The sequence below is a fragment of the Strongylocentrotus purpuratus genome, unplaced genomic scaffold (genome assembly GCF_000002235.5).
Source record: "Strongylocentrotus purpuratus isolate Spur 01 unplaced genomic scaffold, Spur_5.0 spur5_scaffold_1, whole genome shotgun sequence".
Taxonomy (NCBI): domain Eukaryota; kingdom Metazoa; phylum Echinodermata; class Echinoidea; order Camarodonta; family Strongylocentrotidae; genus Strongylocentrotus; species Strongylocentrotus purpuratus.
Window position 1 is genome coordinate 22,364,116 of NW_022145594.1, and position 72,089 is coordinate 22,436,204.

General features: G+C 37.3%; 1 protein-coding gene and 1 long non-coding RNA gene across 2 annotated transcripts; one reads left to right on the forward strand and one right to left on the reverse strand.

Annotated features, from left to right (window-relative positions):
• Positions 1 to 4,233: 4,233 nt before the first annotated feature.
• Positions 4,234 to 33,804, reverse strand: LOC105437112. The gene is made up of 12 exons (XM_030978614.1): positions 33,556 to 33,804; positions 32,559 to 32,663; positions 28,109 to 28,285; positions 27,575 to 27,685; positions 16,132 to 16,311; positions 11,319 to 11,492; positions 10,840 to 10,951; positions 9,934 to 10,100; positions 8,069 to 8,143; positions 7,543 to 7,648; positions 6,137 to 6,218; positions 4,234 to 4,498 (listed from the first exon to the last, which is right to left on the reverse strand). Exons 1-12 carry the CDS (start codon positions 33,802 to 33,804, stop codon positions 4,234 to 4,236), a joined length of 1,803 nt encoding a protein of 600 aa, XP_030834474.1.
• Positions 33,805 to 44,057: 10,253 nt separating this feature from the next.
• Positions 44,058 to 47,183, forward strand: LOC115920977. The gene is made up of 3 exons (XR_004062641.1): positions 44,058 to 44,287; positions 45,215 to 45,529; positions 46,501 to 47,183. It is a non-coding gene; the product is annotated as an uncharacterized LOC115920977 (long non-coding RNA).
• The last annotated feature ends 24,906 nt before the right edge of the window (positions 47,184 to 72,089 follow it).

Below are 72,089 nucleotides of genomic sequence, written 5' to 3' on the forward strand. Positions count from 1 at the left end.
AGGATATGACTGGTAAACCGCGGCGTATTTTCTTTTTCCATTACAGCAAAATTGTATACGTGTATTCACTAAACGATGAGTTATAGATTAAAACATATGCTCACTCTAAAATTTAGAATGTTAAAATCACAATTTACAATGGTCGAGGAGTGGGCTTTTTCAAAAGGGTAGGTTAACATTTTGAACATGCTGTACCAAACACTATAAAAGTGTATTCTAGTCCTTGCTGTGGATCCAACGTTGTTTTGTATATAAGTATGAAACCGAAACTTGTCTACTGATACACGTAGGGTTAGGATTAGGGTAATACACATGATTTGGTAGCATGTGTGGGTTTATCTATTTTTGCGTTGTGTGTGTATGTGCGTATATGTGCAGGTGCGGACGTAGTTAAACATATAAAGTCGGGATTCTGGGATAGAGAAAACATGGTTCCGCTATGACGATCGAGTGTTACACCTCTCAAAAATCAATACCACGATAGTAGAAAGTATGAAATTCATTTTCACGTCAAAGCTTTGACATTCCGTGTTTTTACTCGAATGGATTCCTCAGGCAAATATATTAATCATGGTGCAATTATTGTTAATGTTGGTGAATTCCCTACTAATTTCGAAGAAGCCACCTATTGGACCACTATTACCTTTTTTTTATTTCATCCTTCCAGCATATTTTTCTTTATCACTAATAATGTTGATTTGGACAATAACGAATGCCAATTATTAATTGTGTTCACCCTTTACAGATTTTCCATTTTTTCCATTTCCTGACAAAATAAAAACATAACATAATTATATCATTACGTAGCCAAGGAGGGGGGGGGGGGGGGGGGGGGGTCGCCCCCCCCCCCCAAAAAAAAAAAGCCGGCCCCAAAAAAAAGAAAAGAGAAAGTACATTAATAGTACATCATAAAAAGTGGTATATTACCCTAGCCCTAACCCTAACCCGCAATTCAAAACAATATAAATATATAATTAAACTATATTGACTTATGAATAAACCTATCGTGTCTCGGGAGGCCAAGAAGTTTCCTCTGTCTGCAAACGTACGCTAACATGACTTGAAAATGTCCTCCTAATGACCATGTCTACTTAATGACTCAATTTGTAACTACAAATGTCCTTCTAATGACGCTGTAAGGGATATATACATGAATTAATGTTTGTGGATATATCCATGTATGTGTAATCAAGTATTAAGTTCTGTTCAGAGTTCGAGAACATACGCAACAACACAATAAATAGGGATCCTCCATAAAAGATTAATTTATTTTACAAGTTTTTGCCTCTAGGGGTTTGTCAGGTAATGATTTTATTTGAATTTGACAAACAAATTATACATCAAAATATGCGGGTCCTATCCACATAAATTGCGCCAAGGCGCATAGAGAGAGAAAATACAAAAATAATTACGTCGCAAAAAAATTAGAAGGCAGAAAGTAATAAAAACAGCGTAGGAAAAGTTTTTGTTTTGTAATTATTATTTCATATCCAGGAGTATAACAATAACAAAGAACACACAAAAATGATTACAATATAAATACAATAACAGGGAAAAGGCCATCAACTAATGCCTGAAGATTACCAACAGAAACTGAGTTTCTGTAGGAAGCTCTCCTTATCAGTTGATGGTATAATACTTAACTATACACAATATACATCAATGACATAAGATATATATGATTAAATACGAAAAAGATGCAAACGACAAATCATGAGATCATGAATATAAAATGACCTTGTGTTGTTCAGGTAGTAATACAAAAAGCACTCTAGGTGTCAATCTTGTTAAAAGGCGTTATCAATTGGTGACATAGCACCAAATAACTCACGAATAGCCTGAGGAATTATATTTACATTTGTTTCTAAGCAAAGGTCAGACTGGGGGATGTGTTCCCAAAGACGGGCAAAAGTGGGAAAAATATTGAACTTTAAAGCATTGCATCGGGCAAATTCATGTACAAATGATAATGCGTCATATAAATGTATACAGTGTATATATTTATATATATAGTTGACAACTGAATTATTCATAACCTTTTTTTTTCTGTAACTCAAGAATAAAAGGTTGACTTGTTTAACTTGGGCCATGGTCGAATACGTTTAGAGGTAAATGTAAACATATCATATTCTCCGAAAATTTTAATCGGGACAAATAAATTTCTCACATACTTCAGAAATTGCAAACCTGATATGAAAAGGATATGAAAAGTTTAGTTGTTGACTGAAAAAATAATGAACGGACTAATAGCATTCTTGTACGAGCCAATATTCCTCTCTATTACAATTAATTTAATCAAACACTCTTAATGAACAAATGAGTTCAGAATAGAAAAGGTGAACTCCTTACAAATGGTCCTTAATAGGGTTTAATTTAGTAACCACATTACTAATTGACATGCCTACTGCTTTTCCTGCTGGCCCTGTAGTCATTGAAACCCCCATCAATTCCAATGTACACATTTACACCTGGATAGAGGGTGGCAAATGTGACTTGAGTTCATGCCATAAGACGTTAATACCGGGCTGAGGTCTTGAATATGAGTACATACATTTTACATACATATTGATTATCATTATTTGGTTATTTTTACATTTATCCACATTAATCATTATATTTCATATATATACATTTTACATATTTCTTCAGACAGTTCTTTAAAAACTCTCACCATTAACAGATTTGTTTAAATTTGAATCTATTTCCATCTCATCAATGAAAAATAAAGATAGACTACTATGACATATAACTGTATAAGGAAAATATAAAAGTAGAAATCATGGATTACATACAAACATTTTCATTCCTAAAAACCAACAAAGCCTGTCAATTGAAAGCATAAACGGTTTGCAATTGTGTATTTTGGTTAACTCAACTGGAACAGTATTTACAAAAAAACAAACTTAACTGAAAAAAATTAATTGCTCTTGTGATTGCATCAGGCAAATTAAATAGTAGTGACTTCTGCTTGAATCCTAGCCGGTTGGGGACTCAATACATTCTCCTGCGACAATATGCGAATTCCATTCATTCCGTGTTGTAAGGTAAGACTAACCATAATGTTTGTCCTACCTAGTAATAATTGATTAGGTAAAATAACCACCTCCATTCATTCATTCACTCATTCGTTCACTTCGTAAGTCATAATTGATGTAGTCAATTAGCATTAGCTATTGAAGTACTATTATCTGTAACAGGTGAATTACATAATTTGTAATGTGGCACTTAAAGGGATCCGGTAACTGTGTCTCAGATTTTGAAACAAAATCCTGGAATTAGCTCATGCTGCGATCATAATTATAAACCTTTAGGTCAGTCAGGAACCCCATGACTTTTAGAAGCCGATCGCCTGTCTGATTATCAAGATATTTACGATTGGAATTACAAATTGTGAAAACCTTTTGCTATACGGTTTTTATAACACTAGTCTATTAGTGAAAACGAGTATGGTAAAACCGGTTACTCAAAGATTTTTACTTTTTTGAGGCACTTCTTGATCAATTTGAAGCGCAATTTTTTTAGGCCTTCAATATTACACCATATTGCAGACACTGACAACATGTAGGACCGTGCATCTCAGATTTAACATTGTTTAACAATGCCTTTAAAAAACATGTATGCATTACATTTGAATACATTACTAAAATTGTCTACTTCTACGGGCTCTATTTCATCAAAGGTAAATATTTGGGTTATTTGGGGTTATTTGGAGTTCAAAATGTGGTAAGTGTAGATGATCGACGCGGAACATTTGTCCACAAGCAATTGACGTTCAACCGTATGCTCATTCCAGAACGTTATGGCCCGAATTCACAAAGGAGGTATGTCGACAAACCAAGGTTTTTGTACGTCATATGACGCGTTTCGACGCGTTTTTAAAAACCAGGTTTGTAAAAAAAACGCGTCAAAACGCGTCATATGGCGTACATAAACCGAGGTTTGTCGACAAACCTCCTTTGTGAATTCGGGCCTATGAGATTGGTTAGTGTACATAGGTGACCCGGTCCCCCCCCCCCCCACTCAGTGTTATTTAGGGTACGCATATGTGTGTTCCCAGCACCCCCCCCCCCCTTTCCAGCAAAAGTCCGGTGTGTAAAGTCAATACGGGTAGACCTTTTTCTTTTGTTACGAGCCGGAGATTTTGGGAACACGCATGGTATCCATCCGTTCCCGGAGTGGGGGGGGGGGGGGGGACGTTGCAGAAGCAAGTGTCGTACACGCTCCTTGTCATGACTAGTTCTTGTATTTAGGTACAAGTCCTTTAAGGTCTGCTTTTACTAAAGCTGCATCGAGATATCCCACGGATTCACCCTTGACTTTCCATTCTTGTAATAGTTCTTCGAAAGCAGCCGTGGAGTCCATGGGATTTTTCTTCTTTATTTTCTGTATGTAGTGGAAGTCGAATCCTAAGATTCCGCACAGCTCGTTGCATTTTCCATCAGGCAAAAGTTTGGATAACTTGCCGATCTCCGCATCCGTTACTTCTCTCTTGTGTGACCTACAATTTATATTAAAATGCTTGAATTTAAAAACTTGAATGAATAAAGGCCTATTGTTCTATAATTATGTTTTTTTTTGGTTGGGCATATTTCTAATCTGATATACAGTCTGTACTTTGATTAATCACCAACTGTTTACTTTTGTTGTCAATCACGAAATCAGATACATTATTCATAATCACTGAATTTACCTTCATTTCTTTTTAAAAGCAAGAACTTTATCTTATTTACTTCTGATTACATCATTATTTTATTCATCTTTCTTTAATAAGTAAAAGTTCGATAATTAAGGTGGCTGAATTAATTATTAGCCTGAGTTGAAAGAAAACATGGCAAAAAGCATACACCTGAAGATTGTTTGGTCGGTATTATCATCACTTCACTGGCTACTAAGACATAAGACATCAAAATATAACTAAACGTTAAAACGTTAAACGTTGAGCCTGCGTCGTTCCATTGGATCTTCTATTTTTGTTTTTCTCTCACTTTCTTAATAGATGCAATTGTACATATTTGCTAGCTGTGATTCATTGTATGAAATCATAATTGATAACTATTATCTCCTCCCTGTTACTATTAGAACACTTTTTTTAAAATTCCTAAGTAGTGTAATAAGTTCCTATAATATGTTAGGTAATCCAAACTACGAGTAATATCTCATACCAGTATTATTGCAACAGGTTTAATTTAATTTCTAATTCACATTCCTACAATTGAGTACAATTTATCTGTATATGGAAACTATAAATGAAATGACTTCCCTAACTTGAAATTGTACTGAATGAATAACAGTCAAATTGAATTGATACTATTTAAATTCAATATTGTAGCTATTTATTTCTCTCATGGAATAATAATAATAATAATAGGATAAGAGTGAATTATATGTCTTTACATCTTAATCTAATAGGCCAGAGGGCAGACTCCCCTTAGAGTCTTGCATATGTTTCGATACCAAATTCCATTAAAATTTAGCCACCACGGAGAGCCAAAATTAGCCGCGCTGCGCAGAGCAAAAAAAAAGATTTACCATATACATGGTACACAATCACAATCCACAAATGTAAATTCGCGGATAGGTTAGTAGTTTATTACCTTTGAATAACATTTGAGGCATAGAATGATATTATTGGTCTTGAAAGGCTTATTCTGTATGATTGTGTTAGAATCCTCCTTCCTTCGCGTTTGGAGTATTCATTCTCTAGTCAATGAACATTTCAATTGCTTTCAACCGGCAACTTTGATCCTTTTTTCGAATATTAGATGCCTTGAAAATATCAATTTTTCATATTACGGGAACATAATCAAATTAGGTCCAACCTTGGTGTGTTTCTGCATGGTTGATCTGAGTATTCTGACACGCTCAAATAGTTGTCATTTGGTCATCACAGATAAACTACATTGACTATTCCTCTGGAAATGGTATTATGTCGTCAAATTCTTACACATCTAATTCTGTTATATTTTCCCATTCCTTTTCGTAAGGGGTGGGGGGTACCAATACACCATTCAGTTCAAATCATAATTCTAGTCACAGTGGGAGTTGATAAAGACATTGCAAAACCGTCGAATCAGGACGTTAACAATTCTCGTTTATACCCTTTTGGTCTATAGCGATAAGACTAAAGAATATTAACCTGGCTTTAGAAGTAAGGACTTCACCGGCTGCTGCTGATGCGCCTTGACGAGGTGTAGTTTTTCCCAGTGATGTCCCGGTTCCTAATTGTAGGAATAGGAAATAGTGTTAACTTTGTAAATATATATATTTATTATGTTCATGTACAGTAATTGCTTGTATGATTCTGTTTTTCAACTTGATTAGTTACACACATATTCACCTTTAAAACCTAAAAAATCTCAATTTATTACTTGTATTTCAGTTATTCGCTAGCGAAATGAGTCGAATAAAAACAAAATCTGTATTAATTAATCTAAGTTCAATATTGTTTTCCATTATTATTATTATTATTATTTGGAAAGGTTTGGGTGGGGGAGAATCCCTTTTCGATGATGCCACTTATTTTATGTACTCTTTTTGTTGGTATGTTTTACCTGTGTGCCGATCGTTATAATGTTGACAAAAATAACAGGATGTCACCTACTCTTGGCAAATCAACCTAAGGCAATTGCAATGGCAAGCTTAAAGTCACATTTTAAAATGAGTCATATAGCTATATTGGAGAAAGAACAGAGTATAGGATATGCCCTTGAATTGATTTATCAAAATGTGTTGCTATTCTCTCAGTTGTGCATGTGCGGAATATTAAAACGTAGTACTAAAATTGCGTACTTACCAATTTAAGAATAAGATCATTTTATGTTTACCACTTCGATTCCTTCTTCAAACTATTTACATATCTGAGTGTGTGTGTGTGTGTTTAAACAATGTTAAACAGCTATGTGCATTAAATCACAGTCGCTTCTTAAAACACATTTATTTTAAAATATGAGCCGTTTTAAAACCGTAATTTTTGCTCGGGATGTTATATAATTGATAATCATTTTTATTAATCAAGTAGTTATATGGTATAACAAATGTATTACTATCTCATATGCAGCCAAAAATAGTAGCAGGATTATGTGAAAATCCCACTGACCATCATCACCCGTTTACCAAGATACATAATGTAAAGCGAATTAGCACATGAATGGTAAAATTTAGCATATCAGTCACATAGCCCACACACCTAATAGGTCCTTTATGGTATCCTTTGAAAAAGTGTTTGACATTAGAAACAGCATACTAAAAATCTAAGCTTAGAAATAGGACCCCCGAAAGGTTTTATTTTCAAAATGTCGTCCAAGATAACAGCCAATACCTTAAAATAGCCATTGGTTATGATTTATCCATCTTGGAAGTGCGATGTGGGTGTTTTTTTTTGGAAAAACTCATTTTCAAAGTAGTCCATCCAAAAGTTATACAGGGAGGTTTCCTGAACACGTTGATACCAAACAACCTTTTTGACATACTATGTCTCAAAAACCTCAAAATTGTAAATGGGGAATTAAATATGTGTGATATCAAAGACAGCTTTATACTAACCTTTGTTAAATGCTCTTAGGAAATCACTAACATCTATTGGGCAACCGTTATCACAAGATGCAAACTCATCCTGGTCTGTCAGGATATCTTTTATGGGGATCAATTCCTTTTTGCCGTTCGTAGAACAGTTTGGACACAGTATTCCAACAGAATAGTTTATCCGTCCTGCCCAGCGCTTTTTGAGATCATCCAGTGTGTCATGCAGATCATCAAAAATCTTAATAAATGGAAGAAAATGCATTTACTAGCAGCATGATAAAACATGTACTCAGTGACGAATCTAGTTGCCTAAGACCAATTGTAATTTTGTCCGCAATTGTTGATGTTGCGCGGTACCTAGTGGTCGAAATTGTATAAATTTGGCATAGCAAAAAGCGAAAGATTCTCGGCAATAACATCTTGAAAGCTTGCATTATAAACAAAAAATACATATATATCATGCAATGTCGCGAGGCACACTTCAAGGGTGGAATGGACTCAGAACCCCTCCCCTATTCCTCCCTGGCTTGATAGGGTTGATACTTACGTTCTCATTCAAGTTGACTGTGGTTGGTTTTCGTTCCGATTGCGCACTGAATGGGACCACTGCATTTACATTTACCTATTGAGACAACAAGAGAAGATGAAAACAATTAATTGTGATAAAGATGTAAACAAAAAATTATGAGAAATATACAGGTATATCCCCAAAGTACTTTTATTATTTTACCTGGATTTTAGAGGAATAATAGATTACATCACTAAATAATTAAATGGTTATATAAGGGTAACAGAGTTTTAGTTCACCCTAGAAAAGGTTGTGTCAATATCATCGATCGAATATCCATTTTCATAAAATCAGAGGAGATCGGACCTGTACTCCACTTTTCTGCTTTTCTAAGAGGTATGATATGTAAATTCTCTTCAAACGTTATCAGGAAAACGTTGCCCATAGCATTGCATTGATCATGTTCATGATGTTTTATCGTATGAAACATAGATGTGCAATTGCAGGTGTTAATAATATTATCGCAGCGTTTCGAAGACCTATGCTGAGGTAATGTTGATATTTTTCCATGAAAAGAGCACTGCTCGATATCCACCTATTGTATTATAATGATATACGCGAACAAGTTTAACATCTAAAGATAAGTAATTGTATAGACGTGATCATTGATACATATAACAACAATACGGCACACACTCTGTCTTTTTTTTTCCTTGACATGTTAGACAGTATGGGTAGTGACACAACTTTAGAAATTCCTCAAAAAAAGATGAGCAAAACCTTGCAATGACTAATAGACCATCACTTAAAACTTCTATAACATTGATATGTGGGGATTTTCATCTTAATCTAGTATGAATTTCTTTATTAAAAATACGATTGAAAGGATCAACTCTGGAAGAAAAAAAAAAGCCTTATTTTGTACTGGGTATGTTCGTTTCTTAACATTTTTACTTCATTGCGAGCTACGATTTTTACTACTTCAATAATTTTCTGGCACATTTTGTCAATTAAAATACCCCACTTTATTCCAGAAGTGAGATGCATGCTAAGATATTTAAAAAATTTCACTTTGGGTTATTCGTTTGCCAGATATGTTTACATTGACACTATTAAAGACAAAGTCCGATCCCAGACAGATATTGCTTTCAATAGAAGCAGAAATATTTGACAAACAGAACAACACAAATTGAAAGGAAAATCAGACAACACATATTAAACGTTATCATAATAACGTTAATAATAATAACGTTTTATTTACCCAGGGTAGCCACTTCAGTTATCAAACTGCTCTTCCAGCGGGCCCTGCGTAACATAATATGTTATTACTATCTTTCTCCAATCTAATATGCTGAGCGCCTAGCTAGAAGGCAGAAGTTCCCATTGCTATAAGTCTTTGGTATGACTCGACCGGGGTTCGAACCCAAGACCTCCCGTTCATGAGGCGGGCGCTCTAACCACTGAGCCACCATGCCCGGTTTTTTCTGACGTGGAAAATCATGGAAAACTATGGAAATCCATAATAAAAACATCATAGCTTATTATTTGTCTGATTCCCCTCAAACCTTTTTTGATCTGTTCGTGTGATTTACCAGCTTCTTCTAAAACCATTTAATCCTTGCAGCTTGGCCTTCTTACGAAAAAACTGAGTACTATACGTAGATCAAGATTGACTTTCTTTACACTATATTATTCATCAGCAAAAAAGATCACTGTGTCATCGGCGTAAAGATGTAATTTACACCAGTCCACTTCTTCCGTCAGATCATGAGGTATTCCACAATCAATGTTTAAAATATACTATGCAGCAGGATCAATACAGGTATACCTCTGTCAGGTATATGGATAACTCTCAAACCATAAGGAAACGTCAACAAGTATGGTAAAGTGGTACATGTAAGTACCTTTATTTGATGACACTCTGTACTGTTGATCTCATTCGTCATTACCAGTCTATGACGACTATCAACATAGAACACCATTTCCCTGCAGTGGAAGGTTGGTTTGATAGACTTCTTTTTCTTCATAGACCATTTTGCCATTCGAACATAGAACCGGTGTAAGAAACCATCTATTAAATAACAACGGATTCCCCAACATTGTAAATATTTGGACAGTTTACAAATCAGAATTGGCTTGTTACTGAAGAATATATACAAAGATAAGATAGTAATAAGAACGGCAAAAACAATAATGATGATGACAGATGATTACGATATTGGTCATGATAAGACTTATTATAATCGTAATACTAATCATAACCGTAATACTAATTATAATCGTAATACTAATAAAAGATACAAGATATTTTATTTGGTCTTTGCAAACAAGTAACAAAGAAATTTGGTTTCCACTGGCGTTAAAATAATATTCAAGAAAATACATAATTACAAGAAATAAATGTAATATTAACTAAAGAATAATTATAAAGATAAACATAATAATTATAATGATAAAAACAATGTCGACCATGATTGAAAACACAAAAAAGGGTATAAAAACATAATGTTGCTGAATGGATGGTTGGGGTTTTGGTACATAGAGGGCACTACACAATTATTTTTTTTGAGATAATGAAATTGAGTGTCAAAATTTGAAGAGCATACAGTTAAAATTTATAACGAAATATCTTTATTTGATCTAAATCGGTTCAGAGACGGCTGAAATATCCATAAATATAACTATTTCGAATATTTGGGGGACAAATAAATATTTGATAATTTTGAACCAGCCGTTGAAATTGTTAGGTTTCCAAATGAAACAAAAGTCTCTTTTTAATAGGTAAAAAGAACAACAATGAAATAACCAACCTGGTAAGAAGTGATGGAAGTCAATGGTAAATTCGACTGTATGGTCTTTGTCGTAGCATTCCTTATCATGAAGCATGGGAGAGGAACGACAGGGAACGAAGAACCGTCTCCTCTGAAACAAGATGATTATTTTAATGTTATCATATAGAACTAGATGTCAACGCATACCAATATATGAAAACTGTAATTGTGAAAGGTGTTGAGTACTTTTTTGTGGATTATATGGCTAAGGGAGTGAACCTTGGGAGTCCTCAAGAGAAGGGGAAACCTTAAGGCTTAATATATTAAGTCTCAGATATTGCGATGTGTAGTTTTGACTAGAGACGGTTGTGTTAAGATGAATAAAGTTTATCTTCACATCTCTTACCTTCCCCTAATCAGTGAATAGTTTCCAATGGCAAAATATATTTGTGTAAAAATAACGATCGGAGGAGAACCTCAACTGAAACAATTAAATGCAAATCGTGAATACATCTTACCCCATCATGCATATCTGGTATTTCACAGATCAGATCAAATATGATCATCATGTCAATAATGTCATTGAGCTGATCATGGACTCCTTTGTGTTCCTCCCAAACATCTTGGATCAATTCTATACTAAGAATACCCTTTTCCAAGAGATCTGTCCAATATTTGGCTAGGTCCCCTTTCTAGGTTATAATGAAAGGTACAGAAATATTAAGAGTATAACGTTTCAAAAAAAAAATCAGAATGTATATATTAATATTAATAATGCACAAAGAAATATTAAAGCACTGTATTAACTTTACCAAATTTGAATTCGATATGTTTATTCGTTCCCATTATACAGATTTCTAGTTGTTGAATCATGAAATAGAGAATACAAATATGGAAGTCTTTGCCCATTGTCAAATACACATGCTGTGAAAAGTATCCTTATACAAGAAATAATGAGATTTACTGCATCGGAAAGTTGACTCATTCAAAAGCCAAACGGAAACACTTTAAAATAAACTTTACAGATTCTTAGTAATTGTGTATAAGTTCTTACAAAACTATTACACTTTGAAGAGTAGAATATACCAATAAAAGAATGTTCCATAAACATGAAGCTGTATTTACTGTATCGGGTAGGGGAGGGAGAAGGGACACAAAATGGACTGAAATCTGGATACCTATATTTCATTCACGTACATTCGGCGGCGACGTGCCCGCATAATGTACCTTAAATCGTTTCTAGTGTGTCGATTACAAACTATTCTTTCACCGTTTTGAAAATGTCTTCTCCTTTTTTTTTTATTATTGCTCGTTCGCTAAATTAAGAAACAAATGTGCCCATACGTGTCGTGGTCGAGTGGATATGTCACCGGACTGCCGATCACAAGGTCCGCGGTTCGAGTCACGCCGCAGCACTACTGTCCTTTGGCAAGACATTGATCTACATTTTTCAAACTTAACTAAGGTGATGTAAATTGGTACCTGGCAGAAATTAATTCATTGTAATGCTAGAGCGCCTTAATGGCAGCCGTGTTTAAAAGCCAGGCTAATAATCGGAAGCGACAGGAGTGTCAAGTCTGACAGACAAGAACCCACTATTATTATTATTATTACATAGCACTGCTTTTTTTTATTCCTTAAGAGGGTACCGTGACTAACAAAAAAAAATTAAAAAACGCTGCTCCAGAGAAATGCATTTCCAAGCATTTTGAGACGCGTTGGACAATTACCTAAAAACTAACATCCATCATGGAAAACAGGAACTGCATTGGTGTTGCATAAATTATAATTAAAACGAATTGTGTAGTAATGAGGTAGATAACGTGCTAGTGATTCAACGAATGTGGGTTCATGCATGAGATTGTATGGGATCGTAACCATCTAGAGTAAAATCGTCTTTTGCTGTTGAATCCTGATTATCCACGGGGGGAGGGGGTAGTTATCCTGGAGGGAATCGTCCTCGGGGCGAAGTTTACCGGGGGTGATTTTCCGAGGGGTGATCGCCCAGGGGATAATTGTCTTAGAACAACCCTTACACATGAACACCTAATCCTAAGAAGAAAAGAAGAAACCTAGGATAATAAACTCTGTAAAATAATACTGGTCCTAATTTGAATACAACTGTGAGAACATTCACTGTATACATAGCTTTGTAAAACCATTCAATATTCACTCCACCTGAGGGGAGCTTTTTGGAAGCGCTTGTGAAGTTTTACTGTTTTGTTTGTTGTTTGTTTTTTTCTTCTTTTTCTTTAATTATTTATATTATTTTTTCGACTGATACTTTGTAATAATTTATTCTGTTAATGTTTAATATTATGTATGTTTTGCACATTATATAAAATGGCCCTTTGGAAGACCAGCAGCAACAATATAGTTGCAGCTGAAAATGGGCTACCAGCCGTATACGGCCCCTTTTCTCTGTATGATTACTTTATATGTATTTGTATCTGATGTTATTATACGGAAATAAAAACAACAACAAACAACAACGACTCATGCCTCCTGTGTATTACATCCTGTGTTGTAAATTTACATATTTAAACACAAACTATTTGCACTCTGAATCTCATCGGACATTGTTATTCTTTGCATTTTAAATATGTCAGGCGCAGGTCCAGGGCGCAATTAAAACCCCGAAAAGTCGTAAAAGCTTTTGACTTTGTAACAGCTAGCGAGGCCCTGTCCGGGAAGAGGGACAAAATTCGTCAACAATTTATAATCGCTTGAAGCTCATGAAAATTTTACGGCACATACAAAATGATTTTATTATCCTTGAAATTAATTTTCATTTAAAACTGTGCCATATATGCAAAATGCGTCATCGATCAGCTGTTTTTACGCTGTGGCTGTAATCAAGTTCTGCTGCAGTCCTGTTAAGAATTGAGTTACAATTGCGGCAACTCCACCAGATGTATTTCACAGTATCCATACTAATTTATTTATAAGCCTAAGTCATTGTGTGCTGCAAAGTTTCCACCACACATCAGCATGTTTTACTGAGGTCATTACAAAGACCAAACCCTCGATGCTCTTTATGCCTACTCATACACCCGAGTCCAGCTCAAACGGTCCTGCAGTATGCACGTACACGTATATTAAACGCTGTGTGTCACTACAACTCTCATGCACTTACCCCAAGCTTATATAAGGGACTACACTTACGCTTCCGCGAAGGTTTTGCCAAGGGTTTGTTGATGACATTGCCTTCATTTTTTTCCAGGGATAGCCGTGAAAAACACAATTATGAACAGATTTTTAGAGGAGAGCTTTGATATATTTTGGTTTATCATTTATGAAAGTACTGATCTGGCCTAATGACGGAAAATATGAGAAATACTACAATATTTTCAGAAAACTAAAAATGGCGCTTTGTTTTGCCCAACTTTCGCATATTAAAACAGGGTTTAACAACTAACTGCAATAATAATGAGTTTCAATAATAATGAGTTATACTACTTTTTAACTGGCCCCTATCGGAGTCACACCGATGAAATTACCCATTGAATGTTCCTTATGTAAACAAAGGTGACACCGCAGTTTTCCCCCTGTCGCTTTCTAACTGCCGGTGGAATTCACTCGCTGTGGCGAGCCCTTGCTGGAAGTGAAGAATTATTGCGTAATTATTAAGCCCGCGCTCATTCTAGCTAGCATGCAGTATGTTCAACCATAAGTCAACAAACACAGCTGGTTACGATAAAGCGCGCGTATACTGCGACCTTTGACCATTTTAATCGCTGTTTTAATCGCCTTTTTCTCCCGAACGCTTTCTAACTGGCCGTTTCATCGGTGTCACACCGATAGAATGAGAATTTCTCCTGCTCTTGAGCAGAATAATTTAATCGCCTATTTCTCTTCTTTTCATCGGCTATTTAATCGCCTTTTTCTCCTCTGTTGCTTTCTAACTGGCCGTTTCATTTGATGCGTCCGGATGCATCCGATGAAAATCAGGCCGGTTTGACAGGGGTTGTCTTCTTCTTCTATTTGACATTTCAATCATTTCGTTTAGGGGTTTCTAAAGCAAGATTTTACAGTTAAGCTGAGATTCTTCCGTAGTGGTTTAGCGTAAACAAATTGTTTACTATACAGTAGGTTTGCGGGTGCACCATGTGTGAGAGAGAGAGAGAGAGAGAGAGAGAGGGTTGAGGAGTCCTGAAAAGGACTCTGACTCGGTAATCTTTCTTGGGGTGAGTAGTCCTCGAGTCAGAGTCCTTTTCAGGACTCCTCAACCCTCTCTCTCTCTCTCTCTTTCTCTCTCACATGGTGCACCCGCAAACCTACTGTATATCTATGCAAGCCGACACTTACAAGCATCATCTAAGTTGTTTACTTTATGCAAATTAGGCTTCAAGGATGAAAGCTGTCGCCAAGTTAATTTTACCTGGCCCCGCGCCTGTATATATACCTTTATAAATGTACAAATGCACTGCCTTCCAAAATGTTTGGTTCAGCTGTAATCAGAACTGAATTCTCACAATCACCCACGTTTCATTCTTCGTACTTGATATTTATGACACTGCAGCAATTTGGTATCAAACTGACGAGTAGACATCAGCATTGAAGTTGACACAAGTCAAACAATAAAGCATTTCGGGTATTGTTGCACTAATATATATAACCCCCCCCCCCGAAAAAAAATATAATAATACAAATAAATAATAATAATAATAATAATAATAATAATAATAATAATAATAACAATAATAATTATCATTACCATAGTAATTAACTTAATAATTATTATTATAATAATAACACAAATATTACAGAAGAAAAAAAGATTAACAAATAAATAACAGATAACAAAAATAAACATCCAACTCAAAAGGTTGCTGCATTGGTTAGTTGTGCCTGCATTTTTGCAGCCATAATTAATATATCTGCTTCGTTTTTTTTTTCGATGGGGGGGGGGGGGGTGGGTGGCAGGGGGAGGTTGTCTTTGTAACACAAATCGCTTTCAAATTGGTATACTGGCGTCAACTTGAATGCTGATTTCTACAATTCAGTGTGATTCCACATTGTTGCATTGCCCAAAATTTGAATTTAAAACGTGGGTGATTTTTGAAAAATTGGTTCTGATTACAGGTGTGCCCAAACTTTTTAAAGGAACTGTACATATATACATATAATATATTATAATATGCTCACACACACATGTTAATACTCCCATATCCTCCAGAAAAATTACTAATAATATTATTTAAACAACTTTTAACTTTGTAGTCCTTCTTTTAGTTTTCACTCCGCTCATTCTTCATATTTTGTAATAATGTTTTTTTCATTTTCATATTTAGTACACAATGTGAGACGAATGTAAACAATATTTCGAACCATTTTCTTGTCATCGATGACTGTTATGATATTACTGACGATGCTGTTCAGAAATTGTGGCTGAAGTACAATTAGCTCACATCCCTGGTGATATATCAGATGTCCTATGTCATGGTAGAACTGTAGAACATCATCCATTTCGTTGTCGCTGATTCCCAAACTTGTCATGATTGAGCGTGCCTGTGTAATAATGTAATCAAAACAAGTCTGTTGACCAATTGTACCGATTTTCTAGTATTTCGTTTCTATAATTATGTACATGTATTTCGATCAATTTATTTTCTTCTTCTTGGGGTTCACAAAATTAAGCCACTAGGTGATAATACGTTTTAAATCAAGTAATCAACAATTAAAAATACATTTAGAATCGATAATAATAATTATGATAATAATAATAGCAAGAATAATTAACAATAATACAAAATGAACAATAAACATAAACAACAATAAGCAATAATAATACAAAATATTAATAACAATTATATTGTCAATTTTTATAGAGCACATATCTACAGCGCAAGGTGCTCAAGGCGCTCCAATAGGCTTCAAATAGGCTATGTTTTGTTGTGCTCATATTGGCATGGGCTGAAATAAGACGTATAAGGCGCTATCTCATATTTTTAATGACTGGTTCAAAATTACCGGATATTTGTGGGGCACTACAATAATATAAATTGTTACATTTATGGATATTTCAGCCGTCTCTGACCCGACTTAGATGAAAACAAAGATGATATTGTAATTTAAATTGAATGTTCGAGGAGGCGCGATAGCTCAGTCGGTAGAGCAGTGGTCTCACTATCCGGTGACCCGGGTTCGAAACCAAGGCGATGCGCTAGTGTCCTTTGGTAAGGCATTAATCCTCATTACCAGGTGCCTCGGAGAGGACCTAATCCGTCGGCCGTCTGGTTGCTTACTTACAAACATCTATGCTTTCTTAGCAGTGTGGCAAAATAACTACCACCACCACAACAAAAAGTTAGTGTAGCGCCCTCTGCAATAAAACTCAACTATCCCTTTCAAGATACTATGTCCCTTTTGCAGCCCACATCAAATTCTGTAGAACTTTGCAGGAATAATGAAAATGTCATGTATGTCCTATCTGTGAGATGTAAACATTAGCAGTGTCCTAGTATTCAAATGATGCAAGGAAACCCTTTGACCTTCTAGACTTTAATGTCACACACTATTGAGTGACTGACAGACATTTTTTTCTTTGATAATAACATTTGTCTACATCAATAACCCACTACTTGAAATGGCCAAAATTAGACTGATTGAATCTGTGTGCAGCAAAAAACGTACGACCATTCGGTAAAAGGGTCTTAAAATCAAGCTATTACTTAGGTGATTGCAATCACATATGTCGATTCGACACCTAATGGTCGTTATTTTCGTATTAAAAGCCATTTTAAAGCCCTTTCGTTTTGAGGGAAGTTCTAAATTAGTATTGTCTATCAAAGGCTGTTGAAATTTAACCTTTTTATTTTTGTTTGCCTGCAAATGGGACATATTCCCTTTTAGCAAAATATTGTAATATATTAAAAGGTTTTGACAAATCCATAAAAATCCCCGATACATGTTTTGTATTGGCCCTTGCATTTAATATTTTACCATACATTTGAACCAAAGCTAGGTCAGTGGTATATGATTTTCTGAAACCATATTGATTTTAATTCAACATTTCTTGGTTATAACAAAATGTATATGACCAATTATAACTATTTTTTCGAGAATTTTGGATAGATACTAAACAGGATAGATATAGGCCTATAATTGCCTATTTCATGTGGATATTCTTTTTTATATACCGGATTTATCTTAGCAATTTTCAGAGAGTTAAGACACTCACCGGATGATATTAAGGAAATATTACAAATGTGAGATAGATGAGAATCAATTACATATAAGCCTATAATTTGTTTAAAGAGCAATGCATTTATTCTGTGGTGACATCGTGCTTTATTACTCTTAAGGTCATGTGTTACCTTAATTAGCTTATTAGGGTTAGTGCGGTTGAAAAAAGTGATAAGGATATATGTTCGAGAAGGAATCTAGACAAAATATACGCCACGATATGCATATAGCTCCGTTTAGTCTCATTTCACAACGCCCCCTATCGTCAGAGTCAGCAGCCTAACATGTTAGCCTATGGAATTTTACCCCCTAAATCGTTAAAAAATCATTTTTGGTTTAAACGAAAAGCACATCCACCCAGACGTACGTTATCAATAGCTCTTTCATTGGAACCCTCATGTCCCATTGACTTTTGAAAGTTCACCTACCGTAATTTGATCAAAATAGGTTGCAAGCTCGTCATTGCCTATAATACACTTGTGAAACAAGTCGAACTTTGGACTCATTTTGACAAGCGATTTTAAGATTATAGGTCAAGCACACGAAGGATAAGAAGCATGAATTATCCTAAATCACTTCTGCTTGGTTCATTATGTCCATTTCATCCAACCCCCCCCCCCCCCCCACCGTCATTTTCCATTTAGTAAAAGCAAACATTTTGCCGAGGTAAGCAAAAACATGAATATTCATGAACGGTCAGACAATACAGCCTTTTAGTACGTAACGTATAATGAATGGAAATGGGCGATGATCCGTCCAGGAGGTAGAGGTCAGTGGTTTGTGCTGGCAATGTTCCAGCGAGCGAAAATGAGACAACCGGAGCAATATGATAATGAGTTTGATACAAAAAAGCCGACTCCTCCTCTACGACCAGTTGTTCTGTCTGAGCGGATGTCAATTTTAGAGCGTGAATGATGATCAGAAAGCTAAGTTTCATTAATGTTCATAACGGAGATAATACTATTTATATAAGAATGGAGTAAGCATACAATTTCATGATTTGTAGATAAGCTCCTGACATTGCAATGTAGGATACTAAAATATCATTATCAAATCATTTTGAGAGGTGGTAATGACAGTTAATGGCAGTAAATATCATTATCTAAACGTTGATCGAGTTTTTATCATTCATTAAAACAGGGTTATTTGACATCGAATAGCCACAAAGGATAGTAATTAATGTCCTTCATAAATGAGAAAGAGACAATGGGCAGAGGAGGTTGATCATTTCGCTGGCTGACTTACCATTTTGATTAAAAGTAAACATGGTTTTGCATACAAAAACAAAGTACGATAGCAAAGGTAATGAGATGCATCACCATGAAGTTAAAGGTTTTGAAAAAAATGAGTAAAAATCAAATATAATGGCATTGTTTTTTATGTGATACACATTATCACAACGTTCAAAGCTCGTACCTGTAATTGTTCTTAAAATATTGCAAAATGAAAGCTGATTCCTCTAATTTCAGGCATTGACATCTGTAAACGTTGATACTACAAACTCTAATTACATGGTTTTCTTATGGTGATACACACTTCCTCTAAGTTTGAAGTTGATACCTCAAGTGGTTCTTGAGATACCCAGATATCGTGATAACGAGAATAAAAACCTTTAGGCAATTAACAAAAATATACATGTTTAGCGTCCCCGTCCGCTTTCTTTTGGGGGCCGACTCCTGTTTTTTTTTTTTTTTTTTTTTGAAATCGTATTTTTTTTGTTGAATATTTGAATTAGAAAAAAAAAAACACTGCTAAAATGGATCTATTTCTGAATAAAGCCTGGCTGTCGGGGAAAATGTACTGAGCGGCCATTTCGAGCGGCCATTTTGAAGAAGAAGAAAAAAGGGCTCTTCCTTCCTATTTGTAAAAAAAGCATGACGCTAAACATGTTTTGTTTTATTTATTTGGGCTTAGTTTAAGAAATTGACCTCTCAGACTTTTGAACTTTAACCAAATCAATCCAAAATCATCATATTTTGTTTTCCTATGGTGTTTTATACGTTTACGATGTTTGAAGCTTTTACCTCAAGTGGTCCTTGAGATATTCCAATAGCAAGGCTAACAAATCTTTAGTTTAATAAATTGACCTCTGTGACCTTTGACCCACTAACCTTAAATCTAATGAGACTGTCTTCCTTTCGTGCTACACACAATCACCAAGTTTGAGGCTGATACAAAAGCTTTAGCCTCATATCTCTCATGGTTCTTGGGATATCGTGATAACGAGGCCAGTACGTGGACTTCATGAGATGTCCTCTTTTTATATCTTTGTTATTTGTTAGTCATTCGCAAATATAACCCTATCCAGGCACGTCATTAATAATATTTTTCTCTTTTCAAGTTTAGCAGATCAGATTCGGACTGTGCCCTTTTCCCTTTATTTGCCTCTCCCGGATTTGTTAAATAAGCCACTGTTCATCCCGCTCTCCCTTGGTTCTATTGATTTTGTTTCTCAGTGTTTATTTCTTACGACACTGATGCACCTCGCTTTTGTGCTACATTAATTTATTGATTAAATTTTGCATTCTCTAAATTTGTAAGCACTCTTTAGATATGATGTATATGTAATATACAATGTGGCAGTTTCATGAATTCCTGCTCTGCTTACCTCCGTCACTGTTAGGGTGTTTTGATCACTGCCCTCTATTTCAGTTAAAAAGGTTCTCCACCTAACTGGCTTCGGATCCTTCATATACTTTGAGTCCTTTATCAGTCCATCAATGCGATCTTGAATTTCATTCACCTGCAAAATAAATATGTAAACACATCCACAACCTTTACATGCCTTTTTGCGGCTTCTTCTCGTTCCTTACACATAGTGGCGTTACTACATATGACACATTCATTACATTATATATTATTTTGTTTAACATCGCCATCACCAATGTTCGATTGTCAGCCTCTGTGAGAAAAACTTATCAAAATCATCTGAAAGGTAGCCATTGGAACAACCAAGCCGGAAACTGCTCTTGTAATCAATGAAATAGAAATGCAACCTTTCAAATTGTTATTATTGTTCCACTATACTATCACTATTTTAACATACTGTACATAAATAAGAACAAAACAAACACGACTGCGTCTCCTGTATGCCTCCGCCGTAAAGTCAGAAAAGGAAATGGGTGGAAATATTCATTACATATGATGTTGAAAACAAACAAAACTTATAATCGAATGTCAACTCACTTTGATCTTGACCTACAAGCCCCTTTATATAATTGGTTCATCTTCATATGGTGATGCTGGTACCGAGGGTAATACCTCTAATTTATAAAATTGACCTCTATAACCTTTATGTCGTCTTTCTATAGTGATACAAACAATCACAATATTTAAAGTGTATACCTTTAGTTGATTTTTATATATTGAAATATCAAAGCTGATACATGTAGGTTCAGCCACTGACATCTATGAATCTTGATCCACTAACTCCCCTATCTTATAAGATTGTCTCCCAATGTTGATATACCACATAAACACGTTTGAAGTTGATACCTGAAGTGGGTCTTGAGATATCGTGATAACAAGGGTAATATCTGTAATTTCAGAGTTGATCTACTTTTCCCTAAATCTATTCAGATTGTCTTTCTTTGGAGATAGATATATCAACAAGTTTGAGCCTCATTTGTTTGATGGTCCTTGAGATATCGCGATAACGGGCCAATACTCTGTAACCTGTGACTTTTGACCTTGTTACACCAAAATCGACTCAGATTATCATATTCCTATGGTGATACATACAATTATTTATTTTGAAGTTTATATCTCAAGTGGTTATTGAAATATTGCGATGACCAAAAAATGGGACGGACGGACAGGCAACCTAAAAATATGTTAAAAAACGCCCCCTGAACCCCCACCGTCTTACACAATATTATGATTTAGATTTTCTTGTTGGTGTTTATACATGGAGAAAGATATGCAATGAAAAGAGAAGAAGAAACGGGAAAAGCAGGAGCCATAGCGATTGAAAAGGTTTTGGGCAGATTACATAAATTGAAGGTGGAAAATGTGTGTTTTCATCTGTAGCGTGGTTCTGAAAGCGGATTTCAAACTATTTTTTTTGTGAAAAGGAAAGGAGTAGGCCCACAGCTGTTTTGACGTGTGTCAGGCTACCATAGGATGTTACCATAAGCCTCCAATCATGAACGCTCACTTGTTTGTTTTATTTCCGAAAATCATCATAAAAAACAATAACACAATATAACAAAATCAAAGACTTATATAACAAAGATAGAATAATAAAACGGTTGGATAGTCCATTTCAGAGCATTTAACCTAATGGCTCTGTTCTTCCATAGAGTCCAATATATGCATAATGATACTATAATAAGTAATGATATAACAAAATAGTAAGTCGTAATTAAAAATATTTAAAAAAAAAAACATTGTACTTTTACTTAACTTAACTAAATCAAATTAAATTAAATTACACAAAAAACACTAACAAAAAGCATTAAAATCTATTATAATATCCCCTACCATCCCTAATGTAACAAAATACGACCCCACTCTTATCACCCACCCTGCTAACAATTAACTTAATTAGTTTTAAAATATTCTACACATTATCTAATTTAGTCTGTTATTAAATTGATTATGTTTATGGCAAAAGCCAATGGGATTGCGAAATTTAAATATCAAAATAATTGAAGCATTTTTGAACATGTTTATTAAACAAATTAAGTGTGCCTAACTGACGGAGCTTAATAGGTAGTTCATTGTATAACACGGATCCACGATATAAGAATGTACGTTTACATTGATTGGTTCTTGGTTTCGGAAGCATTAAATTGTCATTATATCTTAGCCCGTAACACTTTTCGTTAAATACAAATTTATCAGTCATATATTTAGGTGCTAGCTCATGAAATGTTTTAAACAGTAACGAACACATATGTCTCCGACGTCGCGATTTTAGGGTTTCCCAATCCAAGGTATCGTGAATCTGCTGAATAGATACGTGTTCACCAGGTTTAACCTGAAGAATAATTCTTCCTGCTCGATTCTGAAGTTTCTGAAGTTGATCAAAATGATCACGAATACCTCTAAAGAGAATATTTTAAAGGATAAAAGCTTAAGTTACAAATGTTCGCCCCGATTTACGATTTACAAAATATCGTCAGAAAATTGTCCAATGTGTGGATAACTTAGGGTCTCTTCTATCACATTACACCAAAAAGAACTGATGATATTTCACGCTTGAATGAGCACAAGCCATATTTTTCAAAAAGGATGCAATATCCAGGCTTGACTGTAAAGTGATGTCTGGTCTGGCTGGTATCCGCAAAGTTGAGAGTCGTGAGGGGCTTTCACACCGGGCCTTGCGTAGAGTTGCGTAGAGTTGCGTAGAGTTGCGTAGCGACTACGCCGGTCGTACGCAACCCTACGCCGATCGTACGCAACCCTACGCAACTGTACGCGGAGGGACGCGAATGGGTACGCGAGATGAACGCAAAAAATTAAACATGTTTAATTTTTTTCGCGTACCTTCAGCCCCTTTCACACCGGATCTGCGTAGAGTTGCGTAGTGTTGCGTACCGACTACGCCGAAGTTAAGCTGCGTACTCATGAATAAATTGATGCTTCGGCGTAGTCCCTGCGTAGGTTATGCGTAGGCTTGCGTACGATCGGCGTATAGTTACGTACCCTGTGCGTAGGCACCGCGTACCTTCGGCGTAGGCAATTGGCGTAGGGTTACGTACGGTTGCGTAGGCCTGGCGTAGGGTTGCTTACGGTTGCGTAGGCCTGGCGTACGGTTGCTTACTGTGGGAGAAAATAACATGTAAAAATGCAATAGACGCTCGTAGGAGCCGCGAGTATAGCCATTGGCGCTTTATAAACATATATGATAAAAAAATATGTTATATATATAAAAATGAACTGTGCAGTGTACAAAGAATTGTACATGTTATTACATGTGAAGATAACTTGATCTTAGTATAATCATAACATTCTGACAAACTGTGACATCCAAAGGGCAGTGGGTCTCTTTTGCATGCGTGAAATAGGGCTGAAACGCCAATTTGCGTAAAATAGTGAGTGCAGAAAATAACATTTATAAACCTGCCATAAGTTTTACTAGTAAAAAGTGGCATTTGGTACACGTTTTTGACCGTTAAATTTTCAGCTTTTTTAGTAGGTATTAGCAACTGCTGAGGTTATTTTGCAGTAATGTTAATTTTTCAAGATTTTATTTTCCAAAAAATGCAGACATTTTTGTTGATGTACTACATTATTGTACTATGTATCATTGAAAAGGGTAATATATGAACTTTCTTTTGATAAACATTGCAAGGTCACGTGATGTGATTTGATAACTCAAAACGCCACCAAAAGAGAGCGCTTATTTTGATTTGTGAATAAATGTGGACAGAAGTCTGATATTTGTTGACCATATCTCTTTTCAGTTTCCTGAAAGTTTGAAGACGATATCTGTTGTCCTTGGTCCGTAGCGTATTTGTGTGTGACAATGTAATGATATAAATGTTAGTCATTTATTAAATTTAAAGAAATACTTCTGACATACACACTCACTCAGTCTCATTAACAGAGTGACAAAAAAATATTTCTTTGCTCATTTCAATTAAACAAAATTATATTACAAACATACAAACAGGACCACAAACGTGCACACAAGCAAACAAACCGACACAAATACATACAGATTTCCACAAAACATAATAAAATTTTCGCATGAGGCATCAGCTTATGAATCTTATCTCTGTTTATTATATCAACAGCCTGAGATGTCAATTATCACAAATTTAATAAACCATAACAAAACAAAACATGTCAGTCTGAAATACCTTGTAGTGGTACAAACAGAATAACAAGCAAGAATGATCAATGATCAATATCTGCCAAGTTTACATCAAGGTCCCCCAAAAAATCTTTATACCATACGTTTTTAATGCTTCGTCGGACTGGCGTAGGGTAGCGTATTGTTGCGTAGGCTTGGCGTACATTTGCGTAGGCTTGGCGTACAGTTGCGTAGGCTTGGCGTACAGTTGCGTAGTAAAGTCTACGCCGAAGGTAGGCGAAAAAAATTAAACATGTTTAATTTTTTGCGTTCATCTCGCGTACCCATTCGCGTCCCTCCGCGTACAGTTGCGTAGGGTTGCGTACGATCGGCGTAGGGTTGCGTACGATCGGCGTAGTCGCTACGCAACTCTACGCAACTCTACGCAACTCTACGCAAGGCCCGGTGTGAAAGCCCCTTTCGGCGTAGACTTTACTACGCAACTGTACGCCAAGCCTACGGAACTGTACGCCAAGCCTACGCTACTGTACGCCAAGCCTACGCAACAATACGCTACCCTACGCCAGTCAGACGAAGCATTAAAAACGTATGGTATAAAGAATTTTTTTAGGACCTGGATGTAAACTTGGCAGATATTGATCATTGATCATTCTTGCTTGTTGTTCTGTTTGTACTACTACAACGTATTTCAGACTGACATTTTTTGTTTTGTTATGATTTATTCAATTTGTGATAATTGACATCTCAGGCTGTTGATATAATAAACAGAGATAAGATTCATAAACTGATGCCTCATGCGAAAATTTTATTATGTTTTGTGGAAATCTGTATGTATTTGTGTCGGTTTGTTTGCTTGTGTGTACGTTTGTGGTCCTGTTTGTATGTTTGTAATATAATGTGTTTAATTGAAATGAGCAAAGAAATAATTTTTTCTCACTCTGTTAGTGAGACTGAGTGAGTGTGTATGTCAGAAGTATTTCTTTAATTTTAATAAATGACTAACATTTATATCATTACATTGTCACACACAAATACGCTACGGACCAAGGACAACGGATATCGTCTTCAAACTTTCAGGAAACTGTTATGGAATGATATTTTACAAATGAGTGAAAAAAGAGATATGGTCAACAAATATCAGACTGCTGTCCACATTTATTCACAAATCAAAATAAGTGCTCTCTTTTGTTGGCGTTTTGAGGTATCAAATCACATCACGTGACCTTGCAATGTTAATCAAAAGAAAGTTCATATATTACCCTTTTGAATGATACATAGTACAATAATGTAGTACATCAACAAAAATGTCTGCATTTTTTGGAAAATGAAATCTTGAACAAATTAACATTACTGCAAAATAACCTCAGCAGTTGCTAATACCTACTAAAAAACTGAAAATTTAACGGTCAAAAACGTGTACCGAATGCCACTTTTTACTAGTAAAACTTATTGCAGGTTTATAAATGTTATTTTCTGCACTCACTATTTTACGCAAGCGTTTCAGCCCTATTTCACGCATGCAAAAGAGACCCACTGCCCCTTGGATGTCACAGTTTGTCAGAATGTTATTATCATACTAAGATCAAGTTATGTTCACATGTAATAACATGTACAATTCTTTGTACACTGCCGGTTTATTTATACAATAAATTGAACTGTTTTTTAACATATTTTTTTTATTATATATGTTTATAAAGCGCCAATGGCTATACTCGCGGCTCCTACGAGCGTCTATTGCATTTTTACATGGCATTTTCTCCCACAGTAAGCAACCGTACGCAACCGTAAGCAACCCTACGCCAGGCCTACGCAACCGTAAGCAACCCTACGCCAGGCCTACGCAACCGTACGTAACCCTACGCCAATTGCCTACGCCGAAGGTACGCGGTGCCTACGCACAGGGTACGTAACTATACGCCGATCGTACGCAAGCCTACGCATAACCTACGCAGGGACTACGCCGAAGCATCAATTTATTCATGAGTACGCAGCTTAACTTCGGCGTAGTCGGTACGAAACACTACGCAACTCTACGCAGATCCGGTGTGAAAGGGGCTTTAGACATTGTTAATGTTCTGATCATTATAAAAGACAATCTATGAAAAAACATCTCTATTAAATTTATATGTGTGCTTACATATCATATCAAGCATGAGTGGGTAATTAACTACTTTTGAGTGTGTTTTGAAGTATAACTTTTTGGTGAGTTGGTAAAGATGTAACATGGCATTACCTTGAAAAATAAAATCTCCAATGATCTGAGGATGGTCCATATTGAATTGTAAGTAATCGATCAAATAATCAAAATGAAAAAGAGATCCGTCAGTTAAACCAATCAATCAATTCATCGATCACTCAAAAGCACACATGAGTTTAAATTTGAAAGTCAATGTAAGCTTATTCTGAAAATGCAATTTTTTTAATTTAATTACCACTACTGTTTGCCTCAAAAATGAAACAATTCAATTTGTTTTGGTCCGACTGAGACTCCACCCAAGTGTAAACGTGTGCTTGGCATTGGTAGAGTAATAACAAATTGCAGTGCCTGCATGAAGAGCTATATCAATACCGATGTGCCTAAATAAGACGATATCATTGTAAATAGTCTATGTCATAACAATAACGATGAATGGAACAGCAAAATATCATATCGGATAGTATGTTTTCATTTGATATTAGAGACCCCATGTGTCCACGGGTATAATAATGTTTTTGGAGATAATTTTTTAACTTTAAATTGTTCATGAGATGGACTAAGGCTAAAATTGTAAAGCGCATTGTAATATCGCGTTATGTATATATCATCATTAACCCATAACTTACTTCAGACCTTTGAGAAAATTGATTGTCAATCACACATATGGGAAAGAGAACTTGCTTCCGATAGGGTTTGGATCCTATTAGGTCCATCAGTTCTTGAACTTTGGAATCCAACTGCGTATAAATCAAATATATGGTTAATATTTCCCTACATTTGATTGTTACTAGGAACCCCCCCCCCCCTCTCTCCCTCCCCCTTTTACTTCTGGATCTTTCGTGCATTATATTCTTCGAGATAAAGGTAATTGATAACATGCGTCAAGAATAACTAATTAAATTAACTCATAATAATTAATTGAAAATAATAATGACAAACAAATAATTTGATATAAATAACGACGTTCGCATATCAATAATACCAGTATGTTACCCTGGACAAAAATAATGTCCATTAACCCAGTCCAACTAATAAAATAAACAGCCTCCTTTTATCTTTTTCTCTAAAATCTGTGTAAGGCGATTTTATGAATGCAAATGCTATTCTTGTAAAATAATGATATAACACATTCATAGCTTCCTTTTTAAAAGTTACCTTACCTTCTTCTTGCTAATTTGCGTGCTCTCACCACCCGAAAACGTCCCTATTATCAAGACCTTAGGTTCATATGTCGAGTCTAGGTGAGAATCTGGTACTGCATGGGTATAGACTGACATCAACCAGAAATTCACCAAGTCCAGAATGGTACGGTGCGTTCTTACAGCCGACCCTTTCAACTGAAATATCAGATAAAAAGTGAAATTGTAATCGTCAATTGCGGTATTGTGTCAATTTGATCTGCTTAGATTATATTTAACATGAACACAGCTCCTCAAAATAAAATTAAAATATTTACTGTGTTCATTCAATCCAGCATTTTAAGCCAGTGTTTTACATTTAGGCTGAAAGGAAGACATATTCAGATTCATGACACATGCCATCCCCAGCAAATTCTAGAGGGCGTTCAAACACAAAACATGTACATTAAATCCGAAGTAAGGCTAGTGAGTAGTGACTTATGATTAAAAGAACGATTACTGTATATATCATAATAAAATTAATATATATAATATATCATCTTGTCAATGTTATCAGTATTGTACAAGCAAACATTTTTCATAAATGCTGTGGTACATACAACAGAATACAGGGCTCAAACCCAAATCAGAATACAATATTTTAACAACTGAAATAATCAACAGTTGGATAATTTAACATAATTTAGCTAGGTAATGCAAATCGTATACTTCTGATCAATATAATATACATTATGTTGAAGAATTGTCTGACTATATTTTTTTTCTTCATTTTTTAGCACTGAAGTTGTGGTACATGATTCTGGGATATTCCTGTGATGATGATTTTGAATAAACACCAATGAAAGAATGAATATCTGCTTGATGGATTTCATCAATAACTCCGGTCTTTTCAGCATTTTGAAAAAAAGAAATTTTAAAAAATGGGAATATGAAAATATTTTTGTTTTCCTTCAGAATATAGGGGGTAGAGAAAAAGAAAAAGATAATCCGTACCGCCTCTGTATAGTTAAGCGCGCTGAATATAGTTTATGTTCTTAAAGATAAACTTTATTACTGGTAATGCGTTTGCATTGTGAAAGAAAAGGTGTGGACAGGATCAGAAACAGTTGATCATGTAGCATGTAAGTATTGGTGTGCACTGCAAGGTTCTGGAGTCACCAAAATCATTATAAATTTGACCGAGTCTTGGTAAAGTAACAAGCACTATACACAGAGAGCTATATATATATATATATATATATATGTATATATATATATATATAGGACAACACACATGGTGTCGGGGCTAGTACTACCTTGATTTCCTTGTCTCTCTATGCTCATTACTCAGCCAGTATACATGTTCTTCCGAAATTGTTTGGCACATGTCATTTATTTGTAATCTTGAACATTCAGTGTAAGTTTCGTTTGATTCTGTGAGAATTAATATCCCTTTTTTACCAGAACTGGAGTTTATCTTTAAGTATCCCGCGCGCGCGGTATATTGCGCGTGCATAAGACGTGTACCGCGCTCGTCAAATGCAAGCGCAAGAGAGGAATTGCCCAGGCATAATATGATTATACGTTTGCGAAAGCTTTTTCTAGACTCCTCTCTTGATGGTTGCTACTGACTTCCATTGATTTTTTTCAAAGTTCATGATCGTTCAAGAATAAATAATTGGGGGAATCCCTCTGCATGCTCCTCACTTTGAAATTGTTATTTTTCAAAATGCCGCGAGCAAGTTCGTGATCGTGCAGTTATTCCTAGAGGATTATGTTATATTTTGATCTTAATTAAGGGTATTTTCTTTTATCTATTTGTTCACAGATCATTGTTGAAGTCTACTGACCGACTGACACAAATAGCCAGATCTTAATTATGATCACGGTGACTATCAACCATGCCTGTCGTCGCTTGCCCCATCCATGGGTGTGAGTACACTACCCCGGACCTTCATACCGCCAGCGTAGCTGCCTTAATCACTGCCCACAGCGCTTTCCACAGCGCTTGACCTGCCGCCAAGGTGGGGAAGGTTAAACGCCCTACAGTTGCTGCGGCTGGCTCAAGTGACAAACGGGCATACTTTTTGTCTCAATTGACTGATTATGTCGCGGCCACAAAGTTCACCGGCAAGGACAAGGTTATCCAGCTGCCCGAAGCTGCGACGAGCCACTACGTAAACACCTCTCAAGATCAGCTGGTGGGAGTCTGACCGGCAAACCCGTGGGCGATGATCTGGCAGCCATCAAAAAGATGGCAATCCGTTAAGAGAACTCTATGATGGCCCGTGTAGCACATAACATGCGCAATGACCGAGATGAAACAGTCCGCAGTTATGGGCCCGCCTACGTGGCCAGGTAGACATCTGCAAGCTCCTCATCCAAAGCCCCGGCTGTGACGCCGACCTTAACTACGCGGCTAGCAGCACCTACAGGAAAGCCAAGCAGACAACTATTAAGGAGAGGACACGGGAAGATTGCCCCGGCCAGCATCCGTGAAACTCGCTGTCCAGCATATGGCCACAGGTGCACACATTGTGATAGGCCGAATCGCATGGAGAGCGTATGCCGCAGTAAGGACAAACGTTTGTCACCCGGTGCCCCAAGTGATAACAAAGGTCCTGTCTTTGATGCAGACACGGAGCAGACTATGGCAGACACAGGGTGCCAGAGCTGCCTAGCTGGTATTAATGTCATCCACCGCTTGGGTTTTGCCATTCGGATCTCCTACCAGTCGACATGAAGATACGCACCGCTACAAAAGGCGGCATCCGGATCCTTCAGGCCGCCATCATCCGTTTCTCTGCCAGAGGCGAGCGAGGACAGGTTATTGAAACTTGGCAAATGACATACGTCACGGACAGCTCTGATAAGCTCTTCCTCAGCAAGGAGGCATGCATGAACCCTAGGGATCATCCCTAATACCTTCCCTAAGTTGGGTACGGCTCAGCCGGCTTACCAGGTAGGGACGCAAGCAGCCCTCCAAGACGGCTCGGGAGGAACTTGTATCTGCTCCAGGCGTGAACGGCCTCCCCCACCTCCGACAAAGCTGCCATTCCTGACACTGATGACAATCGTATGAAGCTGCAACAGCACCTCCTCAAGTACTACCATTCGAGCAAATTCAACACTTGTGAACATCAAGTCTTGACCCTCATGGCCAGCCCTCCCTTGAAACTGATGGTCGACCGCGATGCCGAGCCAGTTGCGCATCACACACCAGTACCCGTTCCACTCCACTGGCGGGATGCTGTGAAAGCAGGATTGGATCATGACGTGCAGTTGGGTGTTCTGGAACCGGTCCCTATTTGTGAGCATGTTACCTTGTGTCATTGGATGGAAATTTCGTAAAGAAGAAAGGCAAACCGAGACGAACTGTCGATTTATAGGCACTCAACGCCCACGCTACACACGGGACACACCACTCACCATCACCATTCCACCAGGCTCGGTCGGTCCCACACAATAAGCAGAAAACTGTCTTTGATGCACGGAATGGTTACCATGGCGTGTCACTCTGCAGAGAGGACCGTCACCTGACCACCTTCATTACCCCCTAGGGCAAATACCGCTACAAGACGGCCCCTTAAGGATACATTGCCTCCGGTGATGGATATACCAGACGTTATGATGAGATCGTGTCGGACATTCACAACAAAACCGAATGTGTGGATGACGCTCTGCAATGGACAGACACATTGGCGGGTAGCTACTTCCAAGCTGTAGAGTGGCTGGATGTCTGCGGTCGAAATGGTGTTACCATCAACCCTGGCAAGTTCGTGTTATGCCCAGATGTTGTCGAGTTTGCTGGATTTGAGATCACCCCCGACAGTGTCCGTCCATGCAAGAAATACTTACATGCCATCCTGGACTTCCCTACACCAAAGAACATCGCCGACGTGCGCTCTTGGTTTGGACTTGGCCAATCAAGTGTCGTATGCCTTCATCATGAAGCCTTTGATTAATTCAAAGCCATTATCGCCAATGAAATCGAGGAGGGTGTGAGAATCTTTGACCCGAGCAAGCCCACGGGGTGGCAAATCACGCTTGTAGGCAGCAGGTTCACGCACGCCGCTGAATCACGCTATGCTCCGATCGAAGGTGAGGCCCTCGCCGTGGCTGATGCCCTAGACAAGGCTAGATACTTCGTACTTGGATGTGAGGACTTCAGCCTTGCTGTCGACCACAAGCCCTTCTGAAGATCCTCACTGACCGCTCCCTAGCAGACATCCCCAACCCTCGTCTGAGGAACCCTGCGATACAGGTCCATGTCCCAGGTGTCCGGCACCGTGCAACGGACTGCCTCTCACGTTACCCGACTGGTGCACCTCTGAAGCTACACCTGCCTGGCGATTTGGGCATCTTTTCTCCAAACCCCTGAGAGCCATGTTGCTGAGTAAATCTTATTTCAAATTTAGTCAGCGATAGTTGTCATTGTTCGCTGGTTGGCAAACAACTGCCAAGGCTTAAGAACGGAATAAAAACTACTTACTTGCTTTTGAGCATTTTCAGCATCTTCTTCGCGCGGTGCTCTTTCACTCAGCTCAAGGTTTAGCGGGATAACAAGAATGTAAAGAGCCCGCCACGACAGAAAAAGCTGTAAAGAAAATGTATAGAGAGAATAGTTCAAAATGCTTGACCATTGATATATTGATATATACATGTATCAAAATGTGTACATTACCGTGATAGAGGATTATACAACTTGAATTATTTGTATAATATGTCTATACAAAATAAAAGAATAATGGTTGCATACGTTCAAAGTTTTACATTGCTTCCTTCCATTTATGAAATTTTCGCAAACTTTAAAGTTGAAAAACTGCCTCTGAATCGAAAACTTACAGCTCTATTACCACATAAATTTAAATTAAATGTATTCATTAATGCACTTGTATTTTGCAGTATCATAACCTTCAGAAGACACATGGACGAAAATATGTTACATCATTACTCTGTCAACAGAGTTTTTTATTTTGTGTTAAAGGTAATACAAATTGTTGGTATTAAGGAGTCATGAATTTGGAAGCATACGCAAGTTTAGAATATTGAATGATCGTTGCCGCGGTCGAAATCGAGTCTAAAGTGATGAAATTGTATATAATAAACTCTTTATGTTGTATATAGTGCCCTCTCAAGACTGATATTACTTCACCTTTAAAACAATGTTTCTTGTAGACAATCGACCAATTCCCGTTCTCGTGGTCACAACTACCATGGAATGGCCTTAGGTGGTATTTGAAATTTACCGGGACCACCGGTAAATTTTGGATTATTCAATTTCTCGAAAACAGAAGTATTCTAGGCGCTACATTTTTTAGTGGATATAAAACATCCACAGGGGCATCCAAATTATCAAAATTTTCAAAATGTCCCAAAACTTTGCATTACCTTTAAGTCTCTATTGAAATCTCTTCCGTCGCAGAACACCACATCCCTCCCCCATCTCTCTCTCTCTCTATATATATATATTAGGCCTCTGGACTTACTGGATGTGTGATGTAGTAAATTTCCTGTCCTCCAAAGTCCCACATGCTGTAGGTTATACCAAGTTCCGATGACTTCACGTTTGTGATCTCTTCATGAGTAATAGCTTTCGAAATAATAGCAATTTTTTCGTTTCCACTTGTAGACAAAACCTTTACGCTTCCATCAGCACCTCCAGTCACAAGTTGATTGGTTTCTCCCTGATTTAACGTAGCAAGAACAATGTAAGTGTTGTTATTGAAACGATGCATTGTACAGATACGTAGAACTGATCATTAGATAATGAAAAATGTACTTTTTCATGTCGTAAAGCATTAATCACAATTGTTTAATATATTTTTTTTTTATCTTTTTGTTATATGAAACACGTATTATGAAATAGGAATAGGTGTGTAATTATGTTAAAATATCAGCAATAGTCTAAGCAACTATGATTATAAAATACACCGATGTTTACAAGATTCTTCAGAAGAGCAATACCAGACTGTTATGAATAATTTGGTAAAAGTCTTAGCGTCAGATACGCAAGAGTCCTATTTACTTTTATTGCTGAAACTGTGTTGATGTACCTTATGTTGTTTTCTTCTTTAATGTATATCACCGAAGTCTTATCTTCTGTTCAAGAAATTGTTCAGAAATGCTGAATACAACTATTGTTGATACTGTTACTGATCAAGGGTTTTTCTCAGTTAAGAAGCGGCAAAATTTGCCGCCGTTATTCATGATGACGTAACATGTAATATGCTTCATATTTTTGTATTTTTTAACAAAGAACTCATTAACATTGCAGATCATTTATTTTGTGCAGCGATTTCCAGTACCATATCTGAACTTAAATAAAGGAAGCCTCACCCCAAGAAATAAAATTTAGTTATTCTGAGAGATTTGTTGTATTATTGCCCATCGATATAAAAAAGTATACAACATATTCTTTATAGCGCAATGTAAATATTTTCGGCACGACATGGGCATCGTCCTTTTCTTGAGAACGTCATAATGAGATTCGTCATGTTATCAAGAAATGGCTATCCCTATGTCATACTAAAAGGCGTTAAATCGTGCCAAGAATATCTTGTATTTATCTCATTTATATTTTCGTCACGAATATTTTACATCACTAGGCAGGAATACATCATATTTTTCAATATACTTAAATCATTTTAGGGAGGTGAGGTCTTCATGTAAGTCAATAGCAAGGACGTTAAATAATTGGAGAAGTCATAGAAGTCAAGACTATTATGTTTCTCCTATAATTACAAATTTATCAAATTTAAATTATTCATTGTGTGGAAATTCCAGTACAGAATCTACCACGATAATATTGTCACTATCAGAAACAGATACTGATCATACTGGAAATATTGCTGCGAAACAGTTCAAGGAATGGCGATCAAGTCAGATTACTCTTAGTTCGTTTTAACCGGGAAATATCATTAAATACATAGTGCTCTTAGTCTTACCGATCTGTTGCTCCGAGAGTCACGGTCCAATGCAATACTTTGTACCAGGTCATCTTTGGCTACAAACATTAAACATCAACATTTACCTTACATTAATGACCAAGCCTAACAATTTTGCTAACAAATATAAATTGCGAATTTCAAAATGCAGTTGAAAATAAAATGAATTTGCTACTTTACACAATGTTATTTGTATTGAGGAGGTATTTCTTAAAGTAGACATTCATTAAAATCGCCAAATTGGCCAATAATTTATTACAAGTATGATTTGTAGGTCAACTGTTTTCTAGAAGATAACAAGACTAACACAAATAAAACCATCTCTCAGGATCGGGGTTATATGAGCAATTCATCAAAAAGAAAATTAGCGATGGTTTGATGACGTCACGTCAGGGACCGATCGTAAGTAAACAGGCGACGTCCTACAACTAATAAACATATGTTCATTGCAATTATTTCTCAATAAAGATAACCTGATTAATTTCAAAGATCAACATACTTTACACCATTATAAAAGGGAAGTGATGCTGATGCTGAAAATCATAATTATTTGCTTAGAAACACTCAGGGCAAGGATAAATGATCGATTAACAAAACATTGAAATGTCAGCCCACTTTAATGTTCGGCGGGCTAAAATGGATGGTGTCCGTTTCCTATTAAAACGCTGCAAATGCGTTAAAGTATATATTCATTGATTTTAAAAACGAACTTTATTATTATTATTGCAAAGTTGAAACTTTGATTCGACAAGGTTATCAAAATTCAATGCTTGGAAACATTCGAAGTAATGATTATCATAAATTACAAAACGCTTAAATAAAGCCATAGCACCGGCATAGCACCTGAAGAGCTCTCCGAACGCCGCTGAGATGTGTAAGATCACAGTATGGACATGATTTACTCAAGCAGACGATGCCCCATGACATCTCACACATTTTCAGTGCCTGTATTTTCATCTTTTCTTGAGTTCTTTCTCTTACTTTACTACTGTCAGGCTAAATTTATCATCTATTGCCTCACTCTAAACCCCGCGCATGGTTTTGTTTTGCTGACAAATGCAGCGATACAAAAATAAAGGAATCTGTCGCTTGTAAACAAAATAAGACGCCATTGTATTTTCAGGTGCACCCACCGCGGTATGTTCGGCGTTTCAAGAGGGAACAATTGCCGTCCTTAATATCATTCCGGGGGGTTTTCCATTTGAAAGTCTGGTTTCTTTGATTGTTAATTAACGTCATTAAAACATCGTTATTTTTCCGGCGAATCTCTCGTATATCCTAGCAGCTATGGAGGTGGTTGTATTTGTATTTTTTTTATTTTTTATAAATCACCCGATATGTAGTTGACCTAAAACTTGTACGATGGCCATCTGTTAGCTTACCAGTTTCTAGTGATACATTAGTTGACATATTTGTGATTTCACCTTTAATGTAGATAGCTGATTGTAAAATGGCGTCTTTTTAACAAGCCATAGTGAAGCTACAACTGATATCTTTACAGTTTTCATATCGCTGCAATCATACAAATAAAATCATTATTTTGTATCAATAAATCTCTACAGCTCTATAATATTAGACTCGCAGTTTTCCCCCATTATAATCTTTGTATACCGAAGTAGTAGATCCAGAGGGGTGAAAGGGAGCATGGGCGAGTTCTCAGGCCCTAATTTTTCCATTGCACCGAAGGCGTGGCTGGCTTGCTTAATTATTAATGTTTACCGCATATCTAAGGCATTGGGAACCATAATCATGTATAGGTCGAGTGCCATATCGCATCGAATTGTATGCAGATTACATAAACGTCGTCACAAGGTTATAACAACGGCGTGGCGATCAAGGGTCAGATCACATCAGCTTGCTCTCTTTAAAAATTTAGAAATAAAAGAAGAAATACATTTGTGTATTAAAGACACGTTATTGCTTAAAGGCCCGGTCACACAGAGGGACGCATGGGGAACGCACGGCCAGCGCATTGGAAATTTGCAATTTTGGCCAGTGCGTTGTCGTGCGCCCAACTTTTGTCGAAGCTACAGCGAGCTGACACCAAATGCATAGCATGTTGCTAACGCGCTGAGCGCATACAGGGCGCATACAGTGCGCATACAGACCGTACACAGAGCGCACATGATAACAACTTCCACGAATGCACAACGTGTTGCTAGCGCGCTTGACGAATGGTCCACGCATGCACCGCGTTCTCAACAGAGGTGGTCACACAAAGACGACGCGCGGCCCGCGCATTGGAAATCGTAAAAGGCCGTGTGCCTAACTTTTGTCATGATTTTGGATGCAAAATGCACAACGTGTAGCTAGCGCGCTGTGCGTTTACAGTGCTTGTGCTCTGCGTATGTCTGGCGCTGGTTTAGCGCGCTCCACGCATGTCTGGCGTGCCTTTAATTGGCTTGTACATTCATGCGTCAAGCTCCGCGCACACTTTTGAGCATGCTCAAAAAATCCCGACGCACACAGCGAATGACGACGAATGCAAAGCGTGGGTCCAGCGCGCTCGACGAACGAGTAACGAATGATGACGCACGCCTAGCAAACGACAAAGCACTGGCCCAAATTGCAAATTTCCGATGCGCTAGCCGTGCGTCCCCCATGCGTCCCCTCTGTGTGACCGGGTCTTAAGACAACTGTGCCTTTACTAATCTGCCCCGATTTAAATAATACTGTAAACAAACCATCCAGGATATGGAACAGGTGTTTCCGTTATTATATGTGAATCTAACGGCCGAAGAAATAGCGATTAGAAATGCATCGCGTACATGTTTCTCTAAACCCTGGAGCCGCCAGCGCCCCCATTCAAATACAATCAATGTTATAATATTTGCTTATACAAGGTGCAAATCCTGCTAGAGATCCATCCAAATTGTATCCGCTGGAGTCATATTACCTGTTTTAGTGTCATTAACTACTATCCAGCTGCTAACTTTGTTATTGGTAACAACGTTCTGTTCGGCTCCTTTAGTACTTTTTTCATGTGGATTAAACCTGTAATGAAAACAAAAAGTATTCTCCAAAAAACATTTCTAAACAAAAACGTTAAATCCTATTAGTCAATCATCCCAATATTTTCCGAAAAGGTCAACGTTGTGGTTTGCACTGTGCCCAAAGCTTTAGTACATAAACCCTCATCTGGTGCCAATAAATGATCTTATACTGGTGATCCGTTTTTTTTTTTTTTTTTTTTTTTTGGCTCCTCCGATTTATATTTTTTCTCACCATTTTGTCGGGGTTTTGATTTTTGACTTATTTTTGTTGATAGTTGTGATACCAGGTTGGTAGTCTCCTATCTCTCATGTAGAGTTGCGATTGATATCAACTCTTTGTAAGACGGGGCCGTGGTTGGAAAATAAATACTTATTTCTAAATAATGCTACATCTGTGCTTGGAGAATTGATCGATCAAGATAATATTGTATTTTCAGCTTTAGAGAATAGAGAGGGGCCTCCGTCGGTTCATATCAATAATTATAATAATTATAGTGCTTATATAGCGCCTAACACTTACTTTATCAGAAATCTCTAAGCGCTCTACAAATAATGCAGCATATTTACCCTAGCTTTAGCAATGCAGCTGTTACGCGCGCTGCGTTTCAAGGAATAATTCCTATCAGGTACCCATTATGGTGACAATCACCAAAATCGTGTAAATTGAGTATTATCCGGGGATTATCCGCAAAATCAAGTCTCTCATATTTCTATGTGCCGGCATTTATGCGAACTAATACTCTAAAAGTAAATGTTAAATAGGTTATAGACGTTTAATATACGAAACGTGTACAGTAACCAATGAAATATAACTAATTATATACCTCATTTAAGAAATCCAGCCATCTGATTGGTCGAAATTGCATTCATAAACTTTAACTATTCCGGTAAAATTCCCGGTAAAATTCCAAGCCCATGTAATAGTTCCAAAAATATTTCTAAAATCCCAGTTACCATGGTAACTGGGAAAATAGTTCAGTCTCGGTGAAATACCCTTAGGTTCACATGTTAAAAAATGGTCTGAGCGATCGAGGATACCGTAGGTGTGCGATGAATTGGTCGGTAATTTCAATACAATTTAATCTCGATCGATCTTACCGACAATTTTATCTTGCATTGTTGACATGAAGACGAAAATAAAGTTTCAAAAACAACATCTGCCGATAGATCTTGATCTAAGTTCGTGCCAATGCATTGCAAAAGTAAAAGAAGGGCTCGTTTAATGGAGCTGCCGCGAAGCATCCAGCACGCGAAGCCGTTTTCAATCCATTTTAATGTATACATAAGAGAAAACTGCTAAGTAAGGTATCAGTGTGCGATGGCCGACCGGTCTAAGTCTGTGATTCTAGTCACATCATCGTTGGTACGCAAGAGATCGAATCCCATCAGACAAAAATTATCTTTTATTTTTTATTTTTTAGTCTACTCTCAAAGATACACTCATAAAAAAAAACGTGCAGATAAACTAGATAAAGGCAAAGGTGGTGTCATAAGTTGACTTTTTTTTCGGCATATAAAAGTATTAATGACTGCTTTAATATTCGAGAAATAGTTGTTTTTATACGCTCTCGGGAAGGTTAGAATTGGGCTATTGCCCTCGGCACGCCTCGGGCAATAGCACAATTCTAACCTTCCCCTTGAGCGTATAAAAACAACTATTTCTCTCAAAGCAGTCTTTAATACTATATTATCATGAAGTAGATTTCGGGTTCTAGGCTATTAATAAACGAATCGTGTACAGTTGGGGTATGCAACATGCTTAACAGTTCTGTTAACGTGCTCTGTCTGAGAACCAAACATGAAATCAAATATTAGAAAAAATAAAAACATGAATATCAAATCAGCAAAGGAAACAAAAATAATATGTGATTTTTTCTGTATCGATTCTTCCACGCTTATCCGAGAATGGTCAAGATTGAAGAAATTATGTATGTCTGGATTAATATTTGTAAGGGATTATACTTGCAGAGAAAGGAAAATTACAAGTGCAACGTTTCACTTACTCCTGTCCTGTTAGTCGACGGATTAGGCTTGTCTTCCCAACACCCGCCGGACCAACTACCATTATTCGAGATCTGTTCCACGGGGCCGTTCCATTCGTAATCGCTTCTTCCGCGTCAATCTTCGTTTGCCCTAAAAGAAATTATATATGATTACGTTAAGGTGAAACGTAAAAACACCACAAGAGGCTTTAGGCCCTAACGCTCACCTGAGCTAATTTGAGCTTTAGAATATGGTGTCCTTGTTTTTAGAAAGGAAACTTTTTTGTTTAAGGCCTATCTGGCATAGCATAGCATTCGATATATGAAACCGGTAATGAACAGTGCTTCGAAATAAATGTGCATTTTGCCACCAACGAACATTCAATATATCAAACTAATCACAAGCATTTTCCAAGGGTTTTCAATCTATACAAAAAAATATTGTAGACAAAAAACATGTAAACATTAATTATACTATATTCAAAAATTATATGACATACTTTCACAACAGCGAAGTTTCCTATTAACAAATTTTAAAAACATTATATTTTCAACAGCTTTGTTTAATACAGAAAGACTAAATATTGGCATTCTATCAAATTCCATAACAAAATATATACTTTTTATTGTTCCAATGATACTGTTTCCAAAATGTAATGTATGTTGGGGGAAACGCGTATGGTAAAACCGGTCACTCAAAGATTGTTTCTTTTTTGAGCCACTTCACGATCATTTTAAAGCGCAATTCGTTTAAGCCTTTAATACCATATTAAATAACACGTAAGGCCATGCATCTCAGATTTAACATTGTTAAACGATGTCTTTAACAAAAGAGATGAGTTTTAATTATCTTTTGAAGGTATTGCGAGACTGCTGGTTACGATGAGGTGTGGGCAGGTTATTCAACTGTTTTGGAGGAGCAGTTGTGAAGGTTGTGTCACCAAGTGTGATTATTATCTTGGAAGAAGTGCCTTGAGACGAGCTAAGGGAGTAGCGGGATAGCGGTCTGATAGTTATGAGTTCAGATAGGTAGGCCAGACCGTGGATGCATTTCAAGGTGAGAATACGTACGTTGCATTCTAAAATTATCTCTTATTAGTTCATATTTCACATCATTGATACGACAAATTTTATGAAAAACAACTATGATATTATTCATTAAAATACAAAATTCTCTGGAAATGTCAATCCGTTAAGTTGAAAATTGACCTTAAGTAAAATCAGACTATTGGTAAATTATGACAGTGAAAAATTGAGATTTAATTCTCAATCTTTAACATTGGTGAAGAGATAAGATTAAACTGTATGCCTTTATATATTTGTATTAATTGACACGTCAACACTGTTACATTCCCACATAATTAGCAAACAAGTGTTTATGTACCATGTCTACCTATCTAGGACTAGATGAAACCATCCTGGACAAGATAGCCAAAAAACGACTGCGATTCTTTGGCCACATCAACAGGATGAGACCATCACGATACCCAAAGATACTCCTAACTTCAAATATTCATGGTGATAGACCCCGGAGCAGACCAGCCAAGAAATGGCTTGATTGTGTAAAGGCTGATTGTGCTAATAGATGTCTGGGATGCCTCACAGAAGCGACCAGAACGTCACAAGATAGGAAGATCTGGCTTGAGGTCATGAAGCAGAAGCCATCACACATCTCCCAGATGGTGCGGAAGGCTTAGGTCAGGTAGGTCAGGTCTACCTAGTGACCAAAGCCAGTATTAACCAGTTCAGCTTTCAAATTGTCCTCAACTATTGTTCTTACCCTCGACACCATTTCCGAAGCATCTGCAAAGGGCAAATGTGTTCTAAAGCGCATCGATATGCCTTTACATCATTGAAGCGAGTAATATCTGTAGCGTTGAATCCTAGCTTCTTTCCTGAAATATTGACGTCTTCCCCGGTAACATGCTTAGTCGTCCCCAAAATATCGTCAGAAACGACGTCCGTGTTGTAATTTATTTTGCCAACGTATTATGGTAGGATTATACTTTTTTTTTATTTTATTCAAAAACGAATAATAATAGTTCAAATTATATAGCGCAGCTACTACATGAATATACTCTACTGCGCTTAAGACAATGTTTCATTTCGTTACCCCGATAAAGAAGCAGAAATTATGGACAGTAGCGGGGACAAAATGGATACTCAAAGCATGAGTGAAGAACTTGCCTGACATATCGATAAATCTATCCCCGAAGCTCTGGGCGTGGAATCTATCAACGGTACGATGGACCATGTTGCCAAGAAACAACGAACAAACGGCGGCAACGGAGATCAGGCAAGTAACACAGCAGCTATCGATACAATGGAATTGCATATGACGATTACTAACAAAAAATACCATACACTGCTAAAAATATCGGGCAAAAATTTGCCCAAGCATTGGTCTAATAGTCAACCCAACCAACTGTTGGGTAATAAAGGTTTCATTGAAATTGGGCAACACTATTGCCCAACAAAAGTTGCTTCTTGCTCAACAGTTGGGCAAGTTAATGTGTCAATTGTTGGGTATAATTATTTGCTCATTCGTTGGGTGGGTTGAAAATGGATTAATTGTTGAGCATTATGCTTTGCCTATCAAATGGGGAAACTTGCCCAACATTATCCCAACACGCTTCAGCATTGCAAGTGAATGCATGGAATAATATAAAACATCACACATGTCTTTCTTAGGAATACTTTGAAGTCTTTATTAAACCTCAGTATGTAAACAAATAGTTTGCAACACTTCTCATGAAAAGGAATACTTTGACAATGATTTTCATAAAATAGTAAATACAACATAATAAAAATATGCTGTTTAGCATTTGTCTCATGCATGATCATTATATAGCAATATCAAACTCACTATATAAATTTGTGATTTTTGTTTCTTAAAAAAAATGCTTCTTTGCCAAAATGAATGTGACTAAATTACAAACTGTATCTCTCATCAGGAAACATGATTCAAATTTTGTGAAAAAAAAGATAAAGGAATGTACCTATATGCTTTGGAGGGGATAACTCATAATATGAAATTTGCATTACACAAATTATGAAATATTAATTTTGTGACATCAGTTCTGGAACTTTTCTGACACACCTCATAAATAAAAGAAACTTTAAGTTTGCATTATAACTCAACTATTTGAAAAAAATGTGGTCCATAACAGAGAATAGGGAACCAATGCAAGCCTTGGCAATGGAAAAAGTGGTCCAGCCCATAATAGCATTATCAAGCTAATACACACTCATGTCTGATATGGTATATAGCAATGCAAATGAAAAAACAAACGAACAATAACAATGCAACAATCATTTTGACTTATGTGCCTTTTACATACAATGAGCTTGCAAAAGTTACGCAACTTTTAAGAACACATATAACGTTCAACATTTCACTTCTTTCTAACATTTAAAGCAATTATAACACTGTCTCCTGAAATAACTTACATAAAATCTATCACTCATGTTCATGGCATACGTCTCATATTTAGTACCTGTTAAAAAAAAAAAACTGTTGCTACTGTTCATCTGTAATTGAAGTTACCACCAGAGTGCAAGATAATACTTTCGTAAGAGTGAAGCAGAGATGTGTACAATTTCTGGACTTAACTTGGTCTCATATAACTATCTTTAATTAATCGTTCTGTTAATAAGTCCCACTAGAGTACAGGCAGATTTTTGGGGGCCGAAATATTAACCCTATATAAAGAAGTTGTTATAACAGAAGAATTGAACAGAGTTATAGAACCAAATTAATTCCAAACAATTGTTTAAAGTTTAGTAGATCTCATTAGCAACCAGTTCCAACGTTTCTGATATTTTGCATGAATGAAGAATATACTATTATAATGACATATACATGTTTGTGAACACTAGAAGTTGTAGGTTGTAAAACATTTAAATAAGACATGAAAATCTCAGTTATTCTTTTCTTTTAATGCAATGAGTTACAATTTCGCTCGATTATGGTGCCCTCTGACCTCTGACACATATATTACACAAACCTTTCCTCTCAATTTCAGTTTAAAAAGGAAGATTGTATTTTGTATTTGAATATCAATGGGTGGTATTCTCGAAAGCGGCCTAAGTTAAATCAGTGGCCTAAACCTGGTTTAAACCATGGACTATCTTTTTTGCTATTCTCGAAGGTGGCCTAAAGATAAGCCAGGCTTAAATACGTCATAGTTCGGCCTAACTTTAGGCGGCTCAGAGGGCAGGTTTAAATACGTCATAGTTCGGCCTAACTTCGCGTGACGTCACTTTTTAGTTAAATCGACTGTCCGCGGAGAGTGAACGGTAAGTTTTGCATTTGAATTTCTATATTTGATAACAATTTACACTCTTTTGTATGGATAAGCGCTCATGAAAGTTACACCAGCTAATAAAATATTTTTGTTACTTTCATGTTGCTGTACTGGTGATAATCTAAAATGCTTTTAACTGAATAAATTTGGGGGAAACTTGGTAAATGTTCACAGTGTTCGCAGAGCAGTCCCATACGTGCAAATAATTGTCGGTTAACATTTTCATTTCCTGAGATTGAGCAATTTCTTACCGCCAAATACCGGGTAATTTTTTTCTTGGCACTATTTTACTTTCGTACGCTTATACCATCTTAACATCACCTTAAAAATATCATTGCTAGACGTAGAAACTACTTTTATAGTGGATTTTCGAGACGCTGTTGCCTAAAAGTGGACTAGCACTAGGCCTAAATCTAGATCTAGCTGTCTCTTTCGTTCGTTAGCCTCTGATTTGGTCGGCTCCTCTCTTTCAGGAGCCGACCCTACCCAAATCAGAGGCTAACGAACGAAAGAGACAGAAATTTCGGTCTGGTATCACCTCTGCCTGAGCTGCAGTGCTAGTTGTGGCTGTTGGTGCGATCATTTCCTACAGGATGATGATGATTTTCATAACCACCCCCAAGAAAACATTAAAAACAAAAATGTTAGGCCTACTAAGTACTAGACCTAGACCTCTAGCCGGCTCTAGACTAGATCTTAATTTCATCAATAAGAGTCTAGTCTAGACAGGTCTGATACAAATTGAAAGGAAATGGACAGAAGCTTCCTTTTTTTGACATAGGTCTACATTTGCTGATAATGTTACAGTAGTTTAGGCTTATAATACTTGTTAGTAAACTAGACGTCTACAGAGAAATTGTAATTTCTTATCAAATATCAACATATTTTTCATCTTGATTTTCTGCTATTTTATTTTCAGGTTCTTTTCAATTGATGCATGGGGATGGAGAAAAAAAGGCCTCTCCCAAGCTATGGTGTCCCGCCTTGTGAAGTCCATCTCAATAGCCATTGCCAGGAGATGGGAGCAATACATCACAATTCCTTCAGCAAGAGAGGCAGTCCTGCAGAGTGCAGACCCAACATGAATTGTATAAATACTGCCATTTCCCTGGCGTTAATATGGTCGGTGCTATTGATTGCACCCACATAGGCATCTCCAAGCCAGTTGGCCCAACACCAGTTATTTCCTGAACAGGAAAAAATAGATACTCCATTTTTCTTGGAAAGTCTGCTGGTGAGTAAAGCTGTAATTACGCCTAAATTTTGTAAACTAAATCATGTTTATACAATTTGTATTAAAAAGATATGCTGAATTGATGAATCTGCAGATGTGTCTACAGCCACAGGTACATTATGAAGTGATTTAAAATTGTTTTGTCTGATAAATGTAGGTGCAACCTACACTCAAACTTTTATTCATTTTACATGCTTGGGCACAAGCTAATATTTCAGCTCGATTGCCATGGCTACCAGTCATTCCTGACAGTGACAGCTTGGCCTAGACTCTTGGGCGGAACTATCTGAAAATAAAACACAAATAATCAACAGTTGATTAACTACTTTCAAATTTTGGTCAGAAGAAAATTCAAACCTACCACTAACAATTCTGGAACAAATAAGACTTAGAGACCTACAGACTACAGTACAGTGCAGTAAATTTTACTTTTACTTTTTCCCCTTTCACGAAGCTCATTTTGGGAGATAACATAAACAAAGACAATCTTTGGTCTAATGTTAGATTGAACTGAAATGGAAAAGTTGGGCTCTAACGATAAGGGCCTTGTAAAATCTCCATTCCAGGCTGCGTTTACATCTTGGTTAGGCCAACTGTCGGCTCGTTATCTAAGTAAGATGTAGACTTGATTTCAGGAAAGGGACTAACTTCGCTATAGACTTTAACTACTTAGGGCTTTCTTAGGCCATGACATGGCAAGTACAACTTGGTGCAAGCACATTTATGAGATAGTACTGCAAGAATGTGTATGTTTGTTCTTGACTTTAAAAGAGATACCGGTAGTCATTCTGTAAATCAATGATTACTAGTAACTGAGTGGGGAGGGAGTGCCTAGTCACTGCCTACATGAAAGGTGCCTTAATTTTTTTTTTTAAGTTAGAATATTATTGACACTATAACTAAGACCAATTATCAATGGAGTAGATCTTTGATATTTTAATGAGGTCTAAACCTTTTTATTTTTGTTTCAGGATGATGTTTTTCTTCAGTAAAATAAATGAAGGCAAATTCCCTGATAACTGAGACAAATTCAGAGAGAGGAAGGAGAACTACTGAGCTGCTGAATGTCTGACAGGTAGGCTGTACGAATAAGTTGTTGTTTGTATGCCCAGGTACTTCAAGGATGGCATTTGTTCATTCACATTTTTCCATCAATACTTTCATGTAATTGATTAATATGCACTCCACTTTTACCACAATGTACATGCAAGACCTTTTTAATGTTTAACAGAAATAGGTTTCAATGTGCTTCCTTTCATTCTTTTCTCTTTTCATTCAACAGACATACTTGCAAGGACTATGAAGTTCTACTTAGCCTCTTCAATGAACCAGACTCCATCTGCTGTAACTGTGACTGCATGGGGATCAAAACCTGTGTATTATAATCCTCATACATGAAGCTATGGTAACAAACAAGCAACCATTGATAAAAAGCCTGATATGTCCTTGTTGTGTGTGTGAACCACAAAGCAACCATCACTCATAAGGATGTTTTTATGTACATCAGATGTTCATTGTTTCACTGGAAAAATTGTGATTTTGAATCATTTAAGAAATCATGTTTTATAATGCGTTTTATAATATAGTGCAAGTCATGATATAACAGATTCCCTGCAAAAGAAACACGGCTCAAAAGTAGACTAAGCTTTGTTTTTAAAAAATGGGAGAAATTAGTGTAACAAATACATAACATTTAATTCTAATAGTTTCAAGTAGCAGATTATGAGGCTATTGGAGCTTAATATTTGACCTTCAATTTTATAATCGTATTCATCGTGAATTCCAATTTTTTCTGTTTTAAGAAAAATAAATAAATTGAACATAATTGTTGATATGTTATATACAATATTCCTTTCATATCTTTTGATTTTAAGTGTGCATACTGTTGGGTTCATTGAATTATACATGGAAAAAGTCTTGAAATAGAACAGTGAGAGAACAGAGAGCGAGCGAGAGAGAGAGATAGAGTAAAAGAGAAAGGGAACCGAATGAGAAAGAACAATATAATGGTGAGAGAAATAAACAATGATGTGAGATAGTGTGTGTGTGTGAGAGAGAGAGAGAGATGGAGATAGGAAGAAAGAGTTGGGGGGGGGGGGGGTCAAATGCCCCTTTTTATATAGGAAAGTTCCCTTTTAACTTTGTAAGAAGTGCCCCTTTTTCCATAGGTAAAGTGCCCCTTCCCCTTTTCACCTCTGATAAGTGCTCCTTTAATTTTGACACGGGCCCCTTTTCCTTTGACAAGTTTCCATTTCCTTTGCAATAAGTGCCCCTTTTCACTTTTGAGAAGTGCCCCTTCACCTCTGATAATTGCCCCATTTAAATCTGAGAGGTGCCCCTATTAACAAAATTATCGGTGCCCCTTTTCTTTCAACACATGCACATTTCCTTTATTATAAGTGCCTCTTTTTCATTCTCATAAGTGCCCCTTTTAAAATATGTTCAATGCCCCTTTTCAGGTGCGATATGTGACCCTTTTCACCTCTGATAATTTCCCTTTTAACAATGATACAATTCCAGCAAGTGCCCTTTTTGTTGGTGCTGCCCCCCGCTTTGGAAGTCGCTCCGCCGTCCCTGGACGTCATATTGCTCAAGTTGTCGAGGTGATGCATCCTCTCCACACTGCGCGCATCCATTGTCTAAGCCCATTGTCTTAGTTTATTGTGACGTCATATTGCTCAAGTTGTCGAGGTGATGCATCCTCTCCACACTGCGCGCATCCATTGTCTTAGTGCATTATGACGTCGCAGCTTCGGTACTGAGCATGTGCAGAAACCGTAACCATGGTGAATAATCCATGGACTAAGTTAGGCCAGGTTTAAACCATGGATCAGTTAGGCCACCTTTCGAGAAATGAAAATGACTTAGGTCAGCGGCCTAAGTTAAGCCTGGCCTAACTAAACCACGGTTTAACTTAGGCCAGGTTTAACTTAGGCCGCTTTCGAGAATACCACCCAATGACTTTTAAACCTAGCAAATTAGCGCACTTACAAATCAGGACTTCTGGATATAAAGTCTTTGAAGTGCACATACTGTCGGTGGGCTGATAAAACCTTGTATCTCAAAAATGTTAAATGTTCAGGAGAGCCAAAAGGAGATGGCTGTCTTAACACTAGCCTTCTTTTTACCATGTCATAGTTTCTCTATCTTTTCAGACTGAAATGTAAAATTTTGACAGAACTAAATCTGGTTTTCTTGCCACAAGGTTCTATAAACAAGTAATTTTCCCCAAAAATTTGGTTACAAGGTTTTATCAGCCCACCGACGTTTTAGCCGATTATAGACACACAAAACCTGTGGGGGGAGGGGGGGGGGGAATCTATTAGCTGCCCAATGAAAAATCCTAAAACGGGCCTCCAGCACCCTTCGGGAAAAGAGCATAAAGAATTTTACTTTTGACAAGCATTAAACACAAGGGTCCGAATTCACAAAGGCAGAATAACTTTAAACCATGGAATAAGGGTCGAATAACTATGGGGCACCAAGTGTACCCTATATGCTTTTGTTACAAAATCAATAATTTTGTTACAATATCACTCGCAATTTTGTAACAAAATCACCAGTGAGAATTGATTTTGAAACAAATCAATCTCTGAGTGATTTTGTTACATAATCAACCCCCACTAGTGATTTTGTTTAAAGTAAAATTGTGGGTCATTTTGTAATAAAAGCATATAGGGTACACTTGGCGCCCCATAATTTATTCCACCCTTATTCCATAGTTTAAGTTATTCCACCTTTGTGAATTGGGCCATGATTTTTAAATGAGTGCATGTGGACAAAATAACTAAAATATCATTCTTACCATATACAATGATGAAAGAAGAAGCTGAAGTTGGACTATTTAGAACTGGTTCAGTATGTATCTCTTAGAATTTGTTAAAGCTTTTAATACAGTAATTGTAATGGGTGGAGGAAAAAGGCAAGTTTTTGATAATATCCATTGAGTAATTGACATAAATCTGTTTCAGTTTATCAAATTTCCCAACAAGGTTTCAAACTGAAAGGAAAAATTAACCTCTAATTAAAAGAATTTATCTGCATAATAGAAACATGCAGTGAATATAAGGTTACTGTTTACTTTATACATCATTACAAGTGCATCATTGGACAGGACAAGTCTGGTATGTTACACCACACATCTTCTGTACAAAACTAACTCATATTCATGTTTTCTTTGAGAAGAGATAAGCACGGAAACTACTCAAGGCAGGGGTGTCTCTGATACGCTTGTCATCTTGTTCATAGATCATCTTTTGGAAGAAGAGCCAGGTTCCTTCTACGTTGCTTTGATAAGCACAGTCTATGATGAAGTGTGCTTTGTAGCACACATCTACTGCATCTATAAGTGACTTGTGAGGGATGCACTCCTTTTCAATCACCGTGAAAGTCTGCTGAGGCCTGAGCTTGGATGACGAGAACAGTTCAATGATGAAGAATTGGGGACGGGTAGTTGGGTCAATCTGTTGCAGGTATGATGGCATGTGAGTGGTTCCCTGAAGAAGAAAAAAAAAAAGACTTATTATATAGTAGGGAATATAGCAGACACACTTTATCAGGATGCCAATTAGCATTTAATGGAAACAAAATTCCCTGATGAAAGTTTACAAAGTGTCTTGCTTGCTGAATTTTTTAATTTACATGCATGTATCATATTTTTGTATCTTAATGATGCATTCATGGCCTCCCTTCACCAGAGGGTTGACTGTTTGATATGGAAAGCATGAAAGTCTGACCATGCACTGCATGACTAAACACAACATTCCTTGATTTATCCCTGGTTTGAAGGACTGTCAGCAAATACCCTGATGTCCCTAACTGCATTAACCAAGGGGAAGCAATTAATTTTCCAGGTTTCATATAACAGAGGCTGCATGCCATGGGTATATTGCGTATTAATTGTCCAATTTACTAACCCTAAGCAATTAATTTGTTTTTTTCTCCATATCAATTTTTAATTTGATTGTTCTCGGGCTAATTTTGGTACTGCGTAAATAATTAAGCATATATCAGAGGGTGTCTGTGCTAAAATGGTGCAAAAGCTCTTAATACTCTGTAATGCCTATGAATCAACTGCATATATTACGTTTGAGTCAGACTGAAACCTGGATGCAAAGCCAATAGAACATAATGTAAAGTAAATCTAGCACAAAAAGAAAAAGTCTACAATCATATATCCAATAGTCCCTTTCCCAGTAAGATATTCCTTGCTAGCCTTCTAAGGTGTCAAATTGACAGCCATAAACCGCTACCACAACACCTCTAGGGTTACGGACATGCTAGCTCAGCTTGCAACGAACACTCACGTTCACGTATCACGTATCACGTATCACGTTTTGCGCTGTTTCGTAAAATAGGTGACTCTAATTTACGAAGTGTAGGGTCTACCATTCGTTGTTTTCCACGCCGGTAAAACACGAATGATCACGTCTTCCAAAACGTGACGTGAGTGTTTAATCAATATTTTTATAATTGCAAGCGCTTGTTACTAAGACTAGTCATGACGTCACCGTAATATGTATGATTTGTGTGTACGGTACGAGTAGCCTATACGTATCGCCTGCGCCTAGCTAGCTGACAACAACGCGTCGCGACGATATCGACAAAGTCGGAGAATGGGTGAGTAATTGATTGCAATATGAGTAGATTTAGTGAATTTAGTGATTAATTTTGAAAAATTTGTAATAGTTTTCGTGATCTTCGGTAATTTCTTTTCATTTTGAGACTGTTCTCAACAGATTTTTGGGGAAAAGGCTAGGGAATATTTCTCTTCAAATTGCACTTTGATTTTCATCGTCGTGAAGTAGTTTGACTGCGGTTTGCCGTCATGTCACCCAGTTAGGGCCCGGGGTTCCGGCAGGCCCACCCCGTGGAATTGCGGTGCTCATCTGCAAATTTGATCGTCATCATGAATCTAATTCATCAATCATTGATTGAATTTAAATCTAGATTTAACGTACACCTTGAAATAATCTATGAAGTATGATTTCTTTAATAATCCAAGTGGGTTAATTCTTGTTAAAATCTTTAGTAGACCCTTTTTCTAGACGTGGACTCTGTTGAGGTACTCACTACCCCCCCCCCCCCCCCCCCACCCCACTGAGCAAAATATTGGCCGGCACGATTTTCAAATTTCAGCACACTAAATTTAAAATTTGCAATTATACACGCAATGGCCCAACGTATAAATTTACTCTTACTCATGTATTATACATTTGTTTCTATATTTTGTATATTGTTTGCATAGACTACCTTATGTTTTATATAATTATCCATATTTGTTGTATAACTGATTTGTTTGATTGCAGAAAATAAAGTCTTTGAAATGAAATGAAATGACAAATTGGTGGTGTCAACTTCAGACCAAAATTATCTGTGACCATGGATAATCAAACAACTCCAAACCCTATTTTATTTAGGCCTAGATCTAGATGTAAACCTGGAACTTATTAATAAAAATATTCAAAAAACAACAACTAGGATTTGTTTACTTAATGTTTAGCTGTTGTGTGGGTCCAGCATGCTTGTCTGGTTGTCATAACTCATATTCATGAGGAGTCTACATTAAAGATTTGTTTCCAAATTGTGCAGTTCATGTTGATAAATATATTTTTGTTGGACGTTGTATATGAAATGACCCCTAGTCCACAATTATGTTTACTTATCTGTAGTCCACCTCTTCTTGTTATAATAAACTAATTCTGCTTAGTACTTCTTCGTGCTCATAGGCCATAGAAAGCACTGTGTGAGGTACAAGTTAAATTTTCCATTAGTTTTACTTTATACTGTGGTTCATTAAATAGGAATGTTGATTTCCACACCATGTTAAATTTAAGGCCAACCATGACATAAAAAATAGCTTTTATGCTTGATCTATTTTATTGTTAAGGAGAAAGGGATGCCTTGATTATTGTATTGGTTTTTTCCTTCTTTTTGTTCCAACAGATTGAAACTAAAGAGCTGAAAGAAGCAGAAAGTCCCATGCAGGTAAAATTACCAGGTTATTTAGCACACAAATATTAAACGATCACCTACATGTATTAATTCACTAAAAAAATAAATGGAACTAAGTTGACGTTGCAATTATAGTGCTTAGAGACTTCGGTGGTGAGCGCTTTGTAAGTAACATTTTTATTATTATTATTATTATTATTAGCGTATATAGTGGAGGGTAAATTTTATTCTAGTTCTGCACCTAGCATACAATTTCAATTTCAATTTCAAATTTATTCACATTTCCAACAAAACATTACAAATAACTATAAGCATTTAAAACAAATTTAGGAAATACATGTTGGAAACAGAGGGGTCCACTAAAAAGCAATGCTTGTACAAGTGTGAACACCTCAAATGAAACTTAGGAATAATGAGTAATTAAATTTACTATTCTGTAATGACAAAAGGAACTACAAAATAGGGAAAGAAAAATGGGGATGCCAACAGAGACGAAAAAGGGACAAGACAATACTTTACACGACAAAGATAGAAGAACATGGTCATAATTATACAAATAGTAGACAATGACAAAAAGAAGTGAGAGATCGAGGGTACAGAAAATATACTAAATGATGAGCTGCATGTGGGGTTCAGAAGAAGATAAGGAAAGATAAATATTGATGTCTTTAATTTTTTGGGTTTACAAAGGAAAATGTGTCCTTATTTAAAGGAGGTCCTGTGTGCCCGCCCCCCCCCCCCACTCAGTGTTATTTGGGGTATGCGTATGCGTGTTCCCTCCTTTTGAAAACACAGACAAGGAATAGGAGTCGAGAACGGTAAAACAAATCGTCTTCTTTCTCTAATAATGAATAAAAGGTCAAAGCTTCCGCGCTTCGCGCGTAATTGGAAGGGGAGTGGCAGCGAGCTGCCCGAATATGAGTTTTTTTGATATCTTTTCTCGTTTATTTTGGTGATAAATAACACTTTCACAATAATTATGGTCAAATTGTTGCTAGCTCACTAGCCGAATTGTGAAACCAGAAAATTACTTTTTCGGGCAAGAGGCTATAGCCCTCTCCCCCCCCCCCCCCCCCCCGATGAAAATGTCCAAAATTGTACCGGTATGGTGCTTCTAATATGACCTTGAAAAAACGGTCTGCGCAATTTTGGAATTTTCCCCCCCCCCCCCCCCCCCCCCCCCCCCCCCCCCCCCCCCCCCCCCCCCCCCCCATTGGAAAATCCTGGATCCGCGCCTGGCATATGAGTAGGGAAACAAAAATGTGAAAAAGAAACCAAACATAAAAAAAGAAAAAAAAATAGAGAGAAAGGAAAGAAATAGGCCTATTATCCTGCTCCTTTTCATTTCAATTTTCTTGCAATTTATTTATTTCTATAATCTTCAGCCTTCTCCACTTGCATCTCTCTCTTTCTCTCTCTCTCTCTCTCTCTCTCATTATGGGATAAAAAATAGCATATGAACCTACTCATGTAAGGCATAATTTTTCCTATCGGTCTGTATTAATTTGAAATTATGCGAGCCAAATATTGGTACGTAATGGTGACCAGCAGTGACGTAATAGGGGGTAGTGCAGGGAGGGGCGAGTTTTCCCTCTCATCCTCCGCGAAGCTTATGACGTTGCATTAAATTATTAGAGAAAGAAGACGATTTGTTGTACCGTTCTCGACTCTTAATCCTTGTCTAAATTTAGTTCCTCCACCCCCCTTCTGCGCAAAGCGCGAAAGCTTTGACGTTTCATTAAATTATTAGAGAAAGAAGACGAATCGTTGTACCGTTCTCGAAAATAATCATCGTCTAAATTCAGCTCCCCCTTGATATCCCTCCTGCGCGAAGATCGAAAGCTTTTACGTTTCAGAAGACGATTCGCTTTATCGTTCTCGACTCTGAATCCTTGGATCAATTCAGTTCCCCCCTCCCCCTCCTGCGTGAAGCGCGGAAGCTTTGGCGTTTCATTTAATTATTAGAGAACGAAGACGATTCGTTTGTACCGTTCTCGACTCTTAAAGTCTTAATCCTTGTCTGAATTCAGTCCACCCCCTCCTGCACGAAGATCGAAATAGCTTTGACGTTTCATTAAATTATTAGAGAAGAAGACGATTCGTTGTACCGTTCTCGACTCTAATCCTTGTCTGAATTCAGTTCCCCCTCCCCTCCCGCGTTTTATGTTCCATTAAATCATTAGAGAAAGAAGACGATTCGTTGTACCGTTCTCGACTCTTAATCCTTGTCTGCATTCAGTTTTCTCCCTCCCGCGCAAAGCGCGGAAGCTATTACGCTTCATTAAATCATTAGAGAAAGAAGACGATTCGTATTACCATTCTCGACTCTTATCCCTTGTCTCAATTCAGTCCCCCCCCCCCCCCCTCCCGCGCGAAGCGCAAAAGCTTTGACGTTTCATTAATATTATTTAAGAAAGAAGACGGTTCGCTGTAACGTTCTCGTCTCGTAATCCTTGTCTCAGTTCAGTCCCCCCCCCCCCCTCCTGCGCAAAGGCTTTGATATTTCTTAAATTATTAGAGAAAGAAGACAATCGTTGTACCGTTTTCGACTCTTAATCTTTGTCTGAATTTCAAAAGTGTTTTTTGTCTGCTCCCTTTTCTTCCTACGTCCTTTTCCTTTACTATCCTCTCTTTTTTTTTGGCCGGCTTTTTTTTTGGGGGGGGGGGGTGGCGCCCCCACCGCCCCCTAGCTACGCGCCTGCTGTCAGATGAACATATTTTGATACCTTGTAAGGCAATAAATTACGGTCAGATAAGCATTCAGGGTCCCGCCTTAGGGCCCCTGGTGGGGTCGAGGGTGTGGAAACCCCGGAAACTCTGAGGTTTTAGGCATTTGATTACGGTCAGATGAACATATTTGTATACCTTATTTGTGACACTGGCAAGACACTGATTTGCGTGAGGTCCAGCGGGCGGAGCCCCCACAAGCTCAAGGGTTTTAGGCACTAAATTACGGTCGGATGAGTATCAAGGGGCCCACCTTAGGGCCCTTAGTTGGGTCCCGGGGGCAAAGTCCCCGTTTTAGGCGTTTAATTACTTTAACTACTCTGTCTTTCTTGCTCTCTTTCTTTCTATTTCTCTTTAATATGCTTTTTCAAAAAATTCGGGGGTGGGGGAGGGAGCTGGAAGCTCCCGATCCCCGCCGTTCCGCGGGCCCTGAAATGTAGGCATCTCAAGAGGCATATTTCTTGCCTGGCTGTAAATTTAGGAATTTGTCATTTTACAACAAACGCATAAAAAAGTATAATTTACTAAAGAATGAGAAAAAAATCTCGGAAAATTATGACATTTCAGCATTATGTGTAAACCACCGTTATGGAATTAGAAATAAACCACGATTAAATTTTATTTTCCCCTAGCCCCCCCCCCCCTCTTGTTGGCGGAAAAATCGCAACTGATCTCCCCTACCTTTCTTCTTTCTCTTTTTTTCTTTTAAGTTTGCTGGGGAGAGGGGAGGGGGGGGGGCAAGGTCCTTTCGGCCCCCAACCTTTTACACACATTAATGGCGGGATTAACCGCAAATTTCCCCTTCTTTTATTTTCTTCTTCTCCAGTTTCCTTCCCTTTATCTCCTCTTTTCCTGTGTTCTTTCCATTTCTTTCCTTCTCTCTTATTTTTTTTCCTTTTTCTTTCTTTTAAGTTTAGTGGGGAGGGGGGAGGGGGAGGAGGCAAGGTCCTTTTGCCCCACCCCACCCCGATCCACAACTTGTTGGCGGGAAAATTGCAACTAATACCCCCTTCTTTTCTTTTCCTCTTCTCCAATTTCCTTCCCTTTATCTCCTCTTTTCCCTTTTTCTTTCCATTTCCTTCCTTCTCTCTTATTTTTTTGATTTTTTTTTTTTTTTGGGGGGGAGGCAGCAGCCTAGGACGCCCCCCGATCTCCTTCTTCCCCCTTTTCTTTTCCCTTTCTCTCCTCTTTCCCTTTCCTTCTCTCTCTCTCTCTCTCTCTCTTTTTTTCCTTACTTTTTTTTTCCTTCTTTTCCCCCCCCTTTTTTTTCCTTTTTTTCCCCTTCTTTTTTTTCCAGGGGGGGGGGGGGGGGGGGGGGGGGGGGGGGGGGGGGGGGGGGCGGGCGGGCCCCCGGCCCCCCTGGATCCGCCTCTGCTTTCGCCCCCCCCCCCCCCAAGTCAAGAGCCTCCCCACCCCCACCGAACTACAACTTGTTGGCGGGAAACTTGTTACTGATATCCCTCTTATTTTGTTTTCTTCTTCCTCTTTTTTTTTCCTTCCCTTTATCTCCTCTGCTCCTTCCATTTCTCTCTTTTTTCCTTTCCTTTCCCTTCCTTCTCTCTGTTTCAGGTTTGCAAGGGGGAGGCAAGGCCCTTTCGGCCCCCGATCCACAGGTTGTTGGCGGGATTAATCGCAACTGTTCTCCCCCTCTTTTCACCCTTTTCTTTTCCTTCCCCCATTTTTGGGGGGCGGGGGGCAAGAGCCCCCCCCCCCCCCCCACGAACTACAACTTGTTGGGGGAAACTTTTAATCGATATCCCCCTTATTTTTTTATCTTCTTGCTCTTTTTTTCTTTTTTCTTTCACTGTCCTTCCTTCTCTCTTATTTTTTTATGTGGGGGGGGGGGGGGGGGGGGTGGTGGTAACAACTGGGAGGCAAGGCCCTCCCCCCCCCCCCGATCTCCTTTTTCCCCCCCCCAGTTTCTTTCTCTTCTTCCATTTCCTTTTCTCTCCTCTTTCCCTTCTTTTCAATCTCTCTCTCTCTCTTCTCTCTTTTTCTGTTTTTTCCTTTTTCCTTTTTTTCCGGGGGGGGGGGGGGCCTTGATCCGCGCCAGAGTTACACAACATATTCTGACCTGAAGCAGCTTTTTTGCTATTAGTCTCTTCTCAATGACAATTTGCATTATTTTTTTAAACGCCAGCGACAATTTACGTGAGCTTTCGTAGATTGCATATAGCAAATTGACTATTTGTTGGGTCACGTAACCCAACACTTCGTAGATTTGGGTGACCTGTTTCACGAAAGGGTGCAATACGTGATACGTGATACGTGAGTGTTCGTTGCAAGCCGCTTGAATGGGTTTCACTTCACTTCAGTCCAGGATGGAATGTAAACGACTCGTTCTTTTCTACAAGATGTACTACCATCTTGTGGATTTCGATCTATCACAGTACGTCCAGCAGTCACAAATAGAGCAACATTACTGACTAGAGATCTCGGCTATCAGGTTCCCTACTCCAGGACTGATCAACACAAGTATTCATTCTTTCTGTGCACTGTTCGGAAGTGGAATGACTTGGCACTTGAAACCATCCTGGTGCCAACTGTAGAGGCCTTCTGTCAACGGCTGACGGAAGGTACGGAGTAGATGCTACTGGACATGAGTTATTACTTTCACCATTGTAAATAAGCACCTTTCAGCACTTGCTTTTATCTGATGCATAGTTTTTGAGTTATTAAAGATCAAAAGTGCATGTTTTTATCAACAGCTAGTAAATTGTACACTTCCTTGTGTACTTTTCACAAATTATCCTCATACATGCGCACATCTGAACTCTAAACTCGCTTATTGGAAAGCAGACTGTAAAGCTATACATAACATTTTTGAAAAACAGGCAACTGATGGATATGGGTAGACAGCATCTGGATACCTAGCTTTCCCAATAATGGGACAGTTAACAGAATAAAGAAACTACATGCACTCACAAGCTGGGTGTCAATGAAAGACTCCAGGTTTCTGATGTGTGATGTAGAACTAGATCCAGCCTTGCGTGTTTTTTTCTCAAACAGGAAAGGCATCATGAAAAAGGCCAAGTCTGACTTTTCCTCTGCAAAAATAGAGTATTAAAATTTGAAAAATTTAGGATAGGGTGATCTTTTGGTGTTGAGGTGACATGCATGTGAAAGCTAATAAGGTCAATGTATGCATGTACATTGAAAACTCAAATCTACAATACAAATTTAATCTCAGCTGACTTTGTTGCTACCTTCTTGTTTTACAGTGCACACACTGCAGGGTCAATGATCAAAAAGTGGGTAGAGTATCTCGACTTAAAAAATAATGCTTTGCCTTTTTTAAGCCACAATAAAATTTTGGTATATGACAGAAGTTTGAGCGATTTTTTGGTTTTTGTGTGTGTGTTAATTTATGATTGTATTGATCTATATATATATATATGAACTATTCTGCCTTTGCTTATTGTTTGATCTAAATTGCTTTTATTTTAAGAAATAACACAAATATCCAAATGTCTGGAGTCCTCCATACACTCCATAGGTAATGTACATAAAGATATTATCCCGCTTCAAATTATTACATGAAACATGTCATTGAAACCAATTGCAGGTGGGTTTATTTTCTGGTGTGCTTAAATTTCTGAAGATCAATACAAATTTATGTGATTGTACCCAAAACTACCAAATAAAGCTGGAGTCAGACTGTATATGCAGTGATATAAGGTATGGTTTGTATGGGAAGTAAAGTTCGGGCAAGGGTAGGGCATGACTACAGTTATTTAGATGGATCAGATTTGGGGCATTTTTACAGGCACTTTAGACCTGAAGGAAGAAATTCCATATTTCTTTTAAAAACTGTTCTAACAATTACATACAATATTTAATTTGCATAAATATATTATATTTCACAAATAACTTTTATCTTAACATCTATACTTGAAGAGATCGTCCAAGTGTACAGAAATGTAGATCATAAAACAAAATAATGTTATTGTTATTACTGTAATGCACTTCTAAACTTTCCTTTCCAATACTTTCTTGACAAACATTTCAAAAATAAAAAAGTAGCAATTAACCTGGGGGCATGTTTCATGAAACATGTCAGTACTGACAAATTTGTCATTCACTGACTATGACCATGACAACAGTCAGTGCCAGTGGTTCACAGCCAAACAAAATCAAGATTGTCACTGTACTTTTTAATAAATGACAAATTGTCAGTGCTGACAAGTTTCATGAAACACCCCCAGGTCCTAATCCAAGAACAAAAACAAAATAATTATTGTAGGCCTACCCGAGGAGAGAGCCTGTGTGTCCATGTTGCCTGGGAGATTAAGAACTTGTGGCCAAAGTGGGAACATCTCCTTGCAATACGCGATGAGGTGGCCTGACATCGTAGTCCACTTCTCTTTCAATTTTTCTGCACTCTCACTATGCAGCAGTTGGAAGTCTCGCTCAATCTATTGAAATAAAAATAATCGAAGAACAAAATTCGTTTAGTCATTTGCACACAAGGGCACAGAGTGATATCGATCCCCACCACCCCCTTACATTTTCTAGAAGTCCCAATATCTAGGGGGAAACAGTGTACATTGTAGGTTCAGGTAAAAAAAAATAACAAAACACTTTCCTAAAAATTGGTAAGTCAATATTGAGGCAATCTTCAGTGCGAATTAACCTACTCACACTCTATGCTTGACTCGCTTGACTGGCGTGTGGATCGAAAGACATCTGTGATTCTGTCTCTAACAAGGGGAGCTGACCGACGAATGTCAATACCGTAAAATGAGAAGCCCCCGAGGAAGAGACAGATCTAGTAATATCAGTCAAAGTTTATACATTCCCCAATGATATATATACATTTACAATCCACTAACCATACTTTAAAAACGGCAATAGCTGAAAAAACTAATAGCTACCAAGCCTTGCAAGGCAATCACAAGGCCTGGCCGGCTGGCCTGGGGTGCAAAGGCTGCTGCCTCAGCTATATAGCCAGCCAGGCCCAGGGCCTCGTTTCACACAACTTTTCTACAGGCTAGATTCTACACCTATTAAAGTACACGATTTACCATTAATCATTGAGCTACGATTGATATCAATCATACAATCAATAGGTCATTATAATCGTAACTCAAAGCCTCGATGGCAAATCTTACAACTTGCGATTTCTAAGTTAGATCTACTCTGGCCTTCTGAAACTGAGCCAGGCACAGCCATGCAGTCAACACACTGCGGTTTAATAGGTTAAACTGTCTCAATCAAATTCTCTAGACTTCAAGTTCAAATTCGTTTAAACAACCTTTTTATATACAAGATTGATTATTAGATAGGTACCTTTGAAGATATCTTGCAGCCCTCTTAGGCCCCAACTGATAAGAAGCTGGTCCATAGATGACTTTTCTTGTTCCTGGTTGTTTACTCTTGATCTAGATGCAGATGGTAGTCTAGTCTCGCATGCATGCACGGTACGCGCATACGGTGCCGGTACGGTGCGCTGCGAGTATGCATGTATTATGCTCGTGCAATTAAAATGGCATGGCCGGGGCGATATCTTGTAGACACGATTTGCTAAATAGTTGGATAAGCACTTGTGCTTTGCCCAATTAAATAGGAAAAATTACCACACCACGGTATTCAAAACCCCAACAGTTGGAAACGTAAACAAATACAATATATCATCAAATTATTGGTCAACTTATGCCCAATTATGTTGTAAAGATATTTGACCAACAACAAATTTACCCCATATTTTGTGCAGTGTACAAACAGTAAAGTGGACAAAATTAATAATAACTTGACATCCAGACTAGATGGGGATCTACAGAAGATAGGTGAAAACAGGAAAGACATCGACGAACTGAAAGACAAACAACAGCACAATGAGTTTGAGCTAAACGAAACAAAAGACCATTAAAAGTGCTTGAGAAAGAAAATCAAAGAATGAAGGAACGTTTTGTTGATCTTGCAGCTAGAAAAATGAGATGCACAGCTGTATACTTTGTTTGGCTCCCCTGGGCCATCGCCCTGGTCAGGCATCCAAAAGATGGGCTTCTCGCCCGACAATGGTTGTGTTCAATCATTATACCACAAGAAGTGCCGTACTCGCAAGTGCCCGAAAACTACTAAAAAACAAACTATTTGTCTATGACGATAAGGAGAGTCCCATATTCATTAATGAAAATGGGACCTAAGGAGATAAGAGACCTGCGCGAGAAGATGTCACAAACCAGAAAGAGGCTAAAGGAAGAACACGGAACTTCAAATATCAAGCAAGGCTCTTCTATTGCGACAAGCAAACACAGAAGGAAGTGGAGTATAAGAAAGGTTGAAAATTATAGACACCGTCAACAGAAAGAGAGAGAATTAAAGCAACAATGAAGGAAAGAGCAAGCTGATAAAGCAACAAAAGACACTTTTGATTAAGTTTGTTGAACAAGGAGGGTTATATCACATCATTTTTTCACAACGCGATGCGTCGCTTGAGCTATGATAAAAGAGGCTGATGGAACAACCTCATCGGCACCATTTTATTTTAATTGTAACTGTTTATGTTTTTTGTTTGAAATAGTTGGACCAACATTTGATGCTTACATGATGGACAATGGATTTGAAATTAATGATGCATAACGTAAATGTATAAGGGGACTTCAAGACTAAGAAGCGACACTTCAATTTCATGTTAAAGTTAAAAAGGAAGTAATTCTATTACAGGAAACACATTCCACCGAAAAGGATGAAATCTTGTGGAGAAATCAAATCAGATCAAACATGATAGTCCGCAACGGAACATCCATGAGTAGAGGAGTGTGTATAATATTGAGAAGAACTTCGGACATTAATCTTATTGACTCGGTAAAAGAAAAGTATAACGCTTTTTATGTTATAGCCAATATTAATGCACCCAACAATGAAAAGGAGCATGTACAGTTTTGTGATGGTTTTATTCAATTCTGCAAGAATTTATAAATGAAGGACATACATATATAATAGGTAGTGAGTTTAATTTGATTCAGGATTTGGCCATGGATAGAGAAGGGGGTGCCAGGAAAACAGTTTTGAAGTATTCTTGTACCCTGGTGGACAGTTTGAAACATTAGTTTTGTCTTATTGATATTTGGAGAGTAAGAAACTCAACAACTAAAAGATTCACTTGGAGGAGGTATACACCATTATGTCCAATCAAGACTAGACTTCTGGCTAATCACAGAAACTTTGCAAACTGACGTATTGGAAAATGATATATTTCCATGTGTGTTGTCTGATCAAGATTATGTTACATTGCACTATGTTAAAAATACAGAGAATGGGGCCTTCATACTAGAAATTCAACAACAGTTTATTAAACAATGAGGAGTTTGTTGAGGCTCTAAAGTGACAATGTCCCTTTATGGGTCGATGAATATGACGTAAGCATGACACAAAAATGCTGTGGGACTTGCTAAAATATAAAGTACGAAAATTTACCATCCCATATTCAACACAAAAAAATGTGAAAAGGAAAAGTTGAACCAAGAGCTAGAGGAAGAGCTGAACAAAATAATACATGAAATGGAAGTAGACAGTTTGAAAAAAAGAAACTTTAATTAAAAAGAAACAAATTGAAGAACAATTATATAAAATTCATGACTATTTTGCTGATGGGGCAATTCTGAGGACAAGCTGTACTTGATATCAAAAGGGTGAGAAAAAAAAATTACAAATATTTCTATCATTAGAGAAAAGCCTAGCTGAAAATACATGTATTGATGTGTTGGATACGCTCTGACAAAATCCAATCAAATCAATGTGAATGAGAATGCCCCTATCAAACCACAAGGGATTCCATGACAAGGAAAAACTAAACATCACATGATGGGAACCGCGTACCCATAAATGAGCGGAATAAGACATGTTTGCAAACACAAAGACCGATGAAAGCGGAAGAGCTAATAAGTGGGGACTTTATGACGAAACATATGAGAACATCCAAACTTTCTCGAAGCAAAAACATTATCTGCAGAACTGTGAATGGAGCGAAAATTGTGGATGCATATAACGGATGTTATTATTATTATTATTATTATTATTATTATTATTATTTTATTTGGCAAATCAAGTCACATAATACAACAATATAACAAACATGAATTGAGATTAAAAAATCAATAGAAAGCATATATAAATATTGCAATAGCAGGTGCATCCGGTCGGGCTGCCCGGGTATGGAAAAAGTTAACCAAATAACTGTGATCCGCAGACCTTCCTCCCCACACCCGACTAGATGCACCTGATATTGGTTAAAATAAAGCTTTAAAAAGAAAAGGTAGACGAGAAGAAAATGGAGGAAAGAGGGAGAAAAAGAAAGAAAAAAAACATTGCATGACAATTTTTTAAAAGTTGTGATTTCATGACAGGTATAGTAACATATTATTATTGTTAATCATTAACACCATCATCACGTTGTAAAAAATAAATATAATATCATTATCATTATCGTTATTAACATTATTACTACTACCGTTACTATCATTTTATAAAAAAAAATGTATGTAAGTTTGCTAATGAGTATGAAGCAAACGAAGTTGTCGTACATCTCGACACAAATAATTTGCAATGCGATTAATCAGATGTAATAATTGCTAAAACAATCTAACTTCTTGAAAAAGTCCATACAATTCCTAGGATTAAAACCATTGCTACTTCGGTGCCAGGTAAAAATGTCAGAGGAAAAAATGTCAGAGGTAAAAATGTCAGAGGTAAAAATGTCAGAGGTAAAAATGTCAGAGGAAAAAATGTCAGAGGTAAAAATGTCAGAGGAAAAAATGTCAGATGTAAAAATGTCAGAGGTAAAAATGTCAGAGGAAAAAATGTCAGAGGTAAAAATGTCAGAGGTAAAAATGTAAGAGGTAAAAATGTCAGAGGAAAAAATGTCAGAGGTAAAAATGTCAGAGGAAAAAATGTCAGAGGTAAAAATGTCAGAGGTAAAAATGTCAGAGGTAAAAATGTCAGAGGTAAATATGTCAGAGGAAAAAATGTCAGAGGTAAAAATGTCAGAGGAAAAAATGTCAGTCGTAAAATGTCAGAGGTACAAGCAAAAAAAATGAGTGCCGTCATAATATCTCAGCACATTTATCACACAGAATGTAGAGACATACTGCTACTGCATGGGCTAGTCTATTATATTCCTTTCTTCCATAATGTAAATTTTTATAAATGGCTGTGTGTTGTATTTCGTACATGTCCTGAGGATAATACAATGTGGAAAATAGATTATGAAATTTATTTTGTTGTGATCAGGCTTGCATGAATGTCTAACATTTTTGGATATTTTGAATTGGTTGATGTGTTAATGTTTGTGAAACGGACCGGTTTGGCCGGTGGCAGCCTGCAACATAGTCAGTGTAACGTTCCAGAGACGAACTAAGTCCAAACGAAGAAATGAAAATTCTCGACAAAAGTCAAGTGTTAAAGTGAGTAGTGCATTTAGTACAAAATAGTTACATAATCACGAGGAATCACGAAAAGTTACATATAAGGGCTGGGCGCCCCGAACTCTGCTAAAGCTTTAGTACCTCATGGCGGCAAAGGAAGTGGAGTAAGAATAAGAAAATCAAGAAGTCGCTCCGAAAAGTAAAAACTCGCTCCGAAAACTAAAATCCCGCTCCAAAAAGTAAAAGACCGTCTCGATTCAGAAGCTCATCCCCATTTTAAACTCTCCGACAATTATAAATAACGATGTAATTTAAACCGAACCTCTGCAAAGCGCGCTTCTCAATGTGATGGTGCGGTTGGCATTTAAAGATAAAGTTGAGTTCTGGTCTTGCGATTGCATTGTGAAAGAAACGGCGTGGAAGCAATCAGAAAAGGTTGATCATCTAGCATAAACATGTAAGTATTGGTGTGTAGTGCAAGGTTTTGGAGTCATCAAAATGATAAAATCTTTGGCCCAGTCTTGATAAAGTAACAAGCACTGTACACAGAAAGATATTGATATGGGACTACACAAACATATGGCATACAAATCGGGCCTCATTTTAAAGCTGTTACTTGTCATATCTGGGATATGAAGTCATTTGAAATAGATTTTCAGGAAATAACTTTTTTCTTTGATGTTCTTCCACACTTTCATAATAAGAATGATAACAAACGCTCACACATTATTGTTCACCTTTCCCCAGAACTCAACCTTCTCTTTAATTGATGTAACATGGGCGGCTTTCTGCTTTGTATCGGAGTAAAAAAGCTGCTTATTGATATTTTCCCAGACTATTTTATACCGCAATAGTAATCGATAATATTTTATTGCAACGTGCGCACTTCGGGAATGTGATGGTGCGGTTAGCACTGATAACATGGCTTTCTGCTTTGTTTCAGCATGGACCCTACTTTAAGAGTATCAAAATACCAAGCCCACAAGAAAGTAGAATTGTCGGAAATATGCATTTATTGGAAATTACATATAATAGAAGTCATTGCCACGCAGTTGAAATGTCCAACAATCTTCAAAAGTGAAGGAGAAGTGGGGGGGGGGGGGGGGGGGGAGGTTCATAGATAACTGATCCTATTTTGTGGGATGTGCTGACTTTTCTTTTTATTTAATGATTACACCATGGAGCGACAACTCAGCCTATAAAACATGGCCAAACTTCTCGATTTTTAGAAATCTTTTCCCCCAGAAGTTTGCTCAGTGTACCAGTACCATTTGCTTATACAAAAGCATAATATACCGGTATATAAATATTGAATAAGGCAGACTAATGGGACATGCATGGTTGCTACTCCGAGTTTCACGCCTTGCAAGCGATCATCAGACAACTGATAGCATTCGTCAAAGTACATGATTCCTCTACAACCTTGGTACAAATACGCTCAAAATAAGAGCTATAAAATTCAATAAGACTACAATACCTGAATACAATACAATAAGAATACTTATGAGTAATTCCAATTGTACTTTATTAGTTAAGTCTTATTTTAGGGGTATGATTGTAGGATAATCATGTACTTTTAAGAATGCTATCAGTTGCCTCAGAAACTCGTAGTAGAAACCATGTCCCATTAGTCTGCCTGCTCTGCCTAGGCATTGACCACTGTTCGGAAGGATATATAGCAAAGCATATAAGAGGAAGGGGGAGCGCAGCCGGGTCACCGTGCCCCAGAAGAAGAATACCCCCATCTTCCTTCGGCAATAATCGGGCAAAAAGTTACAATTTGGGGCCGAAAGGTAAATAAATTTAAACTGGGAAAGTGGAAAATAAAGCAGCGGTGAAATAACGACTACAGAATATCCCTCGCTGTTCTTTTTTGATAAGCCTAATAGTAACCCGGGTGTAACCATAACAAACTTGTCACATGCTTTTGTTTTTATTTTATACCTCTAACATTTATACCTCTGACATTTTTACCTCTGACATTTTTACCTCTGACATTTTTACCTCTGACATTTTTACCTCTGACATTTTTACCTCTGACATTTTTACCTCTGACATATTTTCCTCTGACATTTTTACCTCTGACATTTTTACCTCTGACATTTTTACCTCTGACAGTTTTTCCTCTGACATTTTTACCTCTGACATTTTTACCTCTGACATTTTTACCTCTGACATTTTTTCCTCTGACATTTTTACCTCTGACATTTTTACCTCTGACATTTTTACCCCTGACATTTTTACCTCTGACATTTTTACCTCTGTCATTTTTTCCTCTGACATTTTTACCTCTGACATTTTTACCTCTGACATTTTTACCTCTGACATTTTTTCCTCTGACATTTTTACACCGAGCCGCTACTTCAACCATCATCCATACACTTAATGAAACGAATCAAGAATATACCAAAGTTTCAAAGGTGAACGCAGCCATCAAACTTTCAGCCAATCAGCGAAGTTGGCTCGTAATCAATAATGACAATATCGACCCTGGCCTTCATCTCAACGCAAATAGTGTACATCTCAATCGGACAGGGACGATCACGTTTGTTAAAAATATCATTGACTTTCTGCGGCGATCATTAAAAGACTGGCCAAGAAGAGAGTGCCAATGTTGATCACTCGCCTGTGCACCTCGACGATCCTAATATTAAAACATGTACTCCATATTTTGAACATGACAATAAAAATAATCCAAACAATCTAAAATGTATATCCTTAAATGCAAGAAGCGTTGTGAATAAGATCGACGAAATAAGAACAATTATTGAACATGATAAACCTGATGTTTTTTGTATTACGGAGACTCATTTATGTCCGGAAATTTTATCTTCTGAGATATTTTCCCCAAAATTTTAAGGTAGTACGAAAAGATAGGAATAGACATGGTGGAGGAATTCTTATAGCATATCATAATATTTTGTCAGTACTCCATAGAGAAGACCTTGAGTCAAACTGCGAAATTATTTGGTGTGAATTATTTTTTAAAGAAACAAAATCTATTTTTCTTGGAGTTTTTTATAGACCTCCAAACAGTAAAATAGAAAGTATTTATGAATTTGAAAAATCTATGTCATTAATAACTCATAATGGTAAAAAAAATGCAATGTTATTCTGACAGGAGATTTTAACTTACCAAGTTTGAAATGGGTAAACGGATATAATGTCACATCCGAAAACTCTGAGTTAACAAAATATTTTATGTCGGTTATTGACAACAATTTTCTATATCAACATGTAAGTCAACCAACAAGAATTACTGATAAGACTTGTAACATACTAGATTTATTATTTACGTCTCATCCATCAGATGTGTCTAAAGTTAATATAATTCCTGGTATAAGTGACCATGAGGCTATAAGTTTTATTATTTGTTGTATGAATAACAGTGAATTAAAACAGAAACATATATATTTTTATTCTAAAGCTAACTTTGAACAATTTCGAAAAGATTTGAAAGAAGCACCTTTATCTGAAGAAAACAGAGATGTTAATGTGAAAGAATATTGGCAGTTGATTAAATCTACAATAATAAAGATTTGTGATGCAAATGTTCCGCATGGTAATTTAAGAAAAGGATCAAATGTTCCGTGGGTAGATAAGGATTTAAGGAAATTGATGAGAAAAAGAAATAGAGCGTTTAAGAAAGCTAAAAGAACAACTAAGAGAACCCATTGGGAAAAATACAGACAGTTGAGAAAAGAAGTAAAAAAGAAAGTTAAATTGAATTATGTGAATTATTTACGCAATGATATATGCAATAGTCTTAAACGTAATCCTAAACTTTTTTGGAATTTTATTAAGTCCAGAAAGTGTGACCGTGGTATGATAGATTGCTTAAATGTCAGTGGTAGAATTATTACTGAAGATCAACAAAAAGCTGATGTTTTTAATGAACAATTTAATCAATTTTTTAGTAATTGTGAAACCCTTTCCCAGCCCGAATTAAATAGTAATGCTCCTATTATGGAGGATATTCAATGTACCGAAGCTGAAGTCTTAAAGTTGTTAAAGAATGTAGACATTTCAAAAGCGCAAGGCCCCGATGAATTAGCCCCATGTTTGTTGAAAGAAGGTGCAGAACAATTGGCACCTGCTCTTTGTAAACTTTATAAGCCCGAATCAAATAGTAATGCTCCTATTATGGAGGATATTCAATGTACCGAAGCTGAAGTCTTAAAGTTGTTAAAGAATGTAGACATTTCAAAAGTGCAAGGCCCCGATGAATTAGCCCCATGTTTGTTGAAAGAAGGTGCCGAACAATTGGCACCTGCTCTTTGTAAACTTTTTAATCTGTCTTTGTCATCAGGTGTATTGCCAGCCGATTGGCAAAAAGCTAATATATGTCCATTGTATAAAAAGGGTAACAAACAGGATCCGGGTAATTATCGCCCTATATCTCTTACGTCCATTACATGCACGATCTTAGAACGCATAATTTGTAAACGTCTTATTGAACATTTTAATGAAAATAATATACTATGTGACAATCAACATGGTTTTCGGGAAAAAAGAAGTTGTGAAACACAACTTATAGAAGCAATTAATGATTGGAGTTATAATATGGAGTCTGGTTCAAGCGTCCACATTGCTTTCCTTGAATTTGCAAAGGCGTTTGATAGTGTACCTCACGACCTTTTAAGAACAAAACTTGAAATGTATGGTGTAAGATCTCAAAATTTAGAATGGATAATGAATTTTTTACAGAATAGATATCAAAGGGTGGTTATAAATGGCGAATGTTCTTCATGGATCAAAGTTAAATCAGGCGTTCCGCAAGGAACAATTTTAGGCCCGATATTGTTTTTATGTTTCATTAATGATATGCCTAATAATATTTCATCAACTATTCGATTATATGCGGACGATTGTATATTGTACCGTCCAATTTTCAATGTAGATGACTGCAAGATATTACAAAATGATTTAGAAGTTTTAAGTAAATGGTCTGAATCATGGATGCTCGACTTTAATGTATCAAAGTGTAAAACTATGAAAATGTCTCGAAAGCTTCACGATATAACATATAATTATTCTCTCAATGGACAGGAGTTAACAAATGTAAAGTCTGAAAAATACTTAGGTCTTGTAATAAATGATTCTTTAAACTGGAACGACCATTGCACTGACTTATATACAAAATGTAACAGGATCATGGGAATTATAAGACGGAATTTTGTTAATTGTCCAAAGTCTATTTTAAAAAGTCTTTTTGAATCACTAATTCGCTCACGTTTAGAATATTGTTGTACAGCATGGGATCCCTATAGAAACACACACAAAGAGAGGATTGAACGTATTCAAAAACGTTACGTAAGGATGATGTGTAAGGATTGGTCTACGAGTTATAACGTGTTATTACAAAATGTCAAAATGAATTTATTAGAAAATAGACGAAAGTACCATAGACTTGTTTTTTTACTATAAGATTGTAAATAACTTGATTAATATAGGAGAAGTAAATAGGTGCACACGAGCGAACAGAATAGGAAGAAATGATAATACTTTTAAGATGCACGTTCCATATGCCAGAACAGACTATTATATGAAATCCTTTTATCCCCAAACAATTAATGAATGGAATCAACTCCCACAAACAGTAGTAAACAGTCAATCGCTAAATACCTTTAAATCGGCTCTGGTAAAACATCTCAATCTAGATTTTTAAAATAGAAGTGTCTTGCAATTTCTAACTTGTATTTCTGTTGTTGTATTTATATTGAACTATAACCTATGTCATACTTCGATATTTTATGTATTAGTATTTACTGTGTAATTATGTATGCCATTTTACTGTCCATATCTGGGATGCAAACTTGTATGGGTTTTTCTAAACCTTGTTTTGTAACCCAAGACATGTATATATTTTTATATTGTCTGAATAAAATAAAATCAAATCAAATCAAATCATCTAGACCAACATTGATGGACTCGCAATACAAGTCTCTACAATCCTATGATGTTGATGTTCCACCCCTGAATGATAAAAGAATTCCACAGAACGGAGGAGATGATGGATTGACATCAACCCAATTTAGTTATCCAACGTGGACGCCCCAGCAAGACGCACATAAGAACGAGCCTTCACCTTTTCCTTGGCACAGCTACTCGAAATCTCGACGGAAAGCAGAAAACAGTGTTCCCAAAATATGGGATGGACTGTCTTACAACAGCCAGGAATCTCCTGAACAATCGTCACCACTAAATGCCACTACTTGTGACAATAACACTTTTACTTCTAAAAACAGTCTTACTCCAACTGGCCCACAAACTGATGTAAATTGGGCCCACACCTGTAAGTACTTTGGAACTCAAGATAAATTATTCAGCTGCCTTCCCAAAACAGGTTTAAAAATATGTCACATTAATATAAATTCACTTGTACCAAAGTTATCTGAACTTAAAATTGTACTTCAAAATAATTATTTCCATGTTGATGCTGTCTCTGAAACCAAATGCGATACTACCGTATCTAAATCTGAATTAGACATTGAAAATTACAATATTTTCCGCAAAAAGACCGCAACCGGGTTGGAGGGGTGTGGCACTTTACGTGAAAGATGACGTAAGTTGCCGGTATGAAAATAATATTACACGCGACGATGTTGAAGCTCTGTGGGTAAAATTATTGCCAAAACATTCAGAAACACGTCTTATATGTGTTATCTACAGATCTCGAAATCCGTCCTCAAGTTACTTTTATTTATTGAACGGAATGTTAAATCAAGCTGTCACCAATACAGATGTAGAAATTATATTACTTGGAGACTTAAATTGTGATATGTGTCGAAATAACATAGACTCTTTATCACGATCTCTCGAAGAGATGATGTCTGGTTTTCTTTTCGATCAACTGATTGATGTTCCACCACGAGTGACGACAACGTCGCAAACTATTATTGATCTTATATATTCCACTGCCATAGAAAATCACTCGTTAAATGGAGTGCTAAAAACATAGTTCAGTGATCATTATTTGATTTTCACCGTATAAGGCCCGGTCACACAGCCCTCCACGGGCGTATCGCGGCCGAATCACGGCCAAAAATTTCTGCCCGTGAAGCAGACGCTGTTGGACGCTTTGAGGTCGCGATAAAGACGCGATACAGCCGTACTTTACCCGTCGTTACACGCGGTAAGATATTCACACGCGGTTGGCCGCGCGAAAAAGTTTTGGGCTGCCCAAAAATTTAGACCGCGGGTAATCGCGGGCGGTACACGTGGTACACGTGGTACACACGCGGTAAAGACGCGGTACAGACGCGGAACGAACGTGCTAGGACGTGCTACGGCCGCGGTTAAGACGTGGTTACACGCGGAATTGGACGCGAAATTTTAGCGGGTAATCGCGGGTGGAGCACGGTCATAGCACGTTTGTTCCGCGTCTGTACCGCGTTGTTATCACGTGCATTAGCGTGTGTACCGCGTGTAAGCGTGGTAGGCCGCGGTACCGCCGCGCTTTACCCGCGATAAGGACGCGGAACAGTCGCCGGCGTCTGTTCCGCGGGCATACC

Excerpts from the sequence above, each read along its gene's own strand:
- LOC105437112 (XM_030978614.1), bottom strand. The coding sequence starts at position 33,804 with ATGCATCGTTTCAATAACAACACTTACATTGTTCTTGCTACGTTAAAT. Across the intron at positions 11,493-16,131 it reads TCATCGATGACAAGAAAATG|AAAGGGGACCTAGCCAAATA; the intron begins GTTCGAAATATT and ends ATTATAACCTAG. Across the intron at positions 10,101-10,839 it reads CTTCCATCACTTCTTACCAG|ATGGTTTCTTACACCGGTTC; the intron begins GTTGGTTATTTC and ends GTTATTTAATAG.